Source organism: Rhinopithecus roxellana, chromosome 10 (assembly GCF_007565055.1).
Source record: "Rhinopithecus roxellana isolate Shanxi Qingling chromosome 10, ASM756505v1, whole genome shotgun sequence".
In the NCBI taxonomy this organism is placed as follows: domain Eukaryota; kingdom Metazoa; phylum Chordata; class Mammalia; order Primates; family Cercopithecidae; genus Rhinopithecus; species Rhinopithecus roxellana.
The window spans coordinates 59,822,990-59,886,136 of record NC_044558.1 but is presented as its reverse complement, the minus strand read 5'-3'; the positions used below and the strand labels follow the sequence as shown (position 1 = coordinate 59,886,136).

Below are 63,147 nucleotides of genomic sequence, written 5' to 3'. Positions count from 1 at the left end.
GAATGGTGAAAAACCTCTAGCAGCTTCTAAAGGTAGAGAGGGGACCAGAAAAGGGATGGATGTGGGGGGCTGAGGGAAAGCAGATTGGAGAAGTGGTGGACAAATGAAAGAGGAAAAAGTTGGAAGACCAAAGTGGAAGCGTGGGAATGAAGGGAGAAAAATTGGGAAGGAAGGAGGCTCTGTAAATCCAGGGAATGTGGATCCCAATACTAAGGCCACCTGCTGTCACCCTAGGCACTCCTTCTCATCCACCCCCGTTATTTGGTGGTCTGATGATAGCTAGAGGTAGATGGGTTAGAGGCAGTGTGAGAATGCAATTGGAGGCCTCAGTCCTCCCCGGGACTGCTCCGTAAGGCCTCCTGGTGGAAGGGCATTGAATGGCCCGGCCTCCTCGTTAACCTGGCCAGTGGACCAGGCTTGTATCAACTTGCTGTTTCCATCTGGAAGTGAGCAGGCACTGCTGGCGGCGGATTTATGAGTAACCAATGTATTAGGAGTCAGAATATTAGGTTTTAGTCCCTACTCTAACACTAGCAGTCCAGGCAAGTAATTTAACTTCTTAATTACTTATAAAACAAGGGTAATATATATATATATATATATATATATATATATATATTTTTTTTTTTTTTTTTTTTTTTTTTGAGGCGGAGTCTCGCTCTGTCGCCCGGTCTGGAGTGCAGTGGCCGGATCTCAGCTCACTGCAAGCTCCGCCTCCCGGGTTTGCGCCATTCTCCCGCCTCAGCCTCTCGAGTAGCTGGGACTACAGGCGCCCGCCACCTCGCCCGGCTAGTTTTTGTATTTTTAGTAGAGACGGGGTTTCCCTGTGTTAGCCAGGATGGTCTCGATCTCCTGACCTCGTGATCCGCCCGTCTCGGCCTCCCAAAGTGCTGGGATTACAGGCTTGAGCCACCGCGCCCGGCCAAGGGTAATATTTATAGTTTGTGAGCCTATGTGAAAAAAATGAAAGCTACAAGCTCTATACAACTGTAAGGTGTCATTCCTTGTACAATAGTTTGAACTCGTTTTAATGGCCCTGTGAAACTCGACTGCATGGCTTGGTATTACACCTGTGAAACTCTACTACGTGGCATGATATTACAGTTCTTGGGATTTTTCTTTGGTCTGTAGTCGCTGTAGTCTCCCTGGATGTGAATTCTTTGAGACCACTGGTTGTGACTTACTCATGTTTGTATTTCCCACTACTCTTTATGTGAAGAAGGGGCTCCGTATTGCTGCTGAACTTCATCACATGAAGGTTGAACCTTTTAATTTATGTCACTTGGTTTGGTGCTACACGTAGATAGATCAAAGGCTTTGGATAGCATGGATATCAGTGAGAGTTTGAAGAAAGAAATATGGATGTGATCAGAAGAGTTCAGGGAGACATACATAAAAATGTTAATCATGGTTTTCTTTACATTGTAAACACTTCTGCATTACTTAAATATTTGATGAGCATATATTACTTTTTGTTTATTGGGGCATAACATGTACACAGTATGTGTATACCTTGATAGATTTTTACATGTATATATGTACATGTGTATATATATTTATATACACCTGTATATATACACACATACACATATATGCATGTGTATATATACATATATACATGTACACACACACATATATATCCATGTAATCCCCACCCAAAACAAGATATAGAGCCTTTCCAAGACGTGAGAGGATTCCCTTATGTTCCTTCACAGTCCATAAATTCCCAAAGTAACCATTATTCTGATTTCTGTCACCATGGATTACTTGAGCTGATTCTTGAACTTCTCATAAATGGAATCAGACAGTATGCAATCTTTTGTGTTCGGTTCCTGTCACTCAACAAAAAATTTTTTTTTTTTGAGACGGAGTCTTGCTCTGTCGCCCAGGCTGGAGTGCAGTGGTGTGATCTTGGCTCACTGCAACCTCCACCTCCCGGGTTCAAGTGATTCTCCTGCCTCAGCCTCCCAAGTAGCTGGGACTGCAGGTTCATGCCATCACGCCCAGCTAATTTTTTTTTTTTTTTTTGAGACGGAGTCTCGTTCTGTCGCCCAGGTTGGAGTGTAATGGCGTGATCTTAGCTCACTGCAACCTCCACCTCCTGGGTTCGAGTGATTCTCCTGCCTCAGCCTCCTAAGTAGCTGGGATTACAATCACGCACCACCATGCCCGGCTAATTTTTATATTTTTAGTAGAGATGGGTTTCACCATGTGGGTCAGGCTGGTCTTGAACTCCTGACCTCATGATCCACCCACCTCAGCCTCCTAAAGTGCTGGGATTACAGGCGTGAGCTACCACACTCCCAGCTAATTTTTAATACTTTGGGTAAAGGCAGGGTTTCATCATGTTGACCAGGCTGGTCTCGAACTCCTGACCTCAAGTCATCCGCCTTCCACAGCCTCCCAAAGTGTTGAGATTACAGGTGTCAGCCACCACACCTGGCCTCAACATATGTTTTTGAGATTCATCCATGTTGTTGAATGTAGAAGTATTTTTTTTTTATTGCGGTGTAGTATTCCATTGCATAATTATACCACAATTTATCCATTCCATTATTGATGAGCATTTGGTTGTTGTTCGGGTCTCTTAGGAATAAAACTGCTATGAGCATTCTTGTACAAGTATTTTGGTGAACATATGCACTTTTTTCTTCTGGGTAAATACTGAGGAGTAGAATAGCTAGGTTTGGGGTATATCTTTAGCTTTTGTCCATATTGCTAAATGGTTTTCGAACAAACCAATTTATATCTTTGTATGAGACAGCAATGTATGAGAGACTTCTAATTGTTCTACATCCTCACCAGTATGTGGTATTGGTAGTCTTCTTGCAATGAAAGTTTATTACTTTTTGGCTGGGCGCTGTGGCTCACGCCTATAATCCCAACACTTTGGGAGGCTGAGACGGGTGTATCGCCTGAGGTCAGGAGTTCGAGACCAGCCTGGCCAACAAAGTGAAACCCTGCCTCTACTAAAAATATAAAAACTAGCTGGGTGTGGTGGTGGGCGCCAGTAATCCTAGCTACTTGGGAGGCTGAGGCAGGAGAATTGCTTGAACCCAGTAAACAGGTTACAGTGAGCCGACATGGTGCCACTGCACTCCAGCCTCAGTGACAGAGTGAGACTCCGTCTCAAAAAAACAAAAAACAGGCCGGGCGCGGTGGCTGAAGCCTGTAATCCCAGCACTTTGGGAGGCCGAGACGGGTGGATCACGAGGTCAGGAGATTGAGACCATCCTGGCTAACACGGTGAAACCCCATCTCTACTAAAAATACAAAAAAATTAGCCGGGCAAGGTGGCGGGTGCCTGTAGTCCCAGCTACTCCGGAGGCTGAGGCAGGAGAATGGCGTAAACCCGGGAGGCAGAACTTGCAGTGAGCTGAGATCCGGCCACTGTACTCCAGCCCGGGCGACAGAGCGAGACTCCGTCTCAAAAAAAAAAAAACAAAAACAAACAAAAAAAAAAAAAAACAAAGAAACAAAAAAAAAAATTTTTTTGGCCGGGCGCGGTGGCTCAAGCCTGTAATCCCAGCACTTTGGGAGGCCGAGACGGGCGGATCACGAGGTCAGGAGATCGAGTCCATCCTGGCTAACACGGTGAAACCCCGTCTCTACTAAAAATACAAAAACTAGCCGGGCGAGGTGGTGGGCACCTGTAGTCCCAGCTACTCGGGAGGCTGAGGCAGGAGAATGGCGGGAACCCGGGAGGCGGAGCTTGCAGTGAGCTGAGATCGGGCCACTGCACTCCAGTCCGGGCGACAGAGCGAGACTCCGCCTCAAAAAAAAAAAAAAAAAAATTTTTTTTTGGCTGGGCATGCCAAAGACTGCACTTGGCTTTTGTTTTTTGTTCTTTTTTTTTGAGGCAGAGTCTCAGTCTTTAGCCCGGGATGGAGTGCAGTGGTGCAATCTCCACTCACTGCAACCTCTGCCTCCTGGGTTCAAGTGATTCTCCTGCCTCAGCCTCCTGAGAAGCTGGGATTACAGGCATGTGCCACGATGCCCAGCTAATTTTTGTATTTTTAGTAGAGACAGGGTTTCACCATGTTGGCCAGGCTGATGTCAAACTTCTGACATCAGGTGATCCGCCTGCCTCCACCTCCCAAAGTGCTGGGATTACAGGTGTGAGTCACCATGCCTGGCTTAATATTTCATTATTTTTATTTTAAAATTTTATTATTATTATTATTTTTGAGACAGAGTCTTGCTCTGTCACCCAGGCTGGAGTGCAGTGGTGGAGACCTCAGTTCACTGCAACCTCCACTTCCTGGGTTCAAGTGATTCTCCTCTCTCAGCCTCTCGAGTAGCTGGGATTACAGGTATGCACACCACGACGCCTGGCTAATTTTTGTTATTTTTGGTAGAGATGAGGTTTCACCATGTTGGCCAGGCTGGTTTCTAACTCCTGATCTCAGGTGATCCATCTGCTTCGGCCTCCCAAAGTACTGGGATTACAGGCGTGAGCCACTGCACCCGACCTATAATATTTTGTTATAGCAGCCCAAACGGACTAAGACCCAGCCATACTGATCCAGTTTCAGTTTCTTAAACTCAGAGCTCTTTCCTGCCTCATTGCGTCTGCCTGTGCTGTTCCTTCTGCCTCCTCCTTAGCCCATCTTTCAGGTCTTGCCTTATATATGGCTTCCTTCCTCAGAGACATTTTCCCTGCACTTCAGTGTTATTCTGTCTCGTATCACCTTCCTGTTTTCTTAAGCACCATGCGTGCTGATATATTTATGTTTATTTTCTATTTAATATGTTTACCAAGTAGACTATAAATTCCAAGGCAACAGTCTGTTTTGGTTTTGACTGGACATTTAGCACCAAGCCCAGTATCTGGCACACAGTTGATAATAATTATTTATTGAATAAATGAAGGCTCGGAAGGCTGGGGAAATGTGAGTGAAGGAGAAAAAGAAAATGTGCTGGGCTGAGAATCCTGTTGAAGAGTTTTATTTGGTCCTACACAGTGGCTCATGCGTGTAGTCCCAGCACTTTGGGAGGCCGAGTCAGGCGTATCACGAGGTCAGGAGTTTGAGACCAGCATGGCCAACATAGTGAAACCCTGCCTTTGCTTTTTTGTTTGTTTGTTAGTTGAGACTGAGTCTCGCTCTGTCGCCCAGGCTGGAGTGCAGTGGCTCGATCTCGGCTCACTGCAAGTTCCGCCTACCGGGTCCTAGCAGCTGGGACTACAGGCACCCACCAGCACGCCTGGCTTTTTTTTGTTGTTGTTGAGATGGAGTCTTGCTCTGTCCCCCAGGCTGGAGTGCAGTGGCCGGATCTCAGCTCACTGCAAGCTCCGCCTCCCGGGTTCACGCAATTCTCTTGCCTCAGCCTCCCGAGTAGCTGGGACTACAGGTGCCCGCCACCTGGCCTGGCTAGTTTTTTGTATTTTTTTAGTAGAGACGGGGTTTCACCATGTTAGCCAGGATGATCTCGATCTCCTGACCTCGTGATCCGCCTGTCTTGGCCTCCCAAAGTGCTGGGATTACAGGTTTGAGCCACCGCGCCCGGCCTTTTTTTTGCTTTAGTAGAGATGGGGTGTCACCGTGTTAACCAGTATGGTCTTGATCTCCTGACCTCGTGATCCTCCCACCTCAGCCTCCCAAAGTGCTGGGATTACAGTTCTGATCCCCGCATCCGGCCCCGTCTTTACTAAAAATACAAAAATTAGCCGTGTGGTGGCACGTGCCTGTAGTCCTAGCTACTCAGGAGGCTGAGGCAGGAGTATCACTTGAACTGGGAATTGCATAAGCTGAGACCGTGCCATTGCACTCCAGCCTGTGTGACAGAGTAAGACTCCATCTGTTAAAAAAAAAAAAAAATTACATACTGGATGGCTTATAAACAACATAAATTTATTTCTCACAGTTCTGGAAGCTGGAAAGTTCAATATCAAGATGCTGACTGATTTAATTTCTTCTAAGGGCCTGCTTCCAGTTCATAGCCATCTTCACATGATGGAAGCAGGCTAGGAAGCTCTCTGGGGTTCCTTTTATAAAGGTGCTGATCCCATTCATGAAAGCTCTGCCCTCATGACCTAATCACCTCCCAAAGGGCCCAGCTAATACCATCACACTGGGGGCCAGAATTTCAATATATGAATTTCGAAGGGGATACAAACATTTGGTTTCTGGTAGGTTGGGACACAGCAAGAGGTGGGGAGAATTGTACAAAATGAGGTTTGTGGGGAAAAGAAAGAGAGATCAGCCTGTTACTGTGTCTATATAGAAGGAAGCAGAAGTAAGAGACTCCATTTTGTTCTGTATTTGAGATGCTGTTAATCTGTGACCCTACCCCCAACCTTGTCCTTGCAAGAGACATGTGCTGTGATGACTCAAAGTTTAAGGGATTTTGGGCTGTGCAGGGTGTGCTTTGTTAAACAAGTGCCTGAAGGCAGCTTGCTGGTTAAAAGTCATCACCATTCTCTTAATCTCAAGTAAGAGAAAAGAATTTGTCTCCTGCCAGTCCCTGGGCAATGGAACATCTCAGTGTAAAACCCGATTGTATGCTCTGTTTACTGAGATAGGAGAAAACCGCCTTAGGGCAAAAGGTGGGACTTGCTGGCACAATGCTGCTAAAAGGTTTATGGAGATGTTTGCATATGCATATCAAGGCACAGCATTTTTCTTTAAACTTATTTGTGTCACAGGGATCTTTGTTCATTTGTCTTACTGCTGATTTTCTCCCTACAATGATCCTACTATCCTGCCACTCCCTTATCTTTAAGATGGTAAAGATAATTATCTTATTTTTTTTTTTTTTTTTTTGAGACGGAGTCCAGCTCTGTCGCCCAGGCTGGAGTGCGGTGGCCGGATCTCAGCTCACTGCAAGCTCCGCCTCCCGGGTTCACGCCATTCTCCTGCCTCAGCCTCCCAAGTAGCTGGGACTACAGGCGCCCCCCACCTCGCCCGGCTAATTTTTTTGTATTTTTTAGTAGAGACAGGGTTTCACCGTGTTAGCCAGGATGGTCTCTATCTCCTGACCTCGTGATCCGCCCGTCTCGGCCTCCCAAAGTGCTGGGATTACAGGCTTGAGCCACCGCGCCCGGCCAAGATAATTATCAATAAATACTGAGGGAACTCAGAGACCGGTGCCAGCGTGGGTCCTTTGTATGCTGAGCGCCGGTCCCCTGGGCCCACTTTTTCTTTCTCTATACTTTATCTCTGTGTCTCATTTCTTTTCTCAAGTCGCTAGTTCCACCTAACGAGAAACGCCCACAGGTGTGGAGGGGTAGGCCACCCCTTCAGAGGTTAGAAAGGGAAGCAGATACCAAATCAGGTAGGCTTGGCCATATATACCTCTAATCTTTCTAATTGGATCCCTTCTAGCTTTGCAAACTCAAGATTTACCTCCTCCAAGGATTCCTGTATAATACATACCACATTGTTCTAATTAATATTATTATTATTTTTTTTTGAGATAGGGTCTCACTCTTTCACCCAGCCTGGATGTAGTAGTGTGATCTTGTTTCACTGCAGCCTCAATCTTATGGGCTCAAGTGATCCTCCTGCCTCAGCCTCCCAAGTAGCTGGGACTACAGGTATGTGCCACCATGCCTGGCCAATTTTTGTATTTTTTGTAGAGATGAGGTTTCGCTATATGTTGCCCAGGGTGGTCTTGAACTCCTGGGCTCAACTGATCTGCCAACCTCAGCCTGCCTAAGTGGTGGGATTACAGGCTTGAAGCACTGTGCCCAGCCAATATTACTTTTTTTTTTTCTTTTTTGAGATGGAGTCTCACTTTGTCGCCCAGGCTGGAGTGCAGTGGCACGATCTCAGCTCACTGCAACCTCAACCTCCCGGATTGAAGGGGCTGTCATTACTCAGCCTCCCGAATAGCTAGGATTACAGGCACATGCCACCACACCCGGCTAACTTTTGTATTTTTTTTTTTTTTTTTGAGCTCCACCTTCCGGGTTTACGCCATTATCCTGCCTCAGCCTCCCGAGTAGCTGGGACTACAGGCACCTGCCACCTCGTCCGGCTAGGTTTTTTTTTTTGTATTTTTTAGTAGAGACGGGGTTTCACTGTGTTAGCCAGGATGGGCTCGATCTCCTGACCTCGTGATCCACCCATCTCGGCCTCCCAAATTGCTGGGATTACAGGCTTGAGCCACCGTGTCCGGCCAACTTTTGTATTTTTAGTAGAGATGGGGTTTCACCATGTTGGCCAGGCTGGTCTCGAACTCCTGACCTCAAGTGACCCGCCCACCTTGGCCTCCCAAAGTGCTGGGATTATAGGCTTGAGCTATTGTGCCCAGCCAATATTACTTTTTAAATTACATTATTGTTCCAATAACTTCACTTTGTAATTTATAGGCCATTTCCTCCCTCCCCTTCTTTCCCTTGCCTTTCTTTCCTTTCTCTCTTTCTTTCTTTTCCAGACAGGGTCTTGCATTGTTGCCCAGGCTGGAGTGCAGGGGTGTGATCATGGCTTACTGCAGCCTTAACCTCCTGGGCTCAAGTGATCCTCCCACCTCAACCTCGAGTAGCTGAGACCACAGACACATGCCACCATGCCCTGCTAATTTTAAATTTTTTTTGGTAGAGATAGGGTCTCCCCTATGTTGCCCAGGCTGGACTTGAATGCCAGAATTCAAGTGATCCTCCTCCTTCAGCCTCCCAACCTGGGGTTACAGGTGTGAGCTACCACACTCAGTCCTCACTCTGTTTCTTAAGAATATATATTATTGGCCGGGCGCAGTGGCTCAAGCCTGTAATCCCAGCACTTTGGGAGGCCGAGATGGGCGGATCACGAGGTCAGGAGATCAAGACCATCCTGGCTAACATGGTGAAACCCCGTCTCTACTAAAAATACAAAAAACTAGCCGGGCGACCTGGCGGGCGCCTGTAGTCCCAGCTACTCGGGAGGCTGAGGCAGGAGAATGGCGTGAACCTGGGAGGCGGAGGTTGCAGTGAGCTGAGATCCGGCCACTGCACTCCAGCCTGGGCGACAGAGCGAGACTCCGTCTCAAAAAAAAAAAAAAAAAAAAAAAAAAAGAATATATATTATTTACCTACTGGATGAATGACAGGGCCATATGTTTTCTTTCACCTGATCTCCTCCAAGCACCCAGCATATAAGGGATGCTCTGTTCACAGTAGGAGTCTTCTGGGCCCTGTACCTAGAAAGGTTCTGAAATCTTAACAGATAATCCCTGGGGTCCCCTCTTCCCTGGCATGAGAACTGAGCCAGTTCCAGGTCTTCAGAAACTTGTCATAGGGCAACCAAGTGTTACCAGAATCCATGCATATTGTCCCAAACACCTTCTTTATTTCCATAGTCCATCTTGTGCCTCCCCTTCTCTAACCAACAGATAAAAGGCACCTACTCCTGTTGCTAAGGCAATAAAGCTAGGGCATTCAGCAGGGGACCCAGGTTGGTCAGCAGAAAAAAAAAAAAAAACCTCTCAGCTGTGAGGAACGGAAAGGGAGCAATGTATTTCTAAGGGCGAATTTTCATAAAACAACAAAGCAGATGTCAGTCTGGGCTGGTCATATTGAAGGCATGTGAAGAGATCGGGCCATGGAGAAGATCCCTGATGCTGTTAACAATGCAAGGATATCTTAAGGTGAGAAGCCAGAGTTTTTGACAACTTATATGTGAGAAGGAGTATGCTTGTGCATGCTCCATTTTTTATAGAACTCCACCTCTCGCCCTGAAATGCATATATTTTATACTATTTAATTTTAGCAATGATGTAAAACTGTATTGCTGGGCTGCTGTCACTGTCTCTGACAGATCACCCTACCACCTCAAAGGGTAAATATGGGTTTTTTTTTCATAATTTTTGTACAGTAACAAGGTGAGGAACATTTTAGCTCATAAATTATTTACTAAACCTCACAGGCATAATAGGCCGTGTGCATATTCATCAGGCTATCATCCATTATTCATAAGAAGTTCACTTCAACTGTTAGAAGAAAATGAGGTTGTTGATTGAAATGCTGAAGAAATGTAGGCTTTTGTACTCCCCCCGTTCTCTCTCTCATCTGAGCAAGTCTGGAAATTTCCATCAAAAAATGATATTACAGGAAAAAAATGTTATTCCTGAGAAGTGAATATGTAGATAGAGGGAAAGCAAGCATAAAGTAGGAAATAAATGGGCAGAATCAACCACTATTCATTTAATTCAAATAATGTCCCCTGACCCCAGCTTGCACAGAGATTGTGCCCAAGGGGACCCCTTTCTTGCAATAAAAGATCGGCTTCTGCAAATCTGGTAGAGTGACTGCATATATATACTTTTTTTTTTTTTTTGAGACAGAGTTTCACTCTTGTTGTCCAGGCTGGAGTACAGTGGCGCAGCCTCAGCTCACTGCAACCATCTCCCAGGTTTAAGCTATTCTGCCTCAGCCTCCCAAGTAGCTGGAATTACAGGCGTCTGCCACCACGCCCAGTTAATTTTTGTATTTTTAGTTGAGATGGGGTTTCACCATGTTGGCCAGGCTGGTCTTACATTGCTGACCTCAGGTGATCCGCCCACTTCGGCCTCCCCAGGTGCTGGGATTACAGGTGTGAGCCAGCACGCCCGGCCAGTTATTGCTTATATTAACTAAGATACAGGTTGTATTCTATGGCTTAAGAAGTATTTAGTATTATCTTCTTATTTGACCCTCACACCAAGTCTGTGAGGAATAATTTTCCTTTTTCTTTTTTTGACAGGGTCTTCTTACTCTGTCACCCAGGCTGGAATGCAGTGGCACAATCATGGCTCACTGCATCCTCTGCCTCCCAAGGTCAAGCGATCCTCCTGCCTCAGCCTCCTGAGTAGCTGGAACTTCAGGCACACACCACCACGCCTGGCTAATTTTTATTTTTTTGTAGAGGCAGGGTCTTCCTAAGTTGCCCTGGTGGGTCTCAAACTCCTGGGCTCAAACTATCTGCCAGTCTTGGCCTCCCAAAGTGTTGAGATTCCACCATACCTGTGGAATAATTTTTCAAGATGAGAAAACAGCCTCAGAAAACTGAGAAAGATAAGCAAACTGAAACTCACAAGTTATGTGACTTGTCCAATGCCGATAAGCTTATGAGAAACAGAACTAGGGCTAGAACCTAAGCTTCCTTCCACATGCCATGTTTTGTTTATTTATTTTTGTAGAAACAGAGTCATGCTGTATTGTCTGGTCTCAATGTAGGCTGGTCTCAAACTCCTGGCCTGAAGCAATCCTCCTTGCCTCAGCCTCCCAAAGTGTTGGGATTACAGGGGTGAGTCACCATGCCTGGTCCACATCCTGTATTCTTTTTTTTTTTTTTTTTTTTGAGACAGATTTTCGCTCTCGTCACCTAGGCTGGAATGCAATGGTATAATCTCAGCTCACTGCAACCTCCACCTCCTAGGCTCAAGTGATTCTCCTGCCTCAGCCTCTTGAGTAGCTGGGATTCTCCTGCCTCTGCCTCCCGAGTAGCTGGGATTACAGGCATGAGCCACCATACTCGGCTAATTTTGTATTTTCAGTAGAGATGGGATTTCACCATGTTGCCCAGGCTGGTCTCCAACTCCTCACCTCAGGTGATCTGCCAACGTTGGCCTCTCAAAGTGCTGCAATTACAGGCGTGAGCCACCGCGCCCGGCCTACAACCAGTGTTCTTTAAATTCTGTCTTACTAAGTCCTCTGGATGGTAAAACCCACTATATGAAATAAAACACCAATGAAATACCTGAAATAACAGGTATTTCATTGTGTTCTCTATGAACCACTGATTTTATTTTCCTTTTTTGATATCTTTATTATTTCTGCAGAATACAAAAACAATATAGGCTTGAAAGCACTAAACAATACAAAGTTCTGTAGAACAGAGAATAACAAACGTCCCAGCTATGGACAGGCAGCATATGGACTGCCATGACTGCCAATGTCTACAGCCACCTCCATTTCCACAGGAAAAAGTGGGAGATGTTGTGATCAGGTCAGACCCACAGATATAGGTTAAGATCTGGGCATGGTCACTTACTGGTATATAATGTTGGGCAAATCAGCCTCTTCAAGCCATCATTTCCTTATTTGTAAAATGGGGCTAATGCCTACTCTTGAGGTTTTTGTGTTAAGTGAGATAATGTATATAAAATCTAGATGTCAGCATTTTCCTCCATTTTAAGGGTTACTTTTCTTGAGTATATTTAAAGAAGTGGATGGGAGGCAAGGTTTGTCTCATGCCTTTCCCTCGAGTCTTCTGCTTGACACTCTTCCATTCTGCCTTGGGCCACTCACTTGCCTGCTGGTCACAGCCTAGAACTCCTGGTGTGGTTCCTCTACATGAAAGGTCCCTGTATTCACAGTGGGACACAGGTCTGAATTCTTTGCATCATAACTGCACAAGGTTGTTCTTTACTAAAGTGTTGGGGGACAACTAAAGAGAATTACAATAGTGGAAAGTATTAAAACTTGGTGGGTTTTTGTTTTTGTTTTTTGAGACAGAATCTCGCTCTGTCGCCCAGGCTGGAATGCAGTGGCGCGATCTTGGCTCACTGCAACCTCCAACTCCCAGGTTCAAGCAGTTGTCGTACCTCAGACTCCTGAGTAGCTGGGATTACAGATGCGCCACCACATCCAGCTAATTTTTTCTATTTTTAGTACAGATGGGGTTTCACCATGTTTTGTTTTGAGACAGGGTCTTGCTGTCTCAAGCAACTCCTGGGCTGTCTCAAAGCAACTCCTGGGCTGGAGTGCAGTGGCGTAACTGCAGCTCACTGCAGCCTTGACCTCCTAGGCTCAAGCGATCCTCTTGCCTCAGCCTCCCAAGTAGCTGGGACCACAGGTACCCACCACCATGCCCAGCTAAACTTTGGTTTTAACTTTCCCTATAATCGAAGTGAAAAGCTGCCAAAAAGTTTAACCTTTATTAGGGAGTGTCAGGTCTACCCTGGCTCCCTGTCCTCAGGTCTGCTTCCCTCACTAGGAACTCCTTTAACCTTCCATTCCTTCCTGGGAAGCCCCAGGCCCTGCCTCTTTCTGGTCCCTCAGCTGTCCCCAGAAACACACTTCCCCAAATCTGACCCATTCAGTCCATATTCAGTCTAGATTCTGGATTTAAAGCTAGAGGGGTGAGAGTGAGTGAGTGACTGTGTGTGTATGTGCATGGGGCCTGGTGCAACAGGGAGAAGGTAGAATAGCAGCCTTGTGGGAATGAGCTTTGGCATATAGTCCCTCCAAGTAGGACTGTCTCGGGGAGGCTGGTAGTCCAAGTCCTGATCCCCTCCAGTCAGACTAAGACACAGATGAAGCTCTGCTCTTCTGAGTGCCCTGGATAACCTTTGGTCTCGAACTACTGGCCTCAAGCAATCCTCCTGCCCCGGCCCCCTAAAATATTGACATTGCAGATATGAGCCACTGTGCTTGACCTTTTTTTTTTTTTTTTTTAATTTTTTTTAGTTTTTAATTTTTTTTTTTTTTTTTTTTTTTTTTTTTTTTTTGAGACGGAGTCTCGCTCTGTCGCCCAGGCTGGAGTGCAGTGGCCGGATCTCAGCTCACTGCAAGCTCCGCCTCCCAGGTTCACGCCATTCTCCTGCCTCAGCCTCCCGAGTGGCTGGGACTACAGGCGCCCGCCACCTCACCCGGCTAGTTTTTTGTATTTTTTAGTAGAGACGGGGTTTCACCGTGTTAACCAGGATGGTCTCGATCTCCTGACCTCGTGATCCGCCCGTCTCGGCTTCCCAAAGTGCTGGGATTGCAGGCTTGAGCCACCGCGCCCGGCCTAGTTTTTAATTTTTTTAGAGTCAGGGTCTCACTCGTCACCCAGGCTGGAGTGCAGTCATGTGATTATAGCTCACTGCAGCCTTGCACTCCTGAGTTCATGCAATCCTCTTAACCCAGCCACCCTAGTAGCTGGGACTGCAGGCCTGTGCCACCATGCTTGGGTAACTGGTTTACATTTATTATGCACAGCAGTGTTAGTGCCTGTCCTACAAGGCTTGCCAGGAATAAGAAATTAGGGTACTTTTTTTTTTTTTTTTTTTTTGAGATGTAGTTTCGCTCTGTTGCACAGTCTGGAGTGCACTGGCGTGGCATGATCTCTGCTCACTGCAACCTCTGCCTCCCAGGTTCAAGTGATTCTCATGCCTCAGTCTCCCAAATAGCTGGGATTACAGGTGCATGCCACCATACCTGGCTAATTTTTATATTTTTGGTAGAGTCAGGGTTTCACCATGTTGGCCAGGCTAGTCTCAAACTCCTGACCTCAAGTGATCTGCCCGCCTCAGCCTCCCAAAGTGCTGGGATTACAGGCGTGAGCCACTGTGCCTGGGTCTAAGCCATATATCTTATAATAGCTGTTCCCTCAGTTACACAATGACTAGATAAAGCTTTGAAAAAGTTGCTTCAACAAGGACGGGCACAGTGGCTCATATCTGTAATCCCAGCACTTTAGGAGGCCAAGGTGGGTGGATCACTTGAGGCCAGGAGTTCAAGACCAGCCTGGCCAACATGGTGAACCCCATATCTACTAAAAATACAAAACTCAGCCAGGCGTGGTGGCACGCACCTGTAATCCCAGCTGCTCGGGAGGCTGAGGCAGGAGAATCGCTGGAACCCAGGAGGTGGAGGTTGCAGTGAGCCAAGATCACACCACTGCACTCCAGCCTGCGTGACAGAGTTAGACTCCGTCTCAAAAAAAAAAAAAACGGTTGCTTCCAAGAGTGACTGGATTCTTTCACAAAGCTTCACCTCCTTCTTTGGGCTGGGAAATAGGTTGTTTTGTTCTTCTGGTTACGTAAGAGCACAACACATAGTAGGTGTTGAATAAAGGTAGGTAAACAACTGTAGTCAACCTAATTAACTGGGACTAGGGTAAGCTTGTCCAGCCTTTGGCTTGCAGACAACATGTGGCCCAGGACAGCTTTGAATGCGGCCCAACACAAATTTGTACACTTTCTTAAAACATTATGAGATTTTTGGGTGATTTTTTTGTTTTGTTTTTAGCTCATCAACTATCATTAGTGTTAGCGTATTTCATGTGTGGTCCAAGACACCTCTTCCAATGTGGCTTAGGGAAACCAAAAGATTGGACACCCCTGGACTAGGAGGCCTAGCAGGAAGAGTTACTATCATTCTGTGAGCCTTCACATCACAGCTTACCCATCTCCAGTGTGGCACTTACAAAGTGCTGCTGTAATTTTCCTTTTAGCATCTGTCTTGCCCAAGGCACGTTAAGATTCATTAGCTGGGCACAGTGGCTCAAGCCTATAATCGCAGCACTTTGGGAGGCCGAGGCAGGCTAATCCCTTAGCCCAGGAGTTTGAGGCCAGCCTGAGCAACATGGCAACACCCCATCTCTACAAAAAATACAAAAATGAGCTGGGCACGGTGGTACGCACCTGTAATCCCAGCTACTCGGAAGGCTGAGGCAGAAGGATGGCCTGAGCTTCTGACAGCAAGGCTGCAATGAACCATGATCGTGTCACTGCATTCCAGCCTGGGTGACACAGAGTGAGACCCTGTCTCAAAATAAATAAATAAATAAATAAATACAGCCTGGGCACAGTGGCTCACACGTGTAATCCCAAAAATGTGGAAGACCAAGGTGGGCGGATCACTTGAGGTCATGAGTTGAGGCCAGTCTGACCAACATGGTGAAACCCTGTCTCTACTAAAAATACAAAAATTAACTGGTACTGTGGTGGCACCTGTAGTCCCAGCTACTCGGGAGGCTGAGGCAGGAGAATCACTTGAACCTGGGAGGTGGAGGTTGCAGTGGGCAGAGATCATGTCTCTGCACTCCAGCCTGGGCAACAGAAAGAGACTCCCTCTCAAAAAAAAAAAAAAAAAAAAAAATTAGCCATCATTCTTGGCTTTTCCCTTTTCCTCATCCCAACGTTATTATTTTTTTAAAAAACAGCCTTATTGAGGTATAGTTAGTTGACATAAAATAAACTGCTCATGTTTAAAATATACACCGGGCCAGCCGGGCGCAGTGGCTCAAGCCAGTAATCCCAGCACTTTGGGAGGCTGAGGCGGGTGGATCATGAGGTCAGGAGATCGAGACCATCCTGACTAACATGGTGAAACCCCGTCTCTACTAAAAAATACAAAAAATTAGCCGGTTGTGGCGGCAGGTGCCTGTAGTCCCAGCTACTCAGGAGGCTGAGGCAGGCAGAAGAATCGCTTGAATCTGGGAGGCGGAGGTTGCAGTGAGCTGAGATTGCGCCATTGTACTCCAGCCTGGGCAACAAAGTGAGACTCTATCTAAGAAAAAAAAAAGGTACACCCATGAAACCATCACCGCAATCAAGGCAATGAGTATATATTCATCAGTCCCAGAACTTTCCTATATTCCATTTGCAATCTCCCTCCTTTCCCTTCCGCTTCCCTTCACAGCAACCATTGATCTGCTTTTTATCATTATAGTTTGTATTCCTAGAATTTTATATAAATGGAATCCAAGGGGCACAGTGGCACATGCCTGTAGTTCCAGCTACTTGAGAGGCTGAGGTGGGAGGATTGCTTCAGGTCAGTTCAAGGATGCAATGAACTATGACCATGCCTATGCACTCCAGCCTGGGCAATACAGCAAGACCCTATATCTAAAAAACAAAAAAATTCTATAGTATGTATTATTTTAAAACTCTGCTTCCTTTACTGAGCATGGATTATCTATGTTGTTTTGTGGATCCATACTTTATTCCCTTCTACTGTATGGCATTAAATTTGTTTATCCATTTACCTGTTGGTAGAAATTTTCATTGCTTCTGATTTTTGGATATGACAAATAAAGCTGCTATAAATATCCATGTATAAGTCCTTGTGTACCCACGTGCTTTCACTTCTCTTGGGAAAATACCTAGAAGTGGAATGGCTAGATCATATGGTATATAGATGTTTAACTTTTAAAGACCCTGCCAAGCTGTTTTCCAAAGTGGTTGCACCATTTTATTCTTTCTTTTTTCATTATGACCAGTAGTTTGCCCTGACAGAGGTTGCACCATTTAAGATTTTAACCAGGCCGGGCGCGGTGGCTCAAGCCTGTAATCCCAGCACTTTGGGAGGCCGAGACGGGCGGATCACGAGGTCAGGAGTTCGAGACCATCCTGGTGAACACGGTGAAACCCCGTCTCTACTAAAAAATACAAAAACTAGCTGGGCGAGGTGGCGGCGCCTGTGGTCCCAGCTACTCAGGAGGCTGAGGCAGGAGAATGGCGTGAACTCGGGAGGCGGAGCTTGCAGTGAGCTGAGATCCGGCCACTGCACTCCAGCCCAGGCGACAGAGCGAGACTCCGTCTCAAAAAAAAAAAAAAAAAAAAAAGATTTTAACCAGGGCCGGGCACGGTGGCTCAAGACTGTAATCCCAGCACTTTGGGAGGCCGAGACGGGTGGATCACAAGGTCAGGAGATCGAGACCATCCTGGCTAACCCGGTGAAACCCTGTCTCTACTAAAAAAATACAAAAAACTAGCCGGGTGAGGTGGTGGGTGCCTATAGTCCCAGCTACTCGGGAGGCTGAGGCATGAGAATGTTGTGAACCCGAAAGGCGGAGCTTGCAGTGAGCTGAGATCCGGCCACTGCACTCCAGTTTGGGCGACAGAGTGAGACTCCGTCTCAAAAAAAAGATTTTAACCAGAAGTGTGTGAGAATTCCAGTTCCTCCACTCCTCTCCAACACTTGATGTGGTCAGTCTTCTTTTATTTATTTTTATTTTTTTAAATTTAAACAGAGATGGGGTCTCACCATGCTGCCCAGGCTAGTCTTGAACTCTTGAGCTCAAGTGATCCTCCCAAAGTGCTGGGATTACAGGTATGAGCCACTGCACCCCGTCCAGTGTTAATATTAGCCATTGAACAGGGAAGCCAACATTGTTTTAATTTTTTGACTAGGTAAGCATTCACATGCTTCAATTTTTTTTTTTTCTGCTCTTGTCGTCCAGGCTATAGTGCAGTGGCTTGATCTCGGCTCATTGCAACCTCTGTCTTACAGGTTCAAACGATTCTCCTGACTTGGCCTCCCAAGTAGCTGGGATTACAGGCACGTGCCACTACACCTGGCTAATTTTTGTATTTTTAGTAGAGACGAGGTTTTGCCATTTTGGGTAGGTTGATCTTGAACTCCTGACCTCAGGTGATCCGCCTGCCTCGGTCTCCCAAAGTGCTGGAATTATACGCATGAGCCACTGCGCCCGTCCTCAATTTTTTTTTTTGAGATAGGATCTTGCTGTCATCCAGGCGGAAGTACCATGGTGCCATTATCCTCACTGCAGCCTCAAACTCTTGGACTCAAGTGATCCTCCCACCTCAGCCTTCCAAGTAGTTGGAACTATAGGTATGTGACACCACGCCAGGTTAATTGATGTATTTTTGTGTGTGTGGAGATGGGGTGTCATTATGTTGTCCAGGCTGGTCTCGAACTCCTGGCCTCAAGTGATCCTCCTGCCTTGGCCTCCCAAAGTGCTGGGATTATAGGTTCAAATATTTTTTTTTTTTTTTTTTGAGGCGGAGTCTCGCTCTGTCACCCGGACTGGAGTGCAGTGGCCAGATCTCAGCTCACTGCAAGCTCCGCCTCCCGGGTTTACGCCATTCTCCTGCCTCAGCCTCCCGAGTAGCTGGGACTACAGGCGCCCGCCACCTCGCCCGGCTAGTTTTTTTGTATTTTTAGTAGAGACGGGGTTTCACCGTGTTAGCCAGGATGGTCTCGATCTCTTGACCTCGTGATCCACCCATCTTGGCCTCCCAAAGTGCTGGGATTACAGGCTTGAGCCACCGCGCCCGGCCAGGTTCAAATATTTTTAAACATCTAAAAAGTATATAGTAAAAAGTCACTTCCACCTTTGTTTCACATCCTCCACTCTCTCTCCCCTTTATGTAACCACTTTTACAGGTATTTTGTGTATCCTTCCAGAATTTCGTTACTCAAATTCTAATGAATATTCTTGGTTTTCCTACTCTTTGACATAAAAAGTATCACATTGGCCAGGTACAGTGGCTCACGCCTGTAATCCCAGCACTTTGGGAGGCCAAGGCGGGCAGATCTCTTGAGGCCAGGAGTTCGAGACCAGCCTGACCAACATGGCAAAACCCCGACTGTACTGGAGATACAAAAATTAGCCAGGCATGGTGGTGCACACCTGTAATCCCAGCTACTTGGGAGGCTGAGGCACAAGAATCGCTTGAACCTGGGAGGTGGAGGTTGCAGTGAGCCAAGATCACACCACCGCATTCCAGCCTGGGTGATAGAGTATGACTGTCTCAAAATAAAATAAAAAATAAGGCCGGGCGCGGTGGCTCAAGCCTGTAATCCCAGCACTTTGGGAGGCCGAGACGGGCGGATCATGAGGTCAGGAGATCGAGACCATCCTGGCTAATATGGTGAAACCCCGTCTCTACTAAAAAATACAAAAAACTAGCCGGGCGACGAGGCGGGCGCCTGTAGTCCCAGCTACTCGGGAGGCTGAGACAGGAGAATGGCGTGAACCCGGGAGGCGGAGCTTGCAGTGAGCTGAGATCCAGCCACTGCACTCCAGCCTGGGCGGCAGAGCAAGACTCCGTCTCAAAAAAAAATAAAAATAAAAATAAAATAAAATAAAATAAATAAAATAAAATGTATCATACTAAGTATATGGTTTTGAATCTTTCCCCTTTTTATTTAAAGAACACTTTGGAGTATTTTCTCATTCTCTGTTGCAGTCACATAGTATTTTATTGTATGGATGTATCAAGATTTACTTTGCCTGTTTCCTGTTGATAGAAATATGGGTTATTTATAATCTTTTGCTGTTACAGAAAAGCTGCAATGAATAGCCTTATACATACGTTTCTCCTGAGTGCAAATATATCTGTAGAATCACTCCCATTAGTGGGAATGGTTTGTTTGCAAGTTTGATGGATATTGCCAAATTAACCTTATAGGATTTGTACAAATTTTCACCCCCGTCACCAATAAATTAGAATGCCTGCTTATCCACAGCCCTGCAAATAGAGTAATGTTAGCAAATGTTTGGATTTTCGCCAATCTGATAATGATATCTGCAGGGTTTAATTTGCCTTCTGATTATGACCCAGGCTGAACATCATTTCATGTGTTAGGGAGTCATTTGTTTTTCCTTTTCTGTGAACTATCTGTAAATGTCATTTGCTATTTTTTTCTAATGGTTGATCATATTCTTACTGATGTCTAAGAGTTCTTTACATGCAGGAAGATTAGCCCTTTGTGATGTAAATTGCAAATACACTTTTCCAATTTGTCATTTGACTATATGGAGATTTGACTTTGTAGACTTTTTGTCCCTGACATTAGTCCTAGAACTAGTCCAGTTGTTTCTGCTTCCTGAATATTTCTGGAATCCCCCCATTTCCCTCTACTGTACTGCCTCTTCCCTAGGCCAGTCTGCCATCATCACCCCTAAATGACTAAATTTGATTCTAACTGGTATCTCAGACATACCTCCACTCTTGCCCCTTCTCTAACCTATTCTATATTCTTTAGCCATCAGAGGGATTTTTCCTTTTATTTTATTTTATTTTTTTTTTGAGACAGAGTCTCGCTGTGCCCCCAGGCTGGAGTGCAGTGGCCGGATCTCAGCTCACTGCAAGCTCCGCCTCCCGGGTTCACGCCATTCTTCTGCCTCAGCCTCCCAAGTAGCTGGGACTACAGGCGCCCGCCACCTCGCCTGGCTAATTTTTTTGTATTTTTAGTAGAGACGGGGTTTCACCGTGTTAGCCAGGATGGTTTCGATCTCCTGACCTCGTGATTCACCCGTCTCGGCCTCCCAAAGTGCTGGGATTACAGGCTTGAGCCACTGCGCCCGGCCTTTCCTTTTCTTTTATTTTTTTGAGTAGCCTCTGTCACCGAGGCTGGAGAGTACACTGGTGCGACCACGACTCACTGCAGCCTCGACCTCCCGGGCTCAAGCAGTCCTCCCATCTCAACCCCTTGAGTAGCTGGGATCACAGGTGTGTGCCTCTATGCCTGGATAACTTTTTAGAAATTACTTGCAGAGATGGGGTTTCACCACATTGCATAGGCTGGTCTTGAATTCTCGGGCTCAAGCAATCCTCCCGCCTTGGCCTCCCAAATTGTTGGGATTACAGGCATGAGCCACTGTACCCAGCCCAGAAGCATTTTTCTAAAATAAAAACACAGCCAGGAGCACTCTAGGCAACAAAGTGAGACTCTGTCTCTACAAAAAAATTAAAATTAGCCAGGCATGGTGGCAAGCACCGACTGTCCCAGCTACCCAGGAGACTGAGGTGAGAGGATGAACTGAGACCAGGAATTCAAGGTTGTAGCGAGCTGTGATTGCACCACTGCACTCCAGCTTGGGTGACAGCAAGACCCTCTCCCAATCAGTCAAACAAACAAACAAACAAACAAACACAAGATCATATCACTTTCCTGTTTAACATTCTTCAGCGACTAACTTGTGCCCTTAACACAGAATCCAGTATCTTCATGTGGGATCTCACATGGGCTCTAAGGCGTCCCCACACGGTTGGGCTCACAGTTCTTCAGCGTCATCTGTTTTTTGTTGTTGTTCTGTTTGTTTTGAGACTGACTCTCGCTCTGTCGCCCAGGTTGGAGTGCAATGGCGCGATCTTGGCTCACTGCAACCTCCACCTCCTGGGTTCATGCGATTCTCCTGCCTCAGCCTCCCAAGTAGCTGGGATTACAGGCACGCACCACCATGCCAGGCTGATTTTTGTGTTTTTAGTAGAGACAAGGTTTCATCATGTTGGCCAGGCTGGTCTCGAACTCCAGACCTCAAGTCATCTGCCCACTTTGGCCTCCCAAAGTGCTGGGATTACAGGCATTATTCACCATGCCCGGCTCTTCAGCGTCATCTCTTATCAGTCCCCTTACCAGTATGCTCTGGCTACACCAAACTGTTTCATGCCCTATCCCTCTATAAGCCTTCTCACCTCTAGGCCTTTGCATAAGCAGTTCCCTCTTCCAGGAACCCTCTTCACTTGCTTAACTTGTTCTCACCCTTCAGATTTCATCTCAAACATCACTTGCATCAGGAAACCTTCCCTGACTATCAGAATAGAGGAGGTGCCTCACCTACGTGTTCTCCTAACACCCCATGTTGTCTTTATGTCAGCAGTAATCATTCTGTGTTATGTGTTCACTTTTCTGTCTCTCCCATTAGGTAGACCATAAATTCCATAAGAGTAGGGACTATGCCGGTCTCTTCATTATGATTTCCCTAGTGCCTGTCACAGGACCTGGCACATAATAGGTGCTCAAAAAATATTTGTTAAATTAATGCAAGAAAGAATGTTTGATAAATGACCAAACATCTTCATCTCATTGGGGAATCTACGAGAATGAAGAAAATGTCAAAGCTTGATCCCGTCCAAGAAAGTAGCTACTTACTACTACTTTTTTTTGTAGAGACGAAGTCTCACTATGTTGCCTAGGCTGGTTCTGAACTCCCGGCTCAAGCGATCCTCCTGCCTAGGCCGCCCAAAGTGTTGGGATTACAGGTGTGAGCTGTTGCACCCAGCCACCATTTACTTCTTAATTCCACCTGCCACAGAAAGCATTAGCCTGCAACTCTTTTCGTTTTTGTTGGTAATTTCATTTGGCTCTGCCCTGGTTTTCCTAATGCCCAGGTCCCTGTGACAAGCAAAATTACCCAAAGACCGGCAAAGTAGGCTCTGACCAATCCGAGGGCAGCTTACATGAGCAGGAGGTAGGCCCAGGAGAGTTCCTGGGTCCTAAGAGTTAACGCTCTAGAGGCCGGGCGTGGTGGCTCAAGCCTGTAATCCCAGCACTTTGGGAGGCCGAGACGGGTGGATCACGAGGTCAGGAGATCGAGACTATCCTGGCTAACACGGTGAAACCCCGTCTCTACTAAAAAATACAAAAAACTAGCCGGGCGTGGTGGCGGGCGCCTGTAGTCCCAGCTACTCGGGAGGCTGAGGCAGGAGAATGGCGTGAACCCGGGAGGCAGAGCTTGCAGTGAGCTGAAGTGAGCTGAGATCCGGCCACTACACTCCAGCCCGGGCAGCAGAGCGAGACTCCATCTCAAAAAAAAAAAAAAAAAAGAGTTAACGCTTTAATCATTGGACAATGGAGGTGGAACTATCGCTTGAGGCCGGGAATTCAAGACCAGCCGGGCCAACAGAGCGAGACCCCATCTCTGTATTAAAAAATGAATAGCGGCCGGGTGCGGTGGCTCAAGCCTGTAATCCCAGCACTTTGGGAGGCCGAGACGGGCGGATCACGAAGTCAGGAGTTCGAGACCATCCTGGCTAACACGGTGAAACCCTGTCTCTACTAAAAAATACAAAAAAAGCTAGCCGGGCGAGGTGGCTGGCGCCTGTAGTCCCAGCTACTTGGGAGGCTGAGGCAGGAGAATCGCTTGAACCCGGGAGGCGGAGGTTGCAGTGAACCGAGATCACACCACTGCACTCCTGCCTGGGCGACAGAGCGACACTCCATCTAAAATAAAATAAAATAAATAAATAAATAAAAGAATAAAATATATGTATATATTTTTTTTTAGAAAGAAAGAAAACCAGCCTGGCCAACATAGTGAAACCCCTACTAAAATACAAAAATTAGCCAGGGATGGTGGCGTGCGCCTGTAGTCCCAGTTACTCAGGAAGCTGAGGCAGGAGAATTGCTTGAACCCAGGAGGCGGAGGTTGTGGTGAGATCGCGCCGCTGCACCCTAGCCTGGGCAAGAGCGACACTCTGTATCAAAAAAAAAAAAAGAAAAGAAAAGAAAAGAAAGACACTTAATCGCAGCCCTAAAGGATGCCATCTTTGCCCTTACGGGTAATTAAGTTAGAAAGCAAAGCCATACATAGAGAAAAATAGAAGTACCATACAGGTCACTGTAACTGGTGCTAAAAAAGGGCAGGGCCACAAGCACTCAATGGGGACTGCAGGTATGTCAGTTTCAGTGCCAGCTGTTGCGAACACGGAAAACATAACCCCTTCCTGTACGTGAGAAAAAGAAACGAACACGAGAACATGCCGACAGCCTGTCCTGGAGCAGACAGGGCGGCGAAGATTCCAGTGCAGGTCTCATCCAGGAAAGGATACATGTGAGCTGGAGTGGCAAAATAAATTTTAACGGAGCTGAAGCTTAATTTGGACTTGGTGGGGAGGGACGCATGATAAACTAAGGTGTGAGGAGCCGATTTCAGGCAGTGCCACAAATTTGCAGAAATATAAGCCCCTCGTGGAAGGTTGCCAAGGTGAGGTGACCTTGAGTGAATGCGTGTAGGCAGAGAAAGGTTCTGGGGAATGCTTGCATCGTTCTGCCGCCCAGCGTCCAACAGAGAAAAGATCCTGAAGCGAGACAATATCTGCGTTTGGTTTTTCTCCAGCTGAGGGACACCGGTAGCGGGTGGAGGACGGGAACGAGCGGGGGGGTGGGGCCAAGGAGAGTGGGCGGGACCGCGCCGACCCTCCCGCGACCGACTGGAGGCCGGGCGCAGAGGCGGAGTTTCCGGCGGCAGTGCCACTCGGGCGTCGGGTGACGCTAGACGGACGGAACATCACGTGACACGGAAGTAGCTCCGAACAGGAAGAGGACGAAAAAAATAACCGTCCGCGACGCCCAGACGAACCGGACCCGCAGCCAGCATGAACAGCAAAGGCAAGGACCGAGGGTGGCAGAGGCCGTCGGGGGGAGTACTACTGGCCCAGAGTGAGCGGGTCCGGAGCCCAGGGTCACCAAACGCCAGGTTTGGGGTGGGCTGCGTCGCGCTCCTTGGCCAGCTGCAGTCCACGGCGCTGCGCCTGACGCCTTCGTCATCTCCAAATTACGGCTGCTTGCTGCCTCCAGGCCCTTTCCTCCGTAAACTCTGTGGCGCAGTTTGAAGCTGCGGGCTCGGGTGGTGGGGGGGCTTGACATGATGGGCATCCGCAGGAGCAAATAGAGCGCTAGCGCAGGCATTCGCTTAGGCCAATGGAGAGCCGGCGGAGGCGGGGCGCCGCGCTCCGGAACCCCCGGCAGGGCCCGAACTTAACTAGTGAGTTGCTGGAGTAGGCGCGTGGGCCGGGGCCTGTGAGGTCTGTTTTCTCCTTCCCTTCGCACCCCCTCGCCCTTCGCTGGCGGTATCAGAACTTACCCCTTCCTCTGTGGTTGTACCAGTGTGTCTGTCAGAACATGATTCCCATAACCCAGGAATAGGGTGAGGGGGAGAAAAAAGGAATAGAGAAAAAAAAAAAAAAAACAGGCCGGGCGCGGTGGCTTACGCCTGTAATCCCAGTACTTTGGGAGGCCGAGGCGGGCGGATCACCTGAGGTCAGGAGTTCGAGACCAGCCTGGCCAACGTGGTGAAACCCCTACTCTATTAAAAATGCAAAAATTAGCTGGGCGTGGTGGCGGGCGCCTGTAATCCCAGCTACTCCGGAGGCTGAGGTAGGAGAATTGCTTGAACCCAGGAGACGGAGGTTGCAGTGAGCGGAGATAGCGCCACTGCAATCCAGCCTGTGTGACAGAGCGAAACTCCGTCTCAAAACAAACAAAAACCCAAACATGATCCCCCGCTTTTCCAATGAGGACATTCCTCCTCAGCCCTCAGCCCTACACCCTTTTCCGGTCTCACGGTTCACTTCCATCATTCACACCCTTTGTTTGGAAGTCGACCTTGAATAGTAATTCTGTAAGGAAAATCAGAACTGTTAGCCACGAAGTCTGGGCTGGTTGTAGACAGGCTGTGGAGACTACCTAAAGCAGAGGCACTCTTGATAAGCCAGAACAGCAGCAGGCCAGAACCCCAGACCTGTCCTGCATTCCAGAGGGAACTTGTGCCCAGCTAGACTTAACCCCTTACTCCTGTGTTAGTAGGAGCAGTGAGCAGTGCCTTTCCTGTCCTGTCAGAATCCAGCACCTTCCATTTTAAGGGTGCAAAGACAATGCATATTTTCTTAGTTCCAGGAATCAGGCCCTCTGAGGCAGACTATTTGCAAATCCCCTTCTGCTTGCTCCCACTAAGTTAGCTACCCGGTATGACCTGTCTCATTTTGGTAGCTCTGTGTAGTAGGCAACCTGCATTTTTTTCTTGTCTTTCAGGTCAATATCCAACACAGCCAACCTACCCTGTGCAGCCTCCTGGGAATCCAGTATACCCTCAGACCTTGCATCTTCCTCAGGCTCCACCCTATACTGATGCTCCACCTGCCTACTCAGAGGTGCTTCCAGTTTGCCAGACTTGAACTAGCTGAGAATACTCTTAGAGTGGTTCTTTAGTCCTTAGCTACGTCTGACTTCACACGTTTACTCTTCACAAATGCTCACATGAATAATCTAAAACACTATATAATTTGGCAGTTTTTGTCGGAGCTGAAAGTACATTATTTGATGATTTTGTGTTATTTGGCACAGGCTGAGGTGCAGAAGATGAATTTGCGTTCTGTGAGCTCAACATTAGCTATAGCAGGAAGTGATCCAGGAGAATATTGAAGGCCAGTGGAAAGGCAACTTGTATGATCTTACAAAAAGTATAACCTGCACAAGGAGAATTAAGAATTGGCTTATTAAAGAGATCTCAAATAGGAATGTAATCAAGTAACATTTTGCCTTCTCTTCTGCCTTTTCTAGCTCTATCGTCCGAGTTTTGTGCACCCAGGGGCTGCCACAGTCCCCACCATGTCAGCCGCATTTCCTGGAGCCTCTCTGTATCTTCCCATGGCCCAGTCTGTGGCTGTTGGGCCTTTAGGTTCCACAATCCCCATGGCTTATTATCCAGTCAGTCCTATCTATCCACCTGGCTCCACAGTGCTGGTGGAAGGAGGGTATGATGCAGGTGCCAGATTTGGAGCTGGGGCTACTGCTGGCAACATTCCTGTGAGTATGACCTCATCAGAAAGTGTTTGAGGGGGCAGAACTGTGGCAAGTGAAGAGCATCTCACTGGGGACTGAGTTAACCTGATTCTTTTGTTTTCATGTCTATCGAGTCCTGCTTGCTGCTTTTCCAGTTCATTTTGGTACACTGAACTGGTCTAGTAATGCTTCTTATTCATTCCATAAGCATTTACTCAATATTTGCCATCAGCATGGTGTTTTTACTAGGAACCCTGATGATTTAAAAAGTAGAATGTATAATCCTTAGTAAGTAGCTTTTAGATAGATACTAACAATGTTATCATTTTTTCCTACTTAATTCCCCAGTGCATGGGATGTAGAGCCCAAATGACTACTCTGTAACTACATGCTAGAGATGAGGCGAATATGTGTCATTAGTGAGCCTTCAGTTATCCAGTAGTTTCTTCAAAAACTATGTAAGGGCCGGGTGCGGTGGCTCACCTGAGGTCAGGAGTTTGAGATCAGGCTGGCCAACATGGTGAAACCCTGACTCTACTATAAATACAAAAACTAGCTGGGCATGGTGGCAGGCGCCTGTAATCCCAGCTACTTGGGAGGCTGAGGCAAGAGAATGGCTTGAACCCAGGAGGTGGAGGTTGCAGTGAGCCGAGATCACGCCACTGCACTCCAGCCTGGGCGACAGAGCCAGACTCTGTCTCAAAAAAAAAAAAAAAAAAAAAAAAAAAAAAGCTGGGTGTGGTGGTGGGCGCTTGTAATCCCAGCTACTTGGGAGGCTGAGACAGGAGAATCACTTGAACCTGGGAGGCAGAAGTTGCAGTGAACCCAGATCCCACCATTGCACTCCAGCCTGGGCAACAAAGAGCGAGACTCTGTCTCAAAAAAATTAAAAAAAAAAAAATTAAAAACGATGTAGGGAGCATGTGGGATTCATCCATGGACTGGCACCCTGTCCCTGTTTTGGGAATGTGAATAGGGCAGTGGTTCCCTACCCTCCAAATGACTGTTGGTCTGGCCTGTTCATGTGCAGAAGCTAGCCATAGGCTTCCTCTCAGAGCTGGAACCCTTTGAATGAGTGGTAGGCTCCCTTTTCTCTTTGTATCTTTGGGTTCATGTGAAGTATAGACCTACTTTAGAACTCAAATTCATGGTGGAACTAGCTCCTTAAAATGCAGCTGGTTAGCACATTGCCTCATCCTAACAGGCCTCTGCTTCCCCTATGTCCCCTTCGCTTATATTAGCCACCCTGTGCCCATTCTATTATATCCTTTCCTTTCAGCCTCCACCTCCTGGATGCCCTCCCAATGCTGCTCAGCTTGCAGTCATGCAGGGAGCCAACGTCCTCGTAACTCAGCGGAAGGGGAACTTCTTCATGGGTGGTTCAGATGGTGGCTACACCATCTGGTGAGGAACCAAGGCCACCTTTGTGCCGGGAAAGACATCACATACCTTCAGCACTTCTCACAATGTAACTGCTTTAGTCATATTAACCTGAAGTTGCAGTTTAGACACATGTTGTTGGGGTGTCTTTCTGGTGCCCAATCTTTCAGGCACTTTTCAAATTTAATAAGGAACCATGTAATGGTAGCAGTACCTCCCTAAAGCATTTTGAGGTAGGGGAGGTATCCATTCATAAAATGAATGTGGGTGAAGCCGCCCTAAGGATTTTCCTATAATTTCTCTGGAGTAATACTGTACCATACTGGTCTTTGCTTTTAGTAATAAAACATCAAATTAGGTTTGGAGGGAACTTTGATCTTCCTAAGAATTAAAGTTGCCAAATTATTCTGATTGGTCTTTAATCTCCTTTAAGTCTTTGATTTATATTACTTGTTATAAATTGAACGCATTAGTTGTCTGCCTTTTCCTTTCCATCCCTTGCCCCACCCATCCCATCTCCAACTCTAGTCTTCCATTTCCTCCCGCCAGTCTCCATTGAATCAATGGTGCAGGACAGAAAGCCAGTCAGACTAATTTCCTTCTTTCCTCGCACTTCTCCCCCCTCGTCATCTTTTAACTAGTGTTTCACAAGGATCCTCTGAAACCCTCTCTGTGCCCCAAGCACAGATCCCATTACTTCTGCTTTCGTATCTCCTCAGGCAAAAGTGGAGGGTGCCTTATGGGCCCTTCTCATAGGTTGTCTCTGCATACACGAACCTAACCCAAATTTGCTTTGGTGCCAGAAAAACTGAGCTATGTTTGAACAAAGATATCGTGTAAAGTGTACTGTGAACAACAGTTGGTTTAAAATATGAGGGGCAAGGAGGAGGATGCATTTCAAAAGCTTGATTGATGTGTTAAGAGCCAAATTAAGAGGAGTTTTCATATCAAAAATTGGTTACCATTTTTTGTCAGAGTGTCTCATGCAGCCACTCATTCGGCTCCCCAGAATTCCTAGACTGGGTTAATAGGGTCATATTGTGAATGTCTCACTACAAAATGACTTGAGTCCAGTGAAATCTTATTAGGGTTAAGAATATTTCAGGGATCCTTAATGTTTTGATTTTTGTTTTCTGAAATTGGATTTTATTTTATTTTATCTTATAATTTCAGTTCATCTAAATTGTGTGTTCTGTACATGTGATGTTTGACTGTACCATTGACTGTTATGGAAGTTCAGCGTTGTATGTCTCTCTCTACACTGTGGTGCACTTAACTTGTGGAATTTTTATACTAAAAATGTAGAATAAAGACTATTTTGAAGATTTGAATAAAGTGATGAAGTTGCATTACACCTCACTGCAAGGATTCTTTACTTAGCTTGTTTTTAGATTTCTTCTATATATATTTTATTTATATCCCATCTAGAATTCAGCTAGGTGCTGCTGCTGCTCTGTTTCCTTTGATGACACTTTGAAATAAAGGCAGGAGTACAAGTCTAAGACTTGACCATTTTCATGAATTCCATTCCAGATGTTCAACTTTTCATCATTTTACTCTCTAACCTCTTCCAAATTTTGGAATTTAGGACCTAAACTTAGAAACGAGGAACTATTGGCCGGGCGCGGTGGCTCAAGCCTGTAATCCCAGCACTTTAGGAGGCCGAGGCGGGTGGATCACGAGGTCAGGAGATCGAGACCATCCTGGCTAACACGGTGAAACCCCGTCTCTACTAAAAATACAAAAAATTAGCCGGGTGTGGTGGTGGGCGCCTGTAGGCAGGAAAATGGCGTGAACCTGGGAGGCGGAGCTTGTAGGGAGCCGAGATCGCGCCACTGCACTCCAGCCTGGGTGACACAGCGAGACTCTGTCTCAAAAAAAAAAAAAAAAAAAAGAAATGAGGAACTATTGATTCTCCTAACTTGCTCTTAAGTTTGGCTTGAAGAAAAGGTTCTGGGGGCCTATCATGGGGAGGGGGGAGGGGGAGGGATTGCATTGGGAGTTATACCTGATATAAATGATGAATTGATGGGTGCTGACGAGTTGATGGGTGCAGCACACCAACATGGCACAAGTATACATATGTAACAAACCTGCACGTTATGCACATGTACCCTAGAACTTAAAGTATAATAATAAAAAAAAAAAAGGTGAATGGAGATTATCACGTATACACTAATATACAATCATTCTCAAAAAAAAAAAAAAAAAAAGGTTCTGGTATAGCAATTTGTATATGTTGAGGATGACCTTCAGTTTCTCCAATGTTCTGTGTGGAGAAATACTGAAAACTCATAGAATGTAAGCTGTCAAGATAGATTCCTCAGCTTATTTATTTATTTAGTTATTTTTGAGACAGGGTCTCCCTCTGTCACCCAGGCTGGAGTGCAGTGGCGCAATCTCGGCTCACTGCACCCTCTACCTCCCAGGTTCAAGTGATTCTCAGCCTCCTGAGTAGCTGGGATTACAGGCAACCTACTACAACACCTGGTTCATTTCTGTGTTTTTAGTAGTGACAGGGCGTCACTGCATTGGCCAGGCTGGTCTCAAATTCCTGACCTCAAGTGATCCGCCTGCCTCGGCCTCCCATAGTATTGGGATTATAGGCAATAAGCGACTGCACTCAGCCAGATTCCTCAGCTCTTAATCTTAACTTGGTTGGGTTTACGCTTAGACAATAGAGGCAATACATTAAGACTTCAAAGGAGAGCTAGCTTAATTCCAAAGTGAACAACAACTCTTGACTTGATTCTGAGGATACACTGGGAAAGGCGGTAGGTTGATTTTTCTTGGTTCCTTCTGTATATACATAGAAGGGATTCTAGGAAATTCTGGCCCTTGCCAGGATGGAAGCTTGAACCAACTCATCTCTTTCTTTCTTTATTTTATTTTATTTTTTCCGAGACAGAGTCTCGTTCTGTCGCCCAGGCTGGAGTGCAGTGGCGCAATCTTGGCTCACTGCAAGCTCCACCTCCCGGGTTCATGCCATTCTGCCTCAGCCTCCCAAGGAGCTGGGACTACAGGCGCCTGCCACCACGCTCGGCTAATTTTTTTTGTATTTTTAGTAGAGACAGGGCTTCACTGTGTTAGCCAGGATGATCTCGATCTCCTGACCTCGTGATCTGCCCGCCTTGGCCTCCCAAAGTGTTGGGATTACAGGCGTGAGCCACTGCACCCTGCCTTCCCAGGGTATGTTTCTAATGACATTACTCTGGAACAAGCTTTCCTGCACCATCTTTGTCTCAAATCCCTGAGATAGTTCTGCAAACTTCTAGAACTTTCCTAAGGTTCTTATTGCTTGGGAGAGAACATATGCAAACGCATTAAATAGGGAAAAGAAAATGTCAAAAATGTTTAAGGAAAAATAAGTCAAAACGTAAAGGTAGTTACTTCTTGCACATGAGAATCGGACTTCTGTAGCAATGAAAAATTTTAATTTGGATAAAAATCACAATTTTTAAGCATGAGGTTGTCGGGGAACATGGAAAGGAAGGGCTCAGATTAGGGGATGTAGCACATTTATCAGGAGGTAAGATCTCCAGAGTCTCCTACCCCTCCTGGCCTGGCCTTTTACTGTGGTATCCAGCCTCTGGGAAGACCTTGTATGGACAGTATCTCCACTGGGGCTATCACTAGGTAACCAGGTAGGGGACAGAGTAGAGCAGCCAATGTCCCTAACGCTCTTTTCTCTCCCTTCAACCTGTGAAAAAAGATGACTGGGCACATACTCAGATGTCCCCTCATATAGCCCCATCTTTTTGACCAGTCACAAACACCAGCTCTAATAAGAGGGCCTGGTTAAAGATACCATAAACAACTTTCTCCATGTCCCTGGTCCCTGGAGTCAGTGATGTCGGCATTTGGGACTGCGACCTGGCTGGAGCTTGGATTTGCCCACATCAATCAATGCTTCTCCCTGGCTTCAGAGAAAACTTTTCCGTAATAAGCAGTCAGTATGTTAGCGCTGGAGCCAGGAATAAGCTCCTTGGGACCCGGGAGTCATTAGATGAAATATTCCTCCTTCTCCCTGCCCTTGGCCAAGTCACTCTCCATCTGGACGATGGCACTGGGCTCGCCTTCTGTAGGTTCATAGGTGACGTAGCTGCCTTTGTTCTTGTACAGGTAAAAGAAGATCAAGATCACGACCGAGAGCAGGGTGAGGAAGACCACGGTGATAACAACTTGGAAAGGAGAGGGAACATGTAGAGATGTTTCAGGATTGAGGATGTCTCAGTAATTCCTGGAGTCATCTGATTTAGTCACTGTTTTCATAAAGATCCTCTTGTTTTCATTAACTAGTGTCCACTTCCATCCAAACCATGTTCCCCCACCAACCCCAATTTCCATGGCACATAATAGCTGGAGTCTGCTGGTGCTTAAGTTAAGCTAAGGACACATGCTTTTGATTTCTGACAAAACTGAACTCCCTCCCAAACCAGTTCCTGATTCTTACAGAAATGGAAAGGAGGGAACAGGAAATGGCTTATCCTAACAGGAAGTGGTTTCTCTGATCCTCCCCCTCTTCCTCACCCACTCAACCAACCACATATATCCTCGTCCCTACCCATGTACTCGAGTGTAACATCCGTATGCATATCTATTTGTGGCCACCTCCCAACCTGTCATTTACTGGTAGTGCCTCTGACAGAAGCCTCTGAGTCTTTTATAGCTCTGTGTGTGTGTGTGTAATATAGCTTGCATGCCAGAGTGAGCCCATTAATGGATTTGGTCAGGCTCTCTCTGGAGAGAGATGCCCTTGATCCAGAAGGTCCCTTGGAGTTGGCTCAGAGTCTATTACCTGCAATAAGTGCTGTGCTGGCTCCATCTTCTGGGGACAGGGCCTCAGTGGGCCGTAAAATTGGGGTGGTCATCAGTTCTGGAAAATGTAGAAAAGTGGAAAAGGAAATGGGGTGAATTCTTTTGTTTGAAAGCATATATTTGGCTTTCAAATTTCACCACCCCACCTTCTTTGCTATTCAAAAGTTTATCATTTAACTCCTGTAGTAAATCCAAATAGAAAATCCTGGAGAATAGAGAAGAAAATAAACCACCACCCAAAGACAACATGTTGATGGATTTCTCCCTGCATAATATAATGGTTAAGAGTAGGGCCTATAGAAAACTAGCCGGGCGTGGTGGCCGGCGCCTGTAGTCCCAGCTACTCGGGAGGCTGAGGCAGGAGAATGGCGTGAACCCGGGAGGCGGAGCTTGCAGTGAGCTGAGATCCGGCCACTGTACTCCAGCCTGGGTGACAGCGAGACTCCGTCTCAAAAAAAAAAAAAAAAAAAAAAAAAAGAGTAGGGCCTATAGAGCCTGACGGACTGGGTTTCAAATAAGAACTCTGGCCCGGCGCGGTGGCTCACGCCTGTAATCCCAGCTCTCAGGGAGGCAGAGGCGGGAGGATAGCTTGAGCCCAGGAGTTCGAGACCTGCCTGGGTAATACAGCGAGACCCCGTTCTCCACAAAAAGGAAAAAAAAAAAAAAAGAAAAAAAAAAATGAACTCGGTGTCCTTTACTAGCTGTGTGACCTTGGGAAAAATTACCTAACCTGTACCTAACCTGCAAAATGGAGGTTAAGAGTACCTACTTTATTTTTTTTTTATTTTTATTTTTTTTTTGAGACGGAGTCTCGCTCTGTCACCCAGACTGGAGTGCAGTGGCCAGATCTCAGCTCACTGCAAGCTCCGCCTCCCGGGTTCACGCCATTCTCCTGCCTCAGCCTCCCGAGTAGCTGGGACTACAGGCGCCGCCACCTCGCCCGGCTAGTTTTTTGTCTTTTTAGTAGAGACGGGGTTTCACCGTGTTAGCCAGGATGGTCTCGATCTCCTGACCTCGTGATCCGCCCGTCTCGGCCTCCCAAAGTGCTGGGATTACAGGCTTGAGCCATCGCGCCCGGCCTAAGAGTACCTACTTTAAAAGGTTGTTGTGACATTTAATAAGTAACTCAGTAAGGATAAGCCATTATTAGGAATGCATATTTTTACACAAGTGAGATCAAATGAGATGTATATGTGCATATATTTACATTATATTATATAGCATGTGCATTTTCTTGCAGCATTCTTACAGACTCGTTGTAAACATTATTTTAACATAATGAAATAGTGCTCCTCTCCTATTAAAAACCCTTTTCTACACTTCCAGGATAGGCCCTGCAATTTGAAAGTTTCTGAAACAGGCCTCTCCTCTACCCTAAAATAGATCCTGCGCCCCCTCCTGCTACGGGTTTATTTATCCTTCAGCGCATGAAAGTCCCACCCTAAAGTCATTACCCAGGGACAGAACATGGCAAAATGAGTGGTCTCCAGAAGTCCCTTTTAAGTGTTTACAGAGGAAGTCAGGAAGCCCTTCTGTTCTTTCCTATTAGCATTTTAATGTAGAGGTTACTGCAGGATAGAGGTCTCCTGGGGAAAACCGGCTGGCTGACCCTGGCATCACCCACAGGAGGCACCCCGACCTGACTGGCATCCCACAAACAGCAACACTCACCCACTGCTTCCTCTTTGCTAGGCCCTGTGCTAGATGAAAGGTCGAGCAAAATGGACACAGGCCAGCTTCCCAGGGCTCACCCTCCACAGCTTGCACGGTGAGGAGCTGCCGTAAGTGCACTTAGGAAAGTGTGCGGCCAAGGGGCCTGATCTAGTCTTCCAGCCAGGAGTGACCTCCCAAGGGAGGAATATCTGAGCTGGGAGCTGAAGCAGGGGTAAGAGTTTACTGGGTAACAGGGATGGGGCACATTCCAGGCAGAGAAGAGCCTGGGTCAAAGCTCTGAGACTGGGGGACTCAAAGGCCAGCGTGGCTGGAGCGTGGTGTGAGCATGACTCCCATCCAGTGCCTGACACATGCAGGTTTCCATCCACAGCAAGTGAAATGAGGGCATCAGTGATGGTCAGGTGGGCCTGTGCTAAGAGGGGCCAAGACTGTTGAGGGGTCTTTCCACGCAGGCCCAGGGAAGCCTGATGAACCATCTGGTCCCGCAATACAGAAAGCAGAGGGAGGCTGTGCAGAGCACTTCCCCTCCCAAGGCCAGGCCAAACCTTTTCCATGGCCCCGCTCGGTGCTAGGAATGGTAGTACCTCAACCACTAGTGGCAGGGCGGCAATGGTTACGGTGGTGGTTTATAGAGAGTAGAGTCGATAGAAGAGATAAATAGAGAGGGAGAGATAGAGAGAGAGAGGAGAGTTAGAGATAAGAGAGAGATAGAGAATATATATATCTATATAATAATATATATCTATAGATATATATATATATTATATATTAATATATAGATAATATATATCTATAATATATATATAGAATATATATATATATATTACACCACACACACACATATTCTAGGTCTTCATCCACAGTTCCTGGCTCCTAATTCCCACAGCCCATTAGCCTTGTGTTATGATGTGGGTGTCAGGAAATTGAATCTCTCCGGCCTTTTCCTGCTCTTCCCTTCACCTGCCCCAAGGCAGGACTCTCATCTTCCCCTGCCTTTCCGATAGTGGGTCATAAGATCCTCATTCCAGAGGGAGAATTTGGGAAAGGAATGCTGACATCATGAAGCTTGCATTAAAAACCCAAGAGGACTGGCCTCAGAAAGCTTCCACATAGCTAAACATGGCTGGGCATGGTGGCTCATGCCTATAATCCCAGCACTTTGGGAGGCCGGGGTGGCTAGATTTCCTGGGCCCAGGAATTAGAGACCAGCCTGGGAAACGGCAAAATCCCATCTCTACCAAAAATACCAAAAAAAAAAAAAAAAAAAAAAAAAAAAAAAAAATCAGCCAGGTGTGGTGGTGTGGTACTTGGGAGGCTGAGGAATGAGAATCGCTGGAACCCAGGAGGTGGAGGTTGTAGTGAGCTGAGATCGTGCCACTGAACTCCAACCTGGGTGACAGAATGAGATACCATCTAAAAACAAAAACAAAAACAAAACTCCAAAAAACAACTAGCTGAACATGCAGAGGTTCCCGGAGGGTGACACACCCAGGGAAGGCATGGAAGCTCCGCCCCTCCTCCCCGCACCTCACCCTACACATGTCCTCATTTGTATCCTTTGCAATATCCTTTATAATAAACCAGTAAACATTGTTTTCCTGAGTTCTGTGAGCTACTCCAGCAAATTAATTGAACCCCAAAGCAGGGGTTGGCAGGGGTGGGAACTCCAACTTGAAGCTGGTTGGTCACAAGTTTTGGAGACCTGGACTTGTGACTAGTGTCTGAAGGGAGGTGGAGCCTTGGGGACCCAGCCCTCGACCTGTGGTATCTGACACTGGCTCCAGGTAGATAATGTCGGAATTGATTAGAAGACACCCACTTGGTGTCTTTTTGAGACAGAGTCTCGCTCTGTCGCCCACGCTGGAGTGCAGTGGTGCGATCTCAGCTCACTGCAAGCTCCGCCTCCTGGGTTCACGCCATTCTCCTGCCTCAGCCTCTGGAGTAGCTGGGACTACAGGTGCCCACCACCTTGCCGGGCTAATTTTTTGTATTTTTAGTAGAGATGGGGTTTCACCATGTTAGCCAGGATGGTCTTGATCTCCTGACCTCATGATCCGCCCGCCTCAGCCTCCCAAAGTGCTGGGACCACAGGCATGAGCCACCGCGCCCGGGCTGGGGTCACAGAAGTCTTCTGTGTTAACTGTTGTGTTGTGAGAGCTGAGGAAAAATGGTTTTAGAGTTTGTCTGGAACAGGTATACATTTTTTATTTCAGATGGAGTCTCGCTCCACTGCCCAGGCTGGAGTGCAGTGGCATGATCTCGACTCCTCCACCTCCTGGCTCAAGCGATTCTCCTGCCTCAGCCTCCTGAGAAGCTGGGATTACAGGTGTGTGTCACCATGCCCAGTGAATTTTTGTATTTTCAGTAGAGACAGGGTTTCACCATGTTGGCCAGGCTGGTCTTGAACTCCTGGCCTCAAGTGATCCACTTGACTCAGTCTCCCAAAGTGCTGGGATTACAGGTGTGAGCCACTGTGGCTGGCCTATACATTTGATTCATTCATCCATTCTCATCTGTTACCCATAGGAACTATATTAACCAACATTGTAGTTCTACTGTGAAGATTAAATGAGAGAACATGTAAGCATCATATAGTAGCTACTACTTAAATATTATTTAAGGTGACTTTGTTACTATGCTTAGTCATTAAAAGGGAAAGCTGGCCAGGCATCGTGACTCACGCCTGTAATCCCAGGACTTTGCGAGACCAAGGTGGGAGGACTGCTTGAGGCCAGGAGTTTGAGACTAGCCTGGGCAACATGGCAAGACTCTGTCTACAAAAAAAAAAATGTAAAAATTAGCCAGGTGTGGTAGTATGTGCCTGTAGTCCCAGATACTCATGAGGCTGAAGTGGGAAGATTGCATGAGCCCAATAATCTACAAAGCATTGAGTAGATTAAAGTTAGCTAAGCCTGCAATGAGCCAGCACTGCATTACTGCATTGTTGGGCAACAGAGTAGTGAGACCCTGTCTCAAAAATAAATAAATAAATAAATAAATAAAAGGGAAAGTTGCTCTGGGTTTGAATCCTGCCTAAGCATATTACTAGGTGACCTGGAGGAAGTTCCTAAACCTCTTTGAACCTGTTTCTTTTTTTTTTTTTCTTTTTGAGACGGAGTCTTGCTCTGTCGCCCAGGCTGGAGTGCAGTGGCACCATCTCGGCTCACTGCAAGCTCCACCTCCCAGGTTCATGCCATTCTCCTGCCTCAGCCTCCCGAGTAGCTGGGACTACAGGCACCCGCCACCACATCTGGCTAATTTTTTGTATTTTTAGTAGAGACAGGGTTTCACCGTGTTAGCCAGGATGGTCTCGATCTCCTGACCTCGTGATCCACCTGCCTTGGCCTCCCAAAGTGCTGGGATTACAGGTGTGAGCCACACGCCTGGCCTTTTTTTTCTTTCTTTTTTTTTTTTGTAGAGACAAGGATCTCACTATGTTTCCAGGCTGGAGTGCAACGGCGCAATCTTGACTCACCGCAGCCTTGACTTCCTGACCTCAAGCAATCTTCCTGCTTTGGCCTCCCAAAATGCTGGGATTACAAGCATGCACCACCATGCCTGGCGGTACCTCAGTTTCTTGATTTGTGAAATGGGAGTGTGGTGTGAGCCATTCTGAGATGGCTCACAATGATTTCTGCCTCCTGGTATTGACATCCTTGAGCATGCCTCTCCTCTGGTATATGGGTTGAACCTGGTGACTTGCTTTTAACAGACTATGGCAAAAATTATGGTATGTAACTTCTGAGATTAGGTTATACAACACTGCGACTCCCATGAAAGGGAAGCTCTGAAGTTTATCTACCTGGTCATGACTTCACACCTTTCACCATGCACTTTCCTCCCCAAATCTCCCAGGGCTGCAATCCATCTTCCTACCATGGATCTAGAGTTCTATACAGTTGTTCCTAGTTTTGCTTTCTTTAAACATTTGAGAATTTAGGATGTACAAAGCATTGAGTAGATTAATGTATGTCAGAAGCTTGAAGATGAGTAATTTCTGTTCAATCACCAACAATAACTTACTTTGTACATTAGGCTGAGTGTGGTGGCTCACACCTGTAATCCCAATACTTTGGGAGGTGGAGGCAGGAGAATTGCTTGGGGCCAGGAATTTGAGACTAATCTGGGCAATATAGTGAGACACCATCTCTATTTATTTTTTTAAAATAATATATGGAGGCGGCCAGGTGCACTGGCTCACGTCTATAATCCCAGCACCTTGGGAGGCCAAGGCAGGTGGATCGCTTGAGCCCAGGAGTTGGAGACCAGCCTGGGCAACATAGCCAGACTCCCATCTCTACAAAAAAAAAAAAAAGTTAGCCAGACATGGTGGCACACACCTGTAGTCCCAGCTACTCGGAAAACTGAGGTGAGAGGATCACTGGAGCCCAGGAGGTCCAGGTTGCAGTGAGGTGTGATTGTGCCACTGCACTCTGGGTGACAGAGTGAGACCCTGTCTCAGGGAAAAAAAAAAAAAAGGATAAAGGTGGGAGGAAACCAGATGATCACAATTAAATACAGACAGTTGTGCTACAAAGTGCTTCTTTAACATGAACTGGCTGACTGGTGATAGGTAACTTAGGGAATGATGTCAGTGTAATGCAGAAGTCATGCTAATTTATATGCAACTTCTTTATTTTTAGTTTATTTTCAGTTATTTATTCTTTTCTTTTTTTTGTTTTTTTTTTGAGACGGAGTCTTGCTCTGCAGCCCAGGCTGGAGTGCAGCGGCGCGATCTCGGCTCACTGCAAGCTCCACCTCCCGGGTTCACGCCATTCTCCTGCCTCAGCCTCACGAGTAGCTGGGACTACAGGTGCCCGCCACCACGCCCGGCTAATTTTTTTGTATTTTTAGTGGAGACGGGGTTTCACTGTGTTAGCCAGGATGGTCTCGATCTCCTGACCTCGTGATCCGCCTGCCTCGGCCTCCCAAAGCGCTGGGATTACAGGCTTGAGCCACCGCACCCGGCCTCAGTTATTTATTCTTTAATTTTTAAAAAACTGAGCAGCCCCTAGAACCAAAAGAGGTTCAGAGGACTCCCCCTCCTCTTTATACCTTTAATGTTTAACATGATCAAAAGCAAGCTTTCTCACAACTAGAGAATATTTTAGTCAAACAGGAAGACCTTAAGAAAAAAATTCTACAGAATGCCTTGCTGGGATGCAGCTATTAGTCGGTTTCCACTTATATGAAGCCATCGGGTGAAGCAGAAAGTACAGATGAAGAAAGGTGCAAAGAAATTTACCTCAATATTTAAACAATGGCAAGAAGGCAGACTCTACATCAGATTTTTTTTTTTTTTTTTTTTTTTGAGACAGAGTCTCGCTCTGTCACCCAGGCTGGAGTGCAGTGGCACAATCTTGGCTCACTGCAACCTCTGTCTCCCAGGTTCTAGCGATTCTCCTGCCTCAGCCTCCCGAGCAGCTGGGATTATAGGAGCATGCCACCACGCCCGGCTAATTTTTTATATTTTTTTAGTAGAAACAGGGTTTCACCATATTAGCCAGGATGGTCTCGATCTCCTGACCTCGTGATCCGCCCACCTCGGCCTCCCAAAGTGCTGGGATTACAGACGTGAGCCACCGTGCCCAGCCTATTATTATTATTTTTGAGACCAAGTCTCACTGTGTCGCCCAGGCTGGAGTGCAGTGGCTTTATCTCGGCTCACTGCAACCTCCATCCACCTCCTGGGTTCAAGCAATTCTCCTGTCTCAGCCTCCCAAGTAGCTGGGATTACAGGCATATGCCACCATGCCTGGCTAATTTTTGTATTTTTTTCATAGAGACAGTTTTGCCATGTTGGCTAGGCTGGTCTCAGACTCCTGACCTCAGGTGATCCGCCTTCCTCAGCCTCCCAATGTGCTGGGATTACAAGTGTGAGCCACTGCACCCTGTGAAGGACAATTTAAAAAGCATTATATCTGGAACAAGAACAAAGAAAAAGCTAGGCTTGTTTGGGCCTGAGGGGTCAGGTTGGAGGTAACAGAGAAAGCAGAATTCCCTCAGGCCTTTTCACCTCTGTCTCCTATCAAAGAGAATCATTTTTTTGTACTAAGGAGCAGTGGAGCCTTTGGGGACACGGGGAAAGTGAGCTCAACAGAAACAAAGAAACTCAGCAAGCACCAGACTAATCTAAAAGAACCAGATATGACAGCCAAGGGCACTGCAAGAACTTGTAAATGGGATTTCTCTTAGTGACACAGGAGCTTCTGAGAAAGAGAGAGGGATTGGGAACCTGAAGGGGCCATGGAAGGAAGGTGGATTCCGCAAAGAAATGGTGAGTTTGATGTGATTCCCCAGCAAAGCTCTAGAACACATTATTACGGCCTGTTTGGAGGGCTTTGAACTTGAAACAGCAAGCACTGGAAGTCAGAATGGGACTACTGAGAGCAAGCTGGGTCAGACAAGCTGCACAGCCTTCTTAGACTGAGATTCTAGGTTCTTAGACAAGGAAATTAAACAGTTCAAAAAGAATTTACTGAGTGTGTACTCTATGCCAGGCTCTGGGCTTCTATCAGTGAACAACACAGGCAAAAACTCTTATCTTTAGAGTTCCTGCCAAGAGTAAACAGAATTACCCAGCAATCTCATTGCTGGGATGCTGGGTACGATCCCGCAATCCCACTTCTAGGTACATACCCAAAAGAAATGAATGGACTTCAACTGATACTTGTATATCATGTTCATAGGAGCTTTATGCAATACCTAAATAAAAGGTAAAATGGACCAGGCGCGGTGGCTCACGCCTGTAATCCCAGCACTTTGGGAGGCCGAGGCAGGCAGATCACGAAGTCAGGAGATTGAGACCATCCTGGCTAACACGGTGAAACTCCGTCTCTACTAAAAAAATAAAAATTAGCCGGGCATGGTGGTGGGCGCCTGTGGTCCCAGCTACTCAGGAGGTTGAGGCAGGAGAACGGCGTGAACCCGGGAGGCGGAGCTTGCAGTGAGCCGAGATTGCGCCACTGCACTCCAGCCTGGGCGACAGAGCAAGACTCCATCTCAAGAAAAAAAAAAAAAAAAGGTGAAACAAACAACCCAAATGTCCATCAATAGATAAATGGATAAACAAAATGTGGCATAAACATATCCTTAAAGAGGAAGGAAATTCTGTAAAAAAAAAAAAGGAAGGAATTCAGACATATACTACAACATGAATGAACCATGAGGACATGACACTAAGTGAAATAAGCCAGGCACAAAAGGACAAACATTCCAGTCTGGCCAACATGGCAAAACCCTGTCTCTACTAAAAATACAAAAATTAGCCGGACATGGTGGCAGGTGCCTGTAATCCCAGCTACTCGGGAGGCTGAGGCAGGAAAATCACTTGAACCCAGGAGGTGGAGGTTACAGTGAGCCAAGATCGTGCCACTGCACTCTAGCCCAGACAACAGAGCGAGACTGTCTCCAGAAAAAAAAAAAAAAAAAAAAAAGGACATTGTTTGATTCCATTTATATGAGGTGCTTACAAGTAATCCAATTCATAGAGACAGAAAGTACTACAGGAGATTGTAGGGGGCTAGAGAAGGGGAAAATGGAGAGTTAATGTTTAATGGGTATAGAGTTTTAGTTTGGGAGGATGAAAAAGTTCTGGAGATGCGTGGTGGTGTTGGTGAAGGTATAATAATGTGAATGTACTTAATACTGCTGGACTGTATACTTGAAAATGGTTAAAATGGTCAATTTTATGTTATGTATAATTTCACCACAATAAAAAAACCCTCTCTTTATACAATTTACATTTTTAGAGGGGGAAGACAGACAATAAATAAAATAAGGCTGGGCACGGTGGCTCACGCCTGTAATCCCAGCACTTTAGGAGGCAGAGGCAGGCGGATCATGAGGTCAGGAGTTGGAGACCAGCCTGACCAATAAGGCGAAACCCTGTCTCTATACAAAAATTAGCTGGGCGTGGTGGCGTGCGCCTGTAGTCACAGCTACTCAGGAGGCTGAGGCAGGAGAATCACTTGAACCCAGGAGGCAGAGGTTGCAGTGAGCTGAGATTGCGCCACTGCACTCCAGCCTGGGTGACAGAGAGAGACTTCATCTCAAAAAAAAAGTAAAAATAAATAAATAAATAAGTAAAAGGTATGCTATATTAGATGTGAATTAGCACTCTGTAGAAAAATAAGCAGAAAAGGGGATGGAAAGCTGAGATGTGGAGTTGTGGTTTTAGAGAAGGCTGTCAGGGGAAGCTTTACTGATGAGGTGACTTGAGTGAAGACCTAAAGAAGGTGAGGGAGGCAGCCATGCAAAGAGCTGACTGAAGACCATTCCAGGCAGAGGGGACAGCAAGTTCACGGGAAGGCTGTCCACAGCACTGAAAAACACCCCGGGGCCAGGCATGCTTGGCCTGTTAAATGCACAGCATGGAGGCCCCTGAGTGGCAGCAAGGGGGAGAGGAGAAGCAGAGAAAGTCAAGGAGGCCTATACAACACAGGCCTTGTAGGCCAAGGTATGGGCTTTTTCAGTGAGTGAGGTAGGAAGCTTTTACAGGTTTTTGGGCAGAGAATGATCAGATTTTTATTTTATTATTTATTCACTTAATTATTTTTGAGACAGGGCCTTAGTCTGTCCTCCAGGCTGGAGTGCAGTGGTATGATCATGACTCACTGCAGCCTCGACCTTCTGGGTTCAAGTGATCCTCCTGCCTCAACCTCTGGAGTAGCTGGGACTACAAGCATGCACCACCACGCCTGGCTAATTCTGTATTTTTAGTAGAAATGGGGCTTCACCACGTTAGCCAGGCTGGTCTTAAACTCCTGACCTCAACTGATCTGCCCACCTCAGCCTCCCAAAGTGCTGGGATTTCAAGTGTGAGCTACTGCACCCAGTCCCTTTTTCTAATTTCCATGACAGCATTAATTGCTTTTGCAGCAGCTCTGAGAAAGTGGTGGGATTCTGAATATAATCTGAAACAAAGACTGACAGGATTGGATGTGGGGTGGAGTCAAAGATGAAGGCATGGAGTTATAGGAGAGGGGGAAGCCTGCGGGAGGAACAAATTTGGAAGAAACATGATTGCTTACTAGATATCAAAGTTCAGATGTCAAGACTAGAATTTGGAGGCGGGGTGCGGTGGCTCACGCCTGTAATCTTAGCCCTTTGGAGGCTGAGGACAGAGGACCACTTGATCTCAGGAGTTCAAGAGCAGCCTGGGCAACATAGTGAGACCTCATCTCTATTTAAAAAACAAAAACAAATACCCCCCCCCCCGCAAAATATATATATATATAAAATACAGATATATATATGGTACTGGAGGTTGAAAAGTCATTAGATATTTAGGACCACAGACTGGGTGAGATCACCCAGGAGTAAGCGCAGATAAAGAGAACCCAAGACTGAGCCCAAGGAGACTGGGGAGTAGCAGCCAAACAGCTTTTGCCATGCAGAGATCATAAATGACCTTTACAAGAGAAGTTTTGGTGAAGTGCTAGATACAAACCCGTAATTTAGGGTGGGTTCAAGGAAGAAATGGAAGGAGAGGAACTGGAGGCAGAGTATAAATAAATGCTTACACAAAATTTCTCTGTAAAGGTGAGCAGAGAAATGAGGCTGTGACTGGAGGGGAAAGGGAGTTCAAATTTGTTTGTTTTTCTGATAGGAGAAATGCCAGCATGTTTGCATATAGATAAGAATGACTCAGATGAGAGGGACAACTGATGATGTACAAGAGTCCTTGAAGAGATGAGATCTAGAGCACAGAGGGGCTGGCTGCAGACAGCAGCAGAGACAGTGCCATTGGAAGGAAGAAAAGCAGAGTAGATGGGCACAAATGCAGGCGGCAGGTTGATGGTGGGGGTGGGAGCCTTTGGCAGTTCTCTTCTGAGAACTTTAATTTGCTCAAGAAAATAGGATCTTAACTGGGCCCAGTGGCTTGTGCCTATAATCCCAGTACTTTGAGAGGCCAAGGTGGGAGAACTGTTTGGGACCAGGAGTTCAAGACCAGCCTGGGCAACATAGTGAGACCCTGTCTCTTAAAATTTTTTTTTTTTTTTTCTTTGAGACGGAGTCTCACTCTGTCACCCAGGCTGGAGTGCAGTGGCGCAATCTCAATCTCGGCTCACTGCAAGCTCTGCTTTCTGGGTTCATGCCATTCTCCTGCCTCAGCCTCCCGAGTAGCTGGGACTACAGGTGCCTGCCACCATGCCCGGCTAATTTTTTGTATTTTTTAGTAGAGACGGGGTTTCACCGTGTTAGCCAGGATGGTGTCAATCTCCTAACCTTGTAATCCACCAGCCTTGGCCTCCCAAAGCGCTGGGATTACAGGCGTGAGCCACCGCGCCTGGCCTCTAAAGTTAAAATAAATTTTTTTTTGTTTGAGACAGAGTCTTTGCTCTGTCACCCAGGCTAGAGTGCAGTGGTGCCATCTTGGGACACTGTAACCTCCCCCTCCCGGCTTATAATCATTCTCTGCCCTTGGCCTCCCAGGTAGCTGGGATTACAGGTACCCACCACCACACCTGGTTAATTTTTGCATTTTTAGTAGAGATGGGGTTTCACCATGTTGGCCAGGCTGGTCTTGAACTCCTGACCTCAGGTGATCTGCCCGTCTTGGCCTCCCAAGGTGCTGGAATTACAAGTGTGAGCCACTGTGCCCAGCCTACCCATTCTAAAATAAGATCTTAACTGGGCCCAGTGGTTTGTACCTATAATCCCAGCACTTTGGGAGGCCAATGTGGGAGAATCGCTTGAGGTCAGGAGTTTAAGATCAGGCTGAGAGCAACATAGCGAGACCTCCATCTCTACAAAAAATTAAAAATAAAAATAAAGCAATAGCCAGGTATGGTGGCACACGCCTGTAGGTCCAGCAGTTTGGGAGGTTGAGGTGGGTGGATGTCTTGAGCCCAGGAGTTTGAGGCTGCAGTGAGCTATGATTGTGCCATAGCACTCTAGCCTAGGTGACAGACCCTGTCTCTCAAAAAATAAATAAATTAATAATTACAAAATAGGGGCCGGGCGCGGTGGCTCAAGCCTGTAATCCCAGCACTTTGGGAGGCCGAGACGGGCGGATCACAAGGTCAGGAGATCGAGACCATCCTGGCTAACACGGTGAAACCCCGTCTCTACTAAAAAATACAAAAAACTAGCCGGGCGAGGTGGCGGGCGCCTGTAGTCCCAGCTACTCGGGAGGCTGAGGCAGGAGAATGGCGTGAACCCGGGAGGCGGAGCTTGCAGTGAGCTGAGATCCGGCCACTGCACTCCAGCCCGGGCGACAGAGCAAGACTCCGTCTCAAAAAAAAAAAAAAAAAAAAAAAAAAAATAATAATAATAATAATAATTACAAAATAGGATGTAAGATAATCAGTTGAGAGTGAGGATGGGAGGGGCTTAAGGAGAACTGAAGGTGCTGCAAGAGTAGATAGCATCAGAAAACATCATAACATTATTGATAGGCCAAGCACAGTGGTTCATGCCTGTAATCCCAGCATTTTGGGAGGCTGAGGGCAGGTGGATCACCTGAGGTGATGGAGGCTGGGAGTTTGAGACCAGCCTGGTTAACACTGTGAAACCCCGTCCCTACTAAAAATGTAAAAATTAGCTGGGCATGGTGGTGGGCACCTGTAATTCCAGCTACTCAGGAGGCTGAGGCAGGAGAATAGCTTGAATCCGAGAGGCACAGGTTGCAGTGATCCTAGATCACGCCATTGCACTCCAGCCTGGGCAACAAGAGTGAGACTCCAACTCAAAAAAAAAAAAAAAAAAGGCCGGCGTGGTGGCTCACGCCTGTAATCTCAGCACTTTGGGACACCAAGGCGGGCGGATCACAAAATCAGGAGATCGAGACCATCCTGGCTAACATGGTGAAACCCCATCTACTAAAAATACAAAAAATTAGCCGGAGGTGGTGGCGGGTGCCTGTAGTCCCAGCTACTCGGGAGGCTGAGGCAGGAGAATGGCGTGAACCCGAGAGGCGGAGCTTGCAGTGAGCCGAGATCGCGCCACTGCACTCCTGCCTGGGTAACAGAGCAAGACTCCGTCTCAAAAAAAAAAAAAAAAAAAAAAGATTATAATATCCTTGTGGACAAGGTAGAGAAATACAGACTGGCTATAAGGCCTAAGTGAGGCAGTAATGGATTGTTAAGGGATGAAGTGATGCCAGTCTAGACAGAGACTCTTTCACTGGGGTTTAACCTTAGTCTTTTTGAATTGATATTGTTACGTCAAACCATGCGAGGGCCAAAATAAGGCCTTTATGTAATTCAAAATAAAAAATATTAAATAATAAAACTAGTATAACAAAGTCCAAGGCTGGGTGCAGTGGCTCATGCCTATAATCCCAACAATTTGGGAGGTTGAGGCAGGAGGACTGCTTGAGCCCAGGAGTTCAAAACCAGCGTAGGCAACATGGGAAGACCCTGTCTCTACCAAAAAAAAAAAAAAAAAAAAAAAAATAGCTGATACTTGAACCCTGAGGAGGATTCAAGAGGACCACTTGAGTCTGAGAAGCTGAGGCTGTGGCGAGCCATGTTTGCACCACTGCATGCCAGCCTGGCTGACAGAGTGAGACCCTGTCTCAAAAAATACATATTGAACTTCAAATTCTTTGCAAGATTTTTTTTTTTTTTTGGTCTTATGCTTTATTGGTGCCTTCTACACAGGCTGAGCTGAATGCCCTTTGGGTAAATGCAGATCCTGCAGACCCAGGGAAGATTCAACAATTTAAAAATTTTCTGCACAGATGGAGTCTTACTGTGTTGCCCAGGCTGGTTTTGAAACTCCTGGGCTCAAGCGATCCTCCTGCCTCAACAATACAAAGTGCTGGGATTACAGATGTGAACCACTGCGCCCAGCTCTGAGAAATTTGTTAAAGGCTTCAAAGCTGAGGGGCAACTAGTAAACTGATAAACACAGACACATTTTAAATGTCTAAAGAAACACACCAAATTGAACAACATGAGAATTTAACACATTCCTTGCTCTTAGGTTCAGGAAGCCAACTACTCACAAAGCATGGGGAAGCTATGGCTTAGCAGCATCACATATAAAGTACTTACAGGGGGTCCCTAAAAAACCACTAACAAGGGAAGGATATACTCCAAAACAGCAGCAGGAGTTACAGGTAGGTTGTGGAATTCTCAATGATTTTGATTTTCTTCTTTTTTTCTTAGAGACAGGGTCTTGTTCTGTCACCCAGGCTGGAATGCAGTGATATAATCACAGATGACTATACCCTTGAACTCCTGGGCTGAGGCAATCCTCCCACCTCATCCTCCTGAGTAGCTGGGACTATAGGTGTGTGCCACCATGCCTGGCTAATTTTTAAAGTTTTTAGTAGAGAGGGAGTCTTGCTATGTTGCCCAGGCTGGTCTTGAACTCCTGGCCTTAAGGGATCCTGCCACCTTGGCTTCCCAAAATGCTTGGATTACAGGTGTGTGCCTGAATTTTGTTTTGTTTTATGTGCTTTCCTTTATATTCCAAATTTCTCACAATGATAAATAATTACTTTTATAATCATAAAAAATTTAAAATTACTGTTATTTTAGGCACCAGTAATATAAATATGGCCTAAAAATGGAGGCGACAGTACTGCTCTACTTCGTACCACTTCTAGACTGCTGAGTTCATCTGGGTGTCATGATTTCTTTTCTTTTTTTTTTGGAGACAGGATCTCTGCTCACTGCAGATCTTGGCTCGCTGCAACCTCCGCCTCCTGGGTTCAAACGATTCTCCTACCTCAACCTCCCTGAGTAGCTGGGAGTTACAGGCGTGCACCACCATGCCCGGCTAATTTTTTTTTTTTTTTTTTTTGAGATGGAGTCTAGTTCTCTGGCCCAGGCTAACATGCAATGGTGCGATCTTGGCTCACTGCAACCTCTGCCTCCCGTGTTCAAGCGATTCTCCTGCCTCAGCCACCCAAGTAGCTGGGATTACAGGCGCATGCCACTATACCCAGCTAATTTTTGTATTTTTAGTAGACACGGGGTTTCACCATGTTGGTCAGGCTGTTCTCGAACTCCTAACCTCGTGATACACCTGCCTTGGCCTCCCAAAGTGCTAGAATTACAGGTGTGAGCCACCGCGCCCGGTCTTATTTTTTTCTTTTTTTTTTTTGAGACAGAGTCTCACTCTGTCACCCGGGCTGGAGTGCAGTGGCTCGATCTTGGCTCCCTGCAACCTCTGCCTCCCAGGTTCAAGTGATTCCGAGTAGCTGGAATTACAGGCACCCACCACTATGCCCAGCCAATTTTTTGTATTTTTAGTAAAGACAGGGTTTTACCATGTTGGCCAGGCTGGTCTCGAACTCCTGACCTGGTGATTTGCCCACCTCGGCCTCCCAAAGTGCTGGGATTACAGGCATGAGCCACCGTGCCCAGCCTGGGTGTCACAGTTTTGAGGTGAGCAGGCAAACCATGTCAGATAAGGAAAGCTTGCAAGAGAAAGCCCAGAGAAAAAAGGGAGCCTAGAACTTAAATTCTGTCTTCTACTATGCCAAGGCATGACCTGTACAAGAGAACTAACAGCGGAAACTCAAAAAGACAGATGTCTCCCCAACAGAAGAAAGAGCAAAATTGGACAAAAGCAAGGCAGCATCTTGAAGAGAGAATTCTAGTACAGAATGGCTAGTTGAACTAGCTGAGCATCAGAACCCCTCTCAGCCTTAGTTTTTGAATTTTTATAAATGGAAAGTGTTCTATTAGAATTCTCATTGAAACCAAATTTTAAAATAAAAAATCCAGACATACTTAGAATGGCTATCTGGAGAGGAATGATGAAATAAATTATAGGCCATCCATTGTAGAAACAGTTGCTAAAAAGAATATGAGATGTACAATATTACTGGGAGAGGATAAACGGTTAGATGAAAAAAGCAAATTGCCAGGTGGTATGTCTAGTAGGAATGCATCTTTGTTTAAAAAAAAAAAAGTAAATTGGCAGGGTGCAGTGGCTCACACCCATAATCCCAGCACTTTGGGAGGCTGAGGTGGGAGGATTGCTTGAGACCAGGAATTTGAGTCCAGCCTGGGCAACACAGGAAGACTCCTGTCTCTCTGTATATTTTTTTAAGTAACTTTTAAAAATCCTATAAATATGCATATATATGTTTGTACATAGAAAAGGTCTAGAAAGCTATTCTCTGAGGGGCATGTATTACCTTTTAAACAAAATAACATGCTTGGCAAGGTGGTTCACACCTATAATCCCAGCAATTTGGGAGGCTGAGGCCAGAGGATCGCTTGAGTCCAGGAGTTCAAGACCAGCCTGGGCAACATGTCAAAACCCTGTCTCTACAAAAATACAAAAATTAGCTGGGCATGGTGGCACGCTACCTGTGGTTCCAGCTACTTGGGAGACTGAGGTGGGAGGATCACCTGAGTCTGGGAAAGTCGAGGCTGCAGTGAGCTGTGATTGAGCCACCGCCCTACAGTCTGAGTGAAATTGAGGCCCTGTCTCAAAAAAAGAAAAAAAGAACAAACAACAACAAAATAAACTAAGTTCAGGAAAGCTGGCATAAAAGGAGGAAATGGCTTGTAGCTTTTCCTCCATCCTCTCCTGTTTCTACCCCATTTCTTTCCCATTTCTTTCCCCAAACAAAGAAATAATTATTAAATAGCACTACAGTCTTCCCAAACCTTCCCTGCTCAGGTTTGGAAAGACTGTAGCATCATTTTTCTTGTAAGTGGAATGTCAGGACAAAGGACCATAAGATTGAAGGCCCCACCCAAATCCTAACCAATAGCAAATGACCTTCAAGATCTATTCTGTTTACTCACTCTTTTTTTTTTGTTAACCCAGATACTGGCTGGCTTTCTTGTGGCCCTTGTTCCCAGGCTGAGCTAAATCTCTTATCACTGAGACATCAGATCTTTTGCCACCTGAGTCTGCCAGCCTACTTATTTGCTCTAGACCTGTCCAACAAAAGGTGGCTCCCCCAGTTCTTTCCATGGGAAGCCACCCTGGAACTCAGCCCCCTTTCTTCTGCCTTCTCTTTCATGTGCACCAGCAAGTTGGGTGGAGTGAGACCTTGGGAGCAGTCCATCATGACAGAAAGAACACAGGCTTTGCAGTAAATCAGACTTGGCATAAAATCCCGCCTCTGCCATTACTAGCTGCATGACCTTGGGAAATTTTTTTAATCTTTGAAAATTTCACAGTGGCTCATGCCTGTAATCCCAGCACTTTGGGAGGTCGGGGTGAGTGGATCACTTGAGATCAGGAGTTCGAGACTAGTCTGGCCAACATGGTGAAACCCTATCTCTACAAAAATTTAAAAAATTAGCTGGGCATAGTGGTGGGTGCCTATAGTTCCAGGTACTCCGGAGGCTAAGGCAGGAAAATCGCTTGAACCTGGGAGGCGGAGGTTGCAGTGAGCCAAGATTGCACCACTGCCCTCCAGCCTGGGTGACAAGAGCGAAACTCCATCTCGAAAAAAAAAAAGGAAAAGAAAACTCCTTAACTTCCCTGAACTTCAGTTTCTCCTTCTGTAAAATGAGAATAAAACCTGTCTCACAGGGTTGTGGTGAGGAATAAGTGCAATGAAAAATGCTGCTTTGGGAGGCTGAGATGGGAGGATCACTTGAGGCCAGGAGTTTGAGACCAGCCTGGGCAATATAGCAAGACCTTATCTCCACAAAAAAAATTTTTAAAATAAAATAAAATAAAGAAAAATGCTGGCTGGGAGCGGTGGCTCATGCCTGTAATCCTAGCACTTTGGGAGGTCAAGGGGGGCGGATCACGAGGTCAGGAGATGGAGACCACGGTGAAACCCTGTCTCTACTAAAAATACAAAAAATTAGCCAGGTGCAGTGGGGGGCACCTGTAGTCCCAGCTACTCTGGAGGCTGAGGCTGGAGAATTGCCTAAACCCGGGAGGCGGAGTTTGCAGTGAGCCGAGATCGTGCCACTGCACTCCAGCCTAGGGCAACAGAGTGAGATTCTGTCTAAAAAAAAAAGAAAAGAAAAATGCTAAGTGTCTAATACAGGGTGAGGACAACCTAGGCAGTAGCTGGTACAATTCTTTGGTGGCAAGAGATAAGCTTTACCTGGCAGGGTGGGCAAAGCCCACAAGGCACAGTTCCACTGCCTTACTTCCAATAGGGCTGACTCATGCACTAGGCACAACAGGCACCGTGCCCTGGGCCCACAATGCTTCTAAAGGCCCATGAAAATGTTTTAAATGATATTCATTTCTTTTATAATCAGAAGGAAAAGAACCAAAATTTTAGGTCAAAGAAATATTAAGGTTGTTATGTGAATTACTAATTATAAATATTAATTATTATATTATCATATTCTTCCTTACACTGATAGTTGTAAAATATGATTTTTAATATTTTTTAAGTGAAGGAGGAGCCCACAAAGACAAAAGTGCCCAGGGCCCGGGAAAGTCATAATGTGGCCCTTACTTTCAAGGCTCCTGAAGGACGTCTCCTCTAGGAAGTCTTTATAGACTTTATTGCTAGGCGTGATGGTGCATGCCTGCAGTCCCAGCTGCTCAGGAGTCTGAGGTGGAAGGATCCCTCAAGCCCAGATGTTTGAGTCTGCAGTGAGCTAGGATTGTGCCACTGTACTCCAGCCTGGGCAACAGAGTAAGATCCCATCTCTTAAAAAAAAAAAAAAAAAAGAGAGGCCAGGCGCGATGGCTCACACCTGTAATTCCAGCACTTTGGGAGGCCGAGGCAAGTGGATTGCCTGAGCTCAGGAGTTCGAGACCCTGCCTGGGCAACATGGTGAAACTCCATCTCTACTAAACTACAAAAAATTAGCCGAGTATGGCGGCGTGCACCTGTAATCCCAGCTACTCAGGAGGGAGGTTGAGGCAGGAGAATTGCTTGAATCTAGGAGGCAGAGGTTGCAGTGAGCCGAGATTGCACCACTGCACTCCAGCCTGGGTGACAGAGCAAGACTCGGTCTCGGAAAAAAAGAGAGACAGAGAAAGAGAGAGAGAGAGGGCTGACTCAATAATCAATTTTAAAAAAAAGTTTTAAAGGATATAAATATACAGCTGAACAATAACAAAACAGCTTAACTAAAAAATGGGACAAGACTTGAATAGACATTTCTCCAAAGATGTACAAATGGTCAATAAGTACATGAAAAGATGCTCCACATCACTATCACTAGGGAAATGCAAATCAAAACCACAGCGAGATACCACCTCACACACATTATGATGACTACTATTAAATAGAAAGTAACAAGTGTTGGCAAGGTTGCAGAGAAACTGAAACCTTTATGCACTGCTGGTAGGAATATAAAATGGTGCAGCTGCTGTGCAAAGCTGTATGGTGGATCCTCAAAAAAATTAAACACAGAATTACAACGATATAGCAATTCCACTTCTGAGTATACATCCCAAACAACTGAAAGCAGGGTCTCAAGAAGATATTTGCACACCCATGTTTATAGCAGCATCAGTCACAATAGCCAAAAGGTGGAAGCAACCCAACTGTCCATCATAGATGAATGGAGAAACAAAACGTAATATACACATACAACGATATCACTCAGCCTTGAAAAGGTAGGAAATTGGGACATGCTACAGTATGGATGAACCTTGAGAATATTATGCTAAGTGAAGTTACCCAGATGCAAAAGGACTATTGTATGATTCTACCTACATGAAGTACCTAGAGCAGCCAAATTCATATAGACAGAAAATAGAACAGTGTCTGCCAGGGGAATGGGGAATCAGTGTTTAATGGATGTCAAGTTTCAGTTTGGGAAGGCAAAGTTCTGGAGATGGATGGTGGTGAGGAACACGAATTACTTAATACAGTAGTCTCCCCAGGGCCGGACGCTCGCCTGGAATCCCAGCACTTTGGGAGGCCAAGGCAGGTGGATCACGAGGTCAGGAGAGCGAGACCATCCTGGCTAACATGGTGAAACCCCGTCTCTATTAAAAATACAAAAAATTAAGCAGGTGTGGTGGCGGGTATCTGTAGTCCCAGCTACTCGGGAGGCTGAGGCAGGAGAATGGTGTGAACCCGGGAGGCAGATTGCAGTGAGCTGAGATCGTGCCACTGCACTCCAGCCTGGGCAACAGAGCAAGACTCCGTCTCAAAAAAAAAAAAATACAGTAGTCCCCCCTTATCTGTGGTTTTGCTTTCCCAGGTTTCAGTTACCTGCGGTCAACTGCAGTCCAAAAACATTAAATAGAAATTTAATAGAAAAAGAAAATTCCAGAAAGGAACAATTCATACATTTTAAATTATGTGCCGTTCTGAGTAGCATGATGAAATCTCACACCCTGCTCCATCCTGCCTGGAAAGTGAATCATCCTTTTGTATCCATGCTATAAATGCTTAGTAGTTGGCTGTCACAGTATCACCACACTTGTGTTCAAGTAACCCTTAGTTGGCTGTCACAGTATCACCACACTTGTGTTCAAGTAACCCTTATTTTACATGACAATGGCCCCAAAGCACAAGAATAGTAATGCAATTTGGACAAGCCAACAAGAAGTGCTTCCTTTAAGTGAAAAGGTGAAAGTTCTTGACTTAATAAAGAACAAAAAAAAGAACTGCATACTGAAGTTTCTAAGATCTATAGTAAATAAGGTATTTTAAGCGAGAGAGACCACTTTCACATAACTCTTATTATGGTATATTGTTATAGTTGTTCTATTTTATTATTGTTAATCTCTTACTGTGCCTAATTTATAAGTTAAGCTTTATCCTAAGTACATATGTACAGGAAAAAACATAGTACAGATGGGGTTCAGTACTATCTGAGATTTCAGGCATCCGCTGGGGCTTTTGGAATAAATCCTCTGTGGATAAGCGGGGACTACTCTACCACTGAACTGCCTGTGAAAAAGTGGCTAAAACGGTAATACCCGTACTATGTTTATTTTACCGTAAGTTTTAAAAAAAAGAAAAAATGGCCAGGTACGGTGGCTCATGCCTGTAATCCCAGCACTTTGGGAGGCTGAGGCAGGCAGATCACTTGAGGCCAGGAGTTCAAGACCAGCCTGGCCAACATGGTGAAACCCCGTCTCTACTACAAGTACACAAATTAGCTGGGTGTGGTAACGCATGCCTGTAATCCCAGGTACTAGGGAGACTAAGGCAGGATAATTGCTTGAAACCAGGGTCGGAGGTTGCAGTGAGCTGAGATCAAGCCACTGCACTCTAGCCTGGGTGACACAGCGAGACTTGGTCTCAACAACAACAATAATAATAATAAATAATAATTTTTTTTTTTTTTTTTTTTTTTTTGAGACGGAGTCTCGCTCTGTCGCCCGAGCTGGAGTGCAGTGGCCAGATCTCAGCTCACTGCAAGCTCCGCCTCCCGGGTTTACGCCATTCTCCTGCCTCGGCCTCCTGAGTAGCTGGGACTACAGGCGCCAGCCACCTCGCCCGGCTAGCTTTTTGTATTTTTTAGTAGAGACGGGGTTTCACCGTGTTAGCCAGGATGGTCTCGAACTCCTGACCTCGTGATCCGCCCGTCTCGGCCTCCCAAAGTGCAGGGATTACAGGCTTGAGCCACCGCGCCCGGCCAATAAAATTTTTAAAAATGTAAACAGTTCCCTTTTGCCGAGGTTCTAATCCCTCAGCTAGCTACCAAGGTATCGCCTTTTCTCCCTTGTGGGTAGGCTTATTCTGGAGGTCCTTTGCCCACCCGCTTCCTGAACATCCTCCAGGGTAAATTGTTTCTGCAGCTTCACACATGGTATGAGGTATTCTACCTTTATCTAGAGCAGATACACATAGAAAAGGTATTCCACCCTTCTCTAAGATACCTGCTGTGCCCCTTTGCCAGGACGAACCTTGTCCATCTTTCAAGGGCAAGACTCAGATCCCTTCCTCGCCTACTCATGAAGCCTTTGCTGACCCATTTCTCCCCACTACTCCGTACCCCCCCAAGTCTTTCTTTTTTTTTTTAGACAGGGACTTGCTCTGTCACCCAGGCCAGAGTGCAGTGGCATGATCTCGGCTCATTGCAGCCTCCATCTCCTGGGCTCAAGGGATCCTCCCACCTTAGCCTTCGGAGTAGCTGGAACCACAGGTGTGTACCACCATGCCTGGCTTTTTAAAAAATTTTTTTGTAGGGACGGGGTTTCACCATATTGCCCAGGCTGATCTCGAACTCTGGAGCTCAAACAATCTGCCTGCCTTGACGTCCCAAAGTGCTAGAATTACAGGCATGAGCCTCCACACCCGGACATTTCTCTCTTTTATCTCTTCTCACCAGAAAACTAAAAGTCTGAACTGTGTGCATTAGCAGTCACAGAGGACACTGTCTTAGACTTCCACTGGTGTTGTCACTCACCTATTTCTACACAGTAAAAGCAGGGAATGTCTGTCTTAATGACAAATGTGACTGTGTATAGGAAGACAAAGGTGTATAGACCAACCATTGTTCCTCTCTCTCCCTAACTAGCACATGCTGAGAATAGTCAATAAATAACTAATAGTTTGGCCGGCCCAGCCTGATGATGAACTAAAAGGTGGGCATCCATTCTCAGAGTGCTGAGCAGTAGAGACCGGCCTCCACACACCTTCAGGGAACAATGGGGTTTTGATGCTGGGTCTGTATCATCAGAGGAATGGAATTAGAAAGCCAGCAGAATCCCTTTCAAGGGATTAGTACTAATAACCAACGTGACTGAGTGCTTACGAGATACTACACACTCTTCTAGGTGTTTTATATGGGCTGTCTCATTTAATCTTCATAAATCATAAGATAGGTACTATTTTCCCTATTTTGTGAATGATGAACCTGGAGCTTAGAGGTTAGAAATACTATCTTTAGCAGGTTTTTAAAAAACGATTTCCCTGTTATCTTTGAAAATTCCTTTTCCACATTTAACTATAAGGCTTTCTGCTACATTCTTTGCCATAGCTATAAATTATTAGAGGGATGAATGTAAAGCCCTTCCTTTAGGCTTATAAAATAATCAGTCTTCCTTCCTTCCTTTCCTTTCCTCTCTCCTCCTTCCCTCCCTCCCTCCCTATTTTTTGAGACGGGTCTCACTCTGTTGCCCAGGCTGGAGTGCAATGGCACGATCTCAGCTCACCTGCGTCTCCCGGGTTCAAGTGATTCCCATGCCTCAGCCTCCTGAGTAGCTGGGATTACAGGTGTGAAACCATCTCTCTACTAAAAATAAAAAACTAGCCTGGCTAATTTCTTTGTATTTTTAGTAGAGATGGGGTTTCACCATCTGTCAGGCTGGTCTCAAACTCCTGACCTCAGGTGATCCACCCACCTCGGCCTCCCAAAGTGCTGGTATTACAGACATGAGCCACCACACCTGGCCTCTTTCTTTCTTTTGAATTAGAGATGCGGGTCTCACTATGTTGCCCAGGCAGGTCTCAAACACCTGGCCTCAAGAGATCCTCTTGCCTCAGTCTCCCAAAGTCCTGGGATTACTGACATAAAATCATTGGATAAACCGAGGTTACACAGCTTTAAGTGGTAGTGAAGTCACCATGTCCATGTGACTTCAGATTAAAACAGTACTAAGGGGCACACTCTAGAGTTTCTGCTTCCTCCCAGGCCTTTCCCCTGTGAGACAGGCTGAGAGAGCGGGAGTCTTCCCACCAGGGCTGAGGCTTCCAGGACTGGTCTGGGGAAGGGGATGTTGAACAATTCTTCCTCACTGGGATTAGGAAAGGCCTTCGCCTACCTCTCGGAGAAGGAGTGGTCAGGAGGCTGGTCATTGTCACTAGTGGTTGAGTTCCTTGGAGAAGAGGCAGATCTGTAGGAAAAGGGGCAAAGACAGGAATGCAGCGGGTGGGGCCCTGGAGCTTCGAGTCCTGGAAGTCCCAGGAACGCCTCTGGTGCCAGGTTTTCCCAAGTCCCTTCCCCTTTTCCTCTTGCCCACTTCTGGTTTCCCTAAGTATCTTCTCAGGCTCCAAGTACCAACGGCTCTCCACAGGAGCAGGTCTGAGGCCACGTGCACTTTACCGGGGTGTTACCTTCACACGCTCTCTCCCGATCCTTTCAATGGGCCACCAAATTTACCTAGGAGATCTCTCAAGGCCTGAGAAAGTCAGGCAAAGGTTCGCAAATCAGCAGTGGACCCAGTTTCGCCAAAGCGCGGTAACAGGTACCCTAGGGTTCCACAGCTCGGAGTTCTGGTGACGCCATCCACCAGGTGTCAGGAGAGGGCCGGGAAGGTCAGGACCCGCGCCTAGGCTCCGGAGCCGAGTGGGCGCAGCGCGGCAGCCGGGCCGGGACCGGGAGGCGAGGGCCGTGGGCCGCCTTCTGGCCCGCCTCGGACGCAGGGACGCCGGGACGCCGGGCTGGCCGCCCCCTCCGGGCCTGCCTTCGCCATCCAGGGCGCGGTCCGCGCACAGCCTGCCGAGCCTCACTTGGCTCCTGCCCGCGCCTCGCGTCCCGGAGACCCTCGACGCCCCGGCGAACGCGGGGTGGACGCGGCGGGCTGGGTTGGTCCTCGCCCCGCGGTCCCGCCCCCGTCCCCGCCCGGAGCCCCCCGCGTTACCAGCACCCGGCGGAGCGCGCTGCGCTGGGAGCGGCCGGTGCGCCGGAGAGCGTCGTTCCCAGCCGCCGCGACCCTCGGTCCCAGCGGGGCGCTGAGCTTCGGCCGCTCCGGGTTTCGGTTCCTGCCGCGGCCGAGGTGGCTGAGGCGAGTGTGGGCGACCCGGCTTTCCGGCGCCCCCGCCCTCCCCTCGTGCTCACCTTTCCAGTCCGACGGGCTGCCGGGGGAGGGCCGGCGCCGCTCCGCGCGTCCTTTTGAACTCAATGGGGGCGGGCACCGCGGAGTAGCGGAGGCCAGCAGAGGCCCAACGAGGACCCCAGAGGAGGAAGCCGCGGGCGGCGCGCGGGGTTGGCGCAGAGGCCGGAGGGGGTGGGGGGCAGGCCGACGGGGTGGGACAGGAAAAGCGGAGAGAAACCGCCCTCTGCAGGTCCCCTCGGCTCCCCCGGGAGGAAAGGCAGCCTGCCCTTCTCCGATTGTCACTTTACTCTCCATCCGGAGCCGCTTCCTCTCTCGCCCCGAGGCTCGGGGTGGCGGGGGACCAGATTGGAGCCGCGGGCTAACTGGGATTAGTCCCATTTCCCTGGGTTTGACGTTCTCTGAATTTTTAGCCAACGTGGAAAGTTACATTTATTTGCATTTGTTTATCACTTGCTCACATAGGTCTGTGTCCCGAAGCTTGGCAGATGAGCGAACTTAGCCAGCACACCCCCGGCCGTGAAGCGGGAAGGTGAAGCGGGGAGAGCAACGAGCCTCCCCACCCCGCCCGCCTCCGGGTCTTGCCAGCTGGACGTTCTTGTGGGGCAGCATTGAGCAGCGGTTAGGAGTGTCGTGGACTTTGGATTCAAACAGCCCCAGCTCCTCTGCTTGCTAGCTGGGTGACTTTGGACAAATTAACATCTTGAAAATCTGTTTCCTCATTCCTAAAATGCGGGGCTGAAAGTGATCATGCTTGTAGTCATCTCATATCCATGGTTCTAGAGCATGGTGAGGACCTCAAGTTGAATAATCAGTGCCATGCTTTAATTACCTCTTGACTCACTTGTTTGTGGCAGGAAATGTTCCCAAACTAATCAGAAGAATTCAGTGACTAATAGGATGTAATACTATATAACACAGGCACTGGAATCTGCTCTGCTGTGTGATCTTGGACAAGTTGCTTCTGTTTCATTTATCTGGGGCAATACCTGTCTGGTAGAGTGACTGTCGGGACGAAATAAGTTAGTAAATATGTACTGTAAGGCATTAGAACCTTGCCTGGCACATAGTTAGTGCTCAGTAAACGCTAGCTCTTGTTATCTTGGCTTCCTGTTTAGGATTGGAACCCTTGTGATTATTCTTTCCCTCCCAGTGACAGACTTCTGTGCTTACTTCGCACTTCTGTGCTTTCTGTAGGTTTGTGAACCAGTATTTATACAGAAATACTTTCTATAGAAAGACAGGCATCATCAGATTGTGCATGTTAATCCGGGGAACAGACTGAAAGAGAAGGTCTCAGAGGAGAGAGGCATAAAGGGAGAAAACAAAGCCATAAGCAAAGCAAGAGTAGTTGCTTTTATTCCTAAAGTGTTTGTTATAAAAGAAACCAGAGGGCAGGGCAGTGTGGCTCACGCCTGTAATCCCTGCACTTTGGGAGGCCGAGGCTGGTGAATCACTTGAGGTCAGTAGTTTGAGACCAGCCTGGCCAACAAGGTGAAACCCTGTCTGTACTAAAAATACAAAATCTGCTGGGTGTGGTGGTGTACGCCTGTAATCCCAGCTACTCCAGAGGCTGAGGCAGGAGAATCGCTTGATCCTGGGAGGCAGAGGTTGCAGTGAGCCGAGATTACACCATTGCATTCCAGCCTGAGCAACAACAGCATAACTCCGTCTCAAAAAAATAAAATAAAATAAAAAACAATAAAAAAATGATGAAATTCATTTTGTGTAAATATATTGAGAAATACATGTAAATATATGCATGGGAAAATGCCAATCCAACCAAGAAAGGCAAAGAAAGTGACATGCCAGCTATGCATAAGTAACTTAATAAAAGAAAGGTGAGCGTGGCTTGTCCTCAGACAAGAGAATATCCAAGAGAAAAGGAAATTAAAATCCTAGAGGGCTAAATCCAAAAGAGGATAATTGCTGGCATTGACATACTTTAGCTGACCACCTTGATCATGAATTCCAGAAGTTGATATCGTTCTTGTACCTGGGTCTGTCTCTTTCACATTTTCTATTATGTGTTGAAGATTGTTTAGAACTACAGATTTGGCCGAGCGTGGTGGCTCACACTTGTAATCCCAGCACTTTGGGAGGCCAGGACGGGTGGATCACGAGGTCAGGAGTTTGAGACCAGCCTGGCCAACATGGTGAAATCCTCTCTCTACTAAAAATATAAAAATACAAAAATTAGCTGGACCTGGTGGCAGGCACCTGGAATCCCAGCTACTCAGGAGGCTGAGACAGGAGAATCGCTTGAACCCGGGAGACGGAGGTTGCGGTGAGCCAAGATTGTGCCACTGCACTCCAGCCTGGGCGACAGAACTAGACTCTGTCTCAAAAAAAAAAAAAAAAAAAAAAAAAACAGAGACTCAGAGGCTGTCTGGCTCAACTGACTGACTCTACTGATTTGCTGTCACTTCAACAATTTCAACAGTTGTTAGTAATGTTCTCTCAGTAAGCATCTTTTATTTTTCTCTTTAAAATGTAACTGGCGGGGCGCAGTTGCTCACATCTGTAATCTCAGCACTTTGGGAAGCCAAGGGAGGCGGATCACCTGAGGTCAGGAGTTTGAGATCAGCCTGGCCAACATGGTGAAATCCCGTCTCTACTAAAAATATAAAAATTAGCCGAGTGTGATGACGGGTGCCTGTAATCCCAGCTACTTGGGAGTCTGAGGCAGGAGAATCCCTTGAACCCAGGAGGCGGAGGTTGCAGGGAGCCAAGATCACACCAACCCACTCCAGCCTCGGCAACAGAGACTCTGACTCAAAAAAAAAAAGTAACCTTACACCTATAATCCCAGCACTTTGGGAGGCCAAGGTGGGCAGATCACTTGAGCCTAGGAGTTTGAGACCAGCCTGGGCAACATGTTGAAACCCTGTCTCTACAAAATACAAAAAAGTTAGGAGTTGTGGCATGCGCCTGGGGTCCCAGCTAGTCGGGAGGCTGAGGTGAGAGGATCGCCTGAGCCCGGGGGGTAAAGGCTGCACTCCAGCCTGGGAGATACAGCAAGACCTTTCCCCCCAACCAAAAAAAAGTAACCTTAGGGAGGGAGGTGGGGATGATTAATGGGTACAAAAAAAAAAAAAAAATAGAAAGAATGAATAAGACCTTAAGACCTACTATTTGGTAGCACAACAGGGTGACTATAAATAATAACTTAATTGTACATTTAAAAATAACTAAAATAGTATAATTGGATTGTTTTTAACACAAATGCTTAAGGGGATGTATACTGCATTCTCCATGATATGATTTTATTATGCATTTGCATGCTTATATCAAAACATATCATGAGGCCGGGCGGGGTGGCTCACACCTGTAATCCCAGCACTTTGGGAGGCTGAGGTGGGTGGATCAGGAGGTCAGGAGATCAAGACCATCCTGGCTAACACGGTGAAACCCCGTCTCTACTAAAAATACAAAAAATTAGCCGGGCATAGTGGCGGGTGCCTGTAATCCCAGCTACTTGGCAGACTGAGGCAGGAGAATGGCGTGAACCCGGGAGGCGGAGCTTGTAGTGAGCCGAGATCGCGCCATGGCACTCCAGTCTGGGTGACAGAGCAAGACACCGTCTCAAAAAAAAAAAAAATTTCATGTACCCCATAAATATATATACATCCTATGAACCCACACAAATTAAACATTAAAAAAATAAAAATAGGCCAGGCGCAGTGGCTCACGCCTGTAATCCCAGAACTGTGGGAGGCCGAGGTGGGCGGATCACAAGGTCAAGAGATCAAGACCATCCTGGCCAACATGGTGAAACCCCGTCTCTAATAAAAATACAAAAATTAGTCGGGCGTGGTGGCACATGCCTGTAATCCCAGCTACTCAGGAGGCTGAGGCAGGAGAATCGCTTGAACCTGGGAGGCGGAGGTTTCAGTGAGCAGAGATCACACCGCTACACTCCAGCCTGGCAACAGAGACTCCGTCTCAAAATAAATAAATAATAATAATAAATAAAATGTAACCTTAGAAGGTTTGCTGATACTTGATTTTTTTTTAATTTTTATTTTTTACTTTATTATTATTTTTTTTGAGACAGAGTCTTGCTCTATCAGCCAGACTGGAGTGCAATGGCATGATCTCGGCTCACTGCAACCTCCACCTCCTGGGTTCAAGCAATTCTTCTGCCTCAGCCTCCCAAGCAGCTGGGATTACAGGCATCTGCCATCGGGCCCAGATAACTTTTTGTATTTTTAGTAGAGACAGAGTTTCGCCATGTTGGCCAGGCTGATCTCGAACTCCTGACCTCAGGCGATCCACCCACCTCGGCCTCCCAAAGCGCTCGGATTACAGGTATGAGCCAGCACGCCTGGACTGATACATGATTTTTTTTTTAAATGTAGTCATATACCTCATTTTATTTTTTGAGATGGAGTCTCACTCTGTCGTCCAGGTTGGAGTGCAGTGTCTCCATCTCAGCTCACTGCAACCTCTGCCTCCTGGGTTTAAGTGATTCTCATGCCTTAGCCTCTGAAGTAGCTGGGATTACAGGCGCACATCACCATGCCTGGCTAACTTTTGTATTTTTAGTAGACAGGGTTTCACCATGTTGGCCAGGCTGGTCTCAAACTCCTGACCTCGAGTGATCCACCCATCTCAGCCTCCTAAAGTGCTGGGATGACAGGTGTAAGCTACTGCTCCCGGCCAACATACCTCATTTTAAAAGTGTAGTCATACAGAAAAATAGGATCCAATATGCACATGCTCAGCCCCCAGTTTGGTGTGAAATAAAGACTATTGTAAGCAGTATGCGTATTATGCTCTCTGGTGCGTGCTGTTTATCTGGATATGTCATGTCTCGAGTTCTCTGCATGTCTTACCTAGTCTGTCAGTATGTCCTTCAAACTGCTGGAGGGCAGTGACTGGAGAATGCTCTTGCAATTAATTCTATGTAGAGAGGCATACAGATAGACGATGAATGAAGCCTCATGGTGGTAAACTACCAGTGTTCTCCAAGGATTAAA

The 63,147-nt window shown here is 46.7% G+C and overlaps 2 protein-coding genes and 1 long non-coding RNA gene across 4 annotated transcripts; 2 read left to right on the top strand and 1 right to left on the bottom strand.

Annotated features, from left to right (window-relative positions):
* The first annotated feature begins 23,917 nt into the window (after positions 1-23,917).
* DAZAP2 (DAZ associated protein 2) lies at positions 23,918-29,443 on the top strand. 2 transcript variants are annotated; one of them, XM_010385319.2, is made up of 4 exons: positions 23,918-24,532; positions 25,955-26,073; positions 26,483-26,651; positions 27,984-29,443. In XM_010385319.2, the coding sequence occupies exons 1-4, from the start codon at positions 24,520-24,522 to the stop codon at positions 28,304-28,306; spliced, it is 624 nt and encodes a 207-aa protein (XP_010383621.1). In that variant the 5' UTR covers positions 23,918-24,519; the 3' UTR covers positions 28,307-29,443. The 2 variants fall into 2 exon arrangements, with proteins under 2 accessions (XP_010383621.1, XP_010383619.1); XM_010385317.2 differs by having other exon boundaries at positions 26,483-26,728.
* Positions 29,444-31,493: 2,050 nt separating this feature from the next.
* Positions 31,494-58,650, bottom strand: SMAGP (small cell adhesion glycoprotein). The gene is made up of 4 exons (XM_030939890.1): positions 58,171-58,650; positions 57,155-57,226; positions 32,883-32,960; positions 31,494-32,265 (listed from the first exon to the last, which is right to left on the bottom strand). Exons 1-4 carry the CDS (start codon positions 58,544-58,546, stop codon positions 32,087-32,089), a joined length of 705 nt encoding a protein of 234 aa, XP_030795750.1. The 5' UTR covers positions 58,547-58,650; the 3' UTR covers positions 31,494-32,086.
* On the top strand, positions 58,181-59,280 carry LOC115900082. Its single transcript, XR_004059760.1, has 2 exons — positions 58,181-58,317; positions 58,631-59,280. It is a non-coding gene; the product is annotated as an uncharacterized LOC115900082 (long non-coding RNA).
* The last annotated feature ends 3,867 nt before the right edge of the window (positions 59,281-63,147 follow it).

What these genes read in the sequence shown, in the direction of transcription:
- SMAGP (XM_030939890.1), bottom strand. Translation starts at nt 58,546, where the DNA reads ATGGGACTAATCCCAGTTAGCCCGCGGCTCCAATCTGGTCCCCCGCCA. An exon ending in CAGCCCGTCGGACTGGAAAG is followed by an intron (nt 57,227 to 58,170) that starts GTGAGCACGAGG and finishes CTTTTCCTACAG; the next exon opens with ATCTGCCTCTTCTCCAAGGA. An exon ending in GACCACTCCTTCTCCGAGAG is followed by an intron (nt 32,961 to 57,154) that starts GTAGGCGAAGGC and finishes TACATTTTCCAG; the next exon opens with AACTGATGACCACCCCAATT.
- DAZAP2 (XM_010385319.2), top strand. An exon ending in CTCCACCTGCCTACTCAGAG is followed by an intron (nt 26,074 to 26,482) that starts GTGCTTCCAGTT and finishes TGCCTTTTCTAG; the next exon opens with CTCTATCGTCCGAGTTTTGT. An exon ending in CAGTCCTATCTATCCACCTG is followed by an intron (nt 26,652 to 27,983) that starts GCTCCACAGTGC and finishes CTTTCCTTTCAG; the next exon opens with CCTCCACCTCCTGGATGCCC.